Source organism: Bufo bufo, chromosome 2, assembly GCF_905171765.1.
Source record: "Bufo bufo chromosome 2, aBufBuf1.1, whole genome shotgun sequence".
Lineage (NCBI taxonomy): Eukaryota > Metazoa > Chordata > Amphibia > Anura > Bufonidae > Bufo > Bufo bufo.
The window spans coordinates 575,030,496-575,102,584 of record NC_053390.1 but is presented as its reverse complement, the minus strand read 5'-3'; the positions used below and the strand labels follow the sequence as shown (position 1 = coordinate 575,102,584).

Below are 72,089 nucleotides of genomic sequence, written 5' to 3'. Positions count from 1 at the left end.
CCTCTGTCTCTCTCAGCTTCTGGAAACTTCCTCAGGCTCTAGAAACTTCTGAGCTGTGGTCTAGACTGACTTCTGCACTCCACACTAGATCAGGTTACACTGACTTTCCCTTCCTTGTCTGGCCCTTATATAAACTACAAAGAAAAAAATAAGGGGTTGGGTCAGCACAACCTGCCTGTAGGTGCAGATCACTATGGCGAAATACATATATAAACGGAAAATGCAAATGTGATCGCACACTACACCCAGCACTCTGCCCTCCATGCTGGATGAGACATTGGTTTATATTTTGGCCAAAGCATAGTAAGCCACTCACCGCGTCAAGGTCGTCTCATGAGTGGTCCCTAACTCTTGTTCCTACCTGTTCATGGGCCATGACAGCCACATAAAATCCAGGGAATGCAGGTCAGCATGCAAGCCAAGTACACTTTGCTTGTAACCCCGTCCGGTGCCATTACAGCTTTCATCGGATCCAGGGATGCAAGTACCAACATGCATGCTGAACCCACCATATACTTCTCCTGGAGCCAGATGGCTAATGGTAGGTTCTATACAAGCAGACTCAGTTTTATACTGACTTTAAAACCAGCCTCAAGGACAGATTAACTGGTCAGGTGTGCAATGACTCCAAGGAGATCGCCACGCCTCCAATATATACTACAAAGAAAAAAATAAGGGGTTGGGTCAGCACAACCTGCCTGTAGGTGCAGATCACTATGGCGAAATACATATATAAACGGAAAATGCAAATGTGATCGCACACTACATCCAGCACTCTGCCCTCCATGCTGGATGAGACATTGGTTTATATTTTGGCCAAAGCATAGTAAGCCACTCACCCCGTCAAGGTCGTCTCATGAGTGGTCCCTAACTCTTGTTCCTACCTGTTCATGGGCCATGACAGCCACATAAAATCCAGGGAATGCAGGTCAGCATGCAAGCCAAGTACACTTTGCTTGTAACCCCGTCCGGTGCCATTACAGCTTTCATCGGATCCAGGGATGCAAGTACCAACATGCATGCTGAACCCACCATATACTTCTCCTGGAGCCAGATGGCTAATGGTAGGTTCTATACAATATAGCAAGTATGGGGGGGCACTCACAAAAGGGACCACCACGGCAGTGACAGTGATTATACACTTTAATTTGTTAAAATTTTAAGAACATACCCCTAAAATCATACAAACATACAAATACATATACCACATATGCCCCACACTCAGTCTCTGCGTCAATGCGTAGGTATTCAAGTATAGAACCGCGTGCAAAAGATATATTGTAGTAATGACACCAGTTCTGTGGATAAATGCGCCAGCACCAGTGTACTGCTTAGGTGCGGTGATTGAATACGCCGCTTCAATGTCCAGTGCACTTGGTATAGTGAAGCACAAGTCCAAAACCCAATGCGGTATGGCCCCACAATCGTGGGTATAACTCACTTGCCTCTACAGTGCTCAAAATCGAGCCCGGTCTTACCCGTCTTCACTGCCTCCTCCGCAGCGGCGATCCAGGCGGCCGCTCACCACACAGCGTCTCACGTGGTGTGCTCGGCCTGAACGTGGCGTCCCACGTGACCTGGTTGCCTTGGGGACCGGATACACGCTCGTATGACGTCACTATTGAGCGACTGCCTTGGAATCCGTACGTGATGCTTTGTTTACTTTGCTTTTGATTTTTATGTAGCCGGCTTCTTCTTTCTTTAAATGGATCCACGCTCACTTCCAACCGCCAGACGCGTTTCAGGGTCCTACACCCCTTCCTCAGTGGCCAACTGAGTGAGCGGATCCTCACTCCTTTTAAATGGGATAACCCCGCCCACATTTCTCCATATTCCTTATATCATTGTATTCTATGGAGTGGATTTGCCCCTTGTGGAGTGGGTTCCTATTCCTAGTACATGGATCATACGTTCATATATCAATTCGTTATACATATTTAAAACAATAAATACCCCTAACAACATATCTATTACATATATATAGATAAGAATGAATAAAAATACATAAAATAGATACTGAAGAAGACTGCAAGGTCATATCTTCTATCCGCATAGAAAACGCAATAAAAACGCAATAGAAACGCATACGTGTATATTGCGTTTTACATATAAGGCAAACGTACTCATTCGGGGGAACTGTATTATTCATCCCGAAGGACCGATGAGTAAGATTGGGGAGCCTTCCGGCGAGGAGGGGAGATCACAGTGTCGATAAACGACCAAACTGCGATGTCCCATCCCTACCGGAAAATCCCCCTACAGGAACCCAAACACTTCCATTTCGGCGTTGAGGCCTCTAGGAATGATTGTATCATACTCAAAGATCCTTCGGGATTCTTGTCGTGACATGTGTGCAATATGATTACCCCCTCTCCATGCCTTTTTAACTCTTTCTATTGCTACAAACTTAAGGCCTGTAGGGTCACAGTTATGTATTGTTTTGAAATGTTTGGATACGGAGTGCGTCTCTAGGCCTTTTTTAATGTTTGCCACATGTTCCGCTACCCTCTTTTTTAACGTTCTCTTGGTCCTGCCTATATATTGTTTCCTGCATCCACATTGTAACAGATATATAACATCTGTGGAATCACAGGTCAGGCATTCTTGTATGTCCAAACTAAATGTGTTAACTGTAGACTTTACTACTGTAGTTTTTTTGGGGAAACTAGTTATTTTGCAATTAGCACATCTGCCACACTTAAAAAACCCATTTACTGTTAACCAATTTTCCTTTTTATGGTTATCTTTTCTCACCTTCACAGTTGGAGCTACTTTCCCAGCCAAGTTATTTGCCCTTGTGTATGTTATTTTTGGTGCTTCACTTAAGAGGGGCCCTACTATCTTGTCATTCAATAAGTGTCCCCAGTGCTTCCGGATACTTTTTTCCACTAATTTAAATTGTGAATTAAATGGAAGAATAATCCTCAATGTTTCATCGCATGACTGGGGACCACTAGCTAGAAAAAACTCTTTTCTTTCCATTTTCTTTACCTTCTCCAGTGACCTATCTATCACTTGAACTGGATAGTCTCGTTCTAATAGTTGTTGTTTCAAAATAGTCGCTTCTTCCTCGAATTTATTGACATCAGTACAGTTCCGTTTGAGTCTACGGAACTGACTGGTTGGCACGTTAATCAGCCATCGAGGAAGATGACAACTGGCAAATCTAATAAAGCTGTTTTTAGCGACTGGTTTGAAGAAGGTATTACATCGGTCCTTCGGGATGAATAATACAGTTCCCCCGAATGAGTACGTTTGCCTTATATGTAAAACGCAATATACACGTATGCGTTTCTATTGCGTTTTTATTGCGTTTTCTATGCGGATAGAAGATATGACCTTGCAGTCTTCTTCAGTATCTATTTTATGTATTTTTATTCATTCTTATCTATATATATGTAATAGATATGTTGTTAGGGGTATTTATTGTTTTAAATATGTATAACGAATTGATATATGAACGTATGATCCATGTACTAGGAATAGGAACCCACTCCACAAGGGGCAAATCCACTCCATAGAATACAATGATATAAGGAATATGGAGAAATGTGGGCGGGGTTATCCCATTTAAAAGGAGTGAGGATCCGCTCACTCAGTTGGCCACTGAGGAAGGGGTGTAGGACCCTGAAACGCGTCTGGCGGTTGGAAGTGAGCGTGGATCCATTTAAAGAAAGAAGAAGCCGGCTACATAAAAATCAAAAGCAAAGTAAACAAAGCATCACGTACGGATTCCAAGGCAGTCGCTCAATAGTGACGTCATACGAGCATGTATCCGGTCCCCAAGGCAACCAGGTCACGTGGGACGCCACGTTCAGGCCGAGCACACCACGTGAGACGCTGTGTGGTGAGCGGCCGCCTGGATCGCCGCTGCGGAGGAGGCAGTGAAGACGGGTAAGACCGGGCTCGATTTTGAGCACTGTAGAGGCAAGTGAGTTATACCCACGATTGTGGGGCCATACCGCATTGGGTTTTGGACTTGTGCTTCACTATACCAAGTGCACTGGACATTGAAGCGGCGTATTCAATCACCGCACCTAAGCAGTACACTGGTGCTGGCGCATTTATCCACAGAACTGGTGTCATTACTACAATATATCTTTTGCACGCGGTTCTATACTTGAATACCTACGCATTGACGCAGAGACTGAGTGTGGGGCATATGTGGTATATGTATTTGTATGTTTGTATGATTTTAGGGGTATGTTCTTAAAATTTTAACAAATTAAAGTGTATAATCACTGTCACTGCCGTGGTGGTCCCTTTTGTGAGTGCCCCCCCATACTTGCTATATTTTACTTTTCTACTGGTCCTGAGGGTGGGACCTGGGGGTGAGCACCTGTTCCGTATAGAGAGAGGGTGAGCCGCTGTATTCTTCTTTTTCTTCTTTTTCTAGGTTCTATACAAGCAGACTCAGTTTTATACTGACTTTAAAACCAGCCTCAAGGACAGATTAACTGGTCAGGTGTGCAATGACTCCAAGGAGATCGCCACGCCTCCAATATATACTACAAAGAAAAAAATAAGGGGTTGGGTCAGCACAACCTGCCTGTAGGTGCAGATCACTATGGCGAAATACATATATAAACGGAAAATGCAAATGTGATCGCACACTACATCCAGCACTCTGCCCTCCATGCTGGATGAGACATTGGTTTATATTTTGGCCAAAGCATAGTAAGCCACTCACCGCGTCAAGGTGGTCTCATGAGTGGTCCCTAACTCTTGTTCCTACCTGTTCATGGGCCATGACAGCCACATAAAATCCAGGGAATGCAGGTCAGCATGCAAGCCAAGTACACTTTGCTTGTAACCCCGTCCGGTGCCATTACAGCTTTCATCGGATCCAGGGATGCAAGTACCAACATGCATGCTGAACCCACCATATACTTCTCCTGGAGCCAGATGGCTAATGGTAGGTTCTATACAAGCAGACTCAGTTTTATACTGACTTTAAAACCAGCCTCAAGGACAGATTAACTGGTCAGGTGTGCAATGACTCCAAGGAGATCGCCACGCCTCCAATATATACTACAAAGAAAAAAATAAGGGGTTGGGTCAGCACAACCTGCCTGTAGGTGCAGATCACTATGGCGAAATACATATATAAACGGAAAATGCAAATGTGATCGCACACTACACCCAGCACTCTGCCCTCCATGCTGGATGAGACATTGGTTTATATTTTGGCCAAAGCATAGTAAGCCACTCACCGCGTCAAGGTCGTCTCATGAGTGGTCCCTAACTCTTGTTCCTACCTGTTCATGGGCCATGACAGCCACATAAAATCCAGGGAATGCAGGTCAGCATGCAAGCCAAGTACACTTTGCTTGTAACCCCGTCCGGTGCCATTACAGCTTTCATCGGATCCAGGGATGCAAGTACCAACATGCATGCTGAACCCACCATATACTTCTCCTGGAGCCAGATGGCTAATGGTAGGTTCTATACAAGCAGACTCAGTTTTATACTGACTTTAAAACCAGCCTCAAGGACAGATTAACTGGTCAGGTGTGCAATGACTCCAAGGAGATCGCCACGCCTCCAATATATACTACAAAGAAAAAAATAAGGGGTTGGGTCAGCACAACCTGCCTGTAGGTGCAGATCACTATGGCGAAATACATATATAAACGGAAAATGCAAATGTGATCGCACACTACATCCAGCACTCTGCCCTCCATGCTGGATGAGACATTGGTTTATATTTTGGCCAAAGCATAGTAAGCCACTCACCGCGTCAAGGTCGTCTCATGAGTGGTCCCTAACTCTTGTTCCTACCTGTTCATGGGCCATGACAGCCACATAAAATCCAGGGAATGCAGGTCAGCATGCAAGCCAAGTACACTTTGCTTGTAACCCCGTCCGGTGCCATTACAGCTTTCATCGGATCCAGGGATGCAAGTACCAACATGCATGCTGAACCCACCATATACTTCTCCTGGAGCCAGATGGCTAATGGTAGGTTCTATACAAGCAGACTCAGTTTTATACTGACTTTAAAACCAGCCTCAAGGACAGATTAACTGGTCAGGTGTGCAATGACTCCAAGGAGATCGCCACGCCTCCAATATATACTACAAAGAAAAAAATAAGGGGTTGGGTCAGCACAACCTGCCTGTAGGTGCAGATCACTATGGCGAAATACATATATAAACGGAAAATGCAAATGTGATCGCACACTACACCCAGCACTCTGCCCTCCATGCTGGATGAGACATTGGTTTATATTTTGGCCAAAGCATAGTAAGGCACTCACCGCGTCAAGGTGGTCTCATGAGTGGTCCCTAACTCTTGTTCCTACCTGTTCATGGGCCATGACAGCCACATAAAATCCAGGGAATGCAGGTCAGCATGCAAGCCAAGTACACTTTGCTTGTAACCCCGTCCGGTGCCATTACAGCTTTCATCGGATCCAGGGATGCAAGTACCAACATGCATGCTGAACCCACCATATACTTCTCCTGGAGCCAGATGGCTAATGGTAGGTTCTATACAAGCAGACTCAGTTTTATACTGACTTTAAAACCAGCCTCAAGGACAGATTAACTGGTCAGGTGTGCAATGACTCCAAGGAGATCGCCACGCCTCCAATATATACTACAAAGAAAAAAATAAGGGGTTGGGTCAGCACAACCTGCCTGTAGGTGCAGATCACTATGGCGAAATACATATATAAACGGAAAATGCAAATGTGATCGCACACTACATCCAGCACTCTGCCCTCCATGCTGGATGAGACATTGGTTTATATTTTGGCCAAAGCATAGTAAGCCACTCACCGCGTCAAGGTCGTCTCATGAGTGGTCCCTAACTCTTGTTCCTACCTGTTCATGGGCCATGACAGCCACATAAAATCCAGGGAATGCAGGTCAGCATGCAAGCCAAGTACACTTTGCTTGTAACCCCGTCCGGTGCCATTACAGCTTTCATCGGATCCAGGGATGCAAGTACCAACATGCATGCTGAACCCACCATATACTTCTCCTGGAGCCAGATGGCTAATGGTAGGTTCTATACAAGCAGACTCAGTTTTATACTGACTTTAAAACCAGCCTCAAGGACAGATTAACTGGTCAGGTGTGCAATGACTCCAAGGAGATCGCCACGCCTCCAATATATACTACAAAGAAAAAAATAAGGGGTTGGGTCAGCACAACCTGCCTGTAGGTGCAGATCACTATGGCGAAATACATATATAAACGGAAAATGCAAATGTGATCGCACACTACACCCAGCACTCTGCCCTCCATGCTGGATGAGACATTGGTTTATATTTTGGCCAAAGCATAGTAAGGCACTCACCGCGTCAAGGTGGTCTCATGAGTGGTCCCTAACTCTTGTTCCTACCTGTTCATGGGCCATGACAGCCACATAAAATCCAGGGAATGCAGGTCAGCATGCAAGCCAAGTACACTTTGCTTGTAACCCCGTCCGGTGCCATTACAGCTTTCATCGGATCCAGGGATGCAAGTACCAACATGCATGCTGAACCCACCATATACTTCTCCTGGAGCCAGATGGCTAATGGTAGGTTCTATACAAGCAGACTCAGTTTTATACTGACTTTAAAACCAGCCTCAAGGACAGATTAACTGGTCAGGTGTGCAATGACTCCAAGGAGATCGCCACGCCTCCAATATATACTACAAAGAAAAAAATAAGGGGTTGGGTCAGCACAACCTGCCTGTAGGTGCAGATCACTATGGCGAAATACATATATAAACGGAAAATGCAAATGTGATCGCACACTACATCCAGCACTCTGCCCTCCATGCTGGATGAGACATTGGTTTATATTTTGGCCAAAGCATAGTAAGCCACTCACCGCGTCAAGGTCGTCTCATGAGTGGTCCCTAACTCTTGTTCCTACCTGTTCATGGGCCATGACAGCCACATAAAATCCAGGGAATGCAGGTCAGCATGCAAGCCAAGTACACTTTGCTTGTAACCCCGTCCGGTGCCATTACAGCTTTCATCGGATCCAGGGATGCAAGTACCAACATGCATGCTGAACCCACCATATACTTCTCCTGGAGCCAGATGGCTAATGGTAGGTTCTATACAAGCAGACTCAGTTTTATACTGACTTTAAAACCAGCCTCAAGGACAGATTAACTGGTCAGGTGTGCAATGACTCCAAGGAGATCGCCACGCCTCCAATATATACTACAAAGAAAAAAATAAGGGGTTGGGTCAGCACAACCTGCCTGTAGGTGCAGATCACTATGGCGAAATACATATATATAAGGAAAATGCAAATGTGATCGCACACTACATTCAGCACTCTGCCCTCCATGCTGGATGAGACATTGGTTTATATTTTGGCCAAAGCATAGTAAGCCACTCACCGCGTCAAGGTCGTCTCATGAGTGGTCCCTAACTCTTGTTCCTACCTGTTCATGGGCCATGACAGCCACATAAAATCTAGGGAATGCAGGTCAGCATGCAAGCCAAGTACACTTTGCTTGTAACCCCGTCCGGTGCCATTACAGCTTTCATCGGATCCAGGGATGCAAGTACCAACATGCATGCTGAACCCACCATATACTTCTCCTGGAGCCAGATGGCTAATGGTAGGTTCTATACAAGCAGACTCAGTTTTATACTGACTTTAAAACCAGCCTCAAGGACAGATTAACTGGTCAGGTGTGCAATGACTCCAAGGAGATCGCCACGCCTCCAATATATACTACAAAGAAAAAAATAAGGGGTTGGGTCAGCACAACCTGCCTGTAGGTGCAGATCACTATGGCGAAATACATATATAAACGGAAAATGCAAATGTGATCGCACACTACATCCAGCACTCTGCCCTCCATGCTGGATGAGACATTGGTTTATATTTTGGCCAAAGCATAGTAAGCCACTCACCGCGTCAAGGTCGTCTCATGAGTGGTCCCTAACTCTTGTTCCTACCCGTTCATGGGCCATGACAGCCACATAAAATCCAGGGAATGCAGGTCAGCATGCAAGCCAAGTACACTTTGCTTGTAACCCCGTCCGGTGCCATTACAGCTTTCATCGGATCCAGGGATGCAAGTACCAACATGCATGCTGAACCCACCATATACTTCTCCTGGAGCCAGATGGCTAATGGTAGGTTCTATACAAGCAGACTCAGTTTTATACTGACTTTAAAACCAGCCTCAAGGACAGATTAACTGGTCAGGTGTGCAATGACTCCAAGGAGATCGCCACGCCTCCAATATATACTACAAAGAAAAAAATAAGGGGTTGGGTCAGCACAACCTGCCTGTAGGTGCAGATCACTATGGCGAAATACATATATAAACGGAAAATGCAAATGTGATCGCACACTACATCCAGCACTCTGCCCTCCATGCTGGATGAGACATTGGTTTATATTTTGGCCAAAGCATAGTAAGCCACTCACCGCGTCAAGGTCGTCTCATGAGTGGTCCCTAACTCTTGTTCCTACCTGTTCATGGGCCATGACAGCCACATAAAATCCAGGGAATGCAGGTCAGCATGCAAGCCAAGTACACTTTGCTTGTAACCCCGTCCGGTGCCATTACAGCTTTCATCGGATCCAGGGATGCAAGTACCAACATGCATGCTGAACCCACCATATACTTCTCCTGGAGCCAGATGGCTAATGGTAGGCAAATTGTCACTTTGGTCACAGGACAACTGTATAAGGCACAAAGTTCACGCTTCTTGCACTGGAAAGCGTGCGAATCCTGTTCGTGACGCCAAAAGAGAAGGTGCATCGTACTCAAGTTGTGTGTAGTAGGTGTTTCTGGGTGATGTAGTGCAATATACACTAACCTGGTACAGCTGACTCTCTGCAAGGGCAGGTATAGGTAGGGAATAGTTTGTGACGCCAGTGCCAAGTAAACGGTGGCACGCCGTTTGCGGATGCAGGAATAAATTGAGGAAACGTAGTCTTAAAACAGAACTCCAACTTTAGTAGTTTTGCAAGCAGAGACAATATAGGAAATGCAGTTCCTAAGCATACAGTCGATTTTGCAATTCGGTCGATGCAGGCAATTCGGTGATAGCAGGGTAATTACAGAGTGTTGAACACAGGACTTGCAGCACAGGAGCTAGCACTCTAATTCTGTCTGATCCTGGAATATAGCATATCTTCACCAAGGCCCATTAACCTAGTTCTGGCTTTATATCCTTGGCTATAGCTTTAATCAGTACCTCCTCTGTCTTTCTGAGTACCTCTTGCTTTCCTGATCTTTGCCTCTGTCTCTCTCAGCTTCTGGAAACTTCCTCAGGCTCTAGAAACTTCTGAGCTGTGGTCTAGACTGACTTCTGCACTCCACACTAGATCAGGTTACACTGACTTTCCCTTCCTTGTCTGGCCCTTATATAAACTAGGGCTCCCTAGCTCCCTCTAATGCCTAAGAGCTGGAATGACACCCCTAGCCGGCCTGTACTTGCAAGTTTCATAGCAACAGGGAAATACATGCATTACATTACATGACATTTTATAAAACTGACATATACCAACTTCCCCATAATTAGGAGGGACGACAGCACACCAAGTGACACTTTGGTAGTGACGGGTATTACAGTTCCCGTACACTACAATCTGTTTTGGAGAAAAATCCGACACCGCACAGGAGCTGTGGACGGGCAGCGAAGAGCAGACCGATGAGTGTTTGGTGCCACTGAGCCTTAAGCCCAGCCTGGTGGTGTGCTATAACAGGCGAAATCTTGTAGCAGCTCTGGACCTAGCCGGTTTGATGAACATCCCTTGCCTGGCGCATGTGCTGAATTTGGTGGTGCAGAGGTTTCTGAAGAATTACCCCGATATGTCAGAGCTGCTGCAGAATATGCAGGCCGTGTGTGCGTGCTCTCTGTGTTCTGACCCTGCTGCTCGCCTGTCTGCGCTGCACCGTAACTTCGACCTTCCCATTCAGCGCCTCATATACGACATACCCATAAAGTAGAACTCCACCTTGCACATGCTGGAGAGACTGTGCAAGCAGCAGCAGGCGGTAGTGGAGTTTCAGCTGCAGTGTGCACAGGATAGTCACTCTGCGGAACAGCACTCGCTGTTCAACATCATCTCAGGTGGAAACAGATACAAACAGCCAGGAATCAATGGGTTCCTATGACATCACACTTAGTTTGCATGGCCCAAGATCATCTTCTGTTCCCTCATCTTTCCTGCAACTGCCTCATTCTTTTGCTGCTCCTTCTACTCGGGAAGTAATACATACTACCAGCTCTGCTCAGCTTATCAGCGAGGACGAGCTTATTGAGGACAGTCAGCACCTACTGGGCAGCACAGACTTGGAGGAGAGGTCCGCTGCATCCTCTATAAGGCATGCAAAATAATGACAGTCAGGTGGGAGCACGTGTTGCGAGCGGTCATGGACGTGGTCATGAGAATGGTGAGGGTGACATAAGTCACAACTAGAAATGAGCGAATCGAAGTTGACGAAGTGGAATTCGATCTGAATTTCAGGAAAAATTTGATTTGCACCGAATCTGAATTTCCTTGCGCTTCGTGGTAACGAATCACATTTTTTACTAAAATGGCTACTGCACCTGTTAGGACATGGAGCAAGGAACTCTGGGAACGAGGAATCACCCACAATGCCATGCATGCAGCCAATCAGCAGCCAGCCAGCCCTGTCACAGCCCTATAAATAGCCTCAGCTATCTTGGATTCAGTTCAGGGAAAGGATATGGAGGAATCATTCCACAGTATTGAAGCAGAACAGGGTTTAGTAGGGGAGTTTACAGCCTGGGTAATAGGAACAATCCTATTACACCTTGCTGCACTGACTGTGGATCTAAATTTACCATAATACACTGCGTGCAGAATTATTAGGCAAATGAGTATTTTGACCACATCATCCTCTTTATGCATGTTGTCTTACTCCAAGCTGTATAGGCTCGAAAGCCTACTACCAATTAAGCATATTAGGTGATGTGCATCTCTGTAATGAGAAGGGGTGTGGTCTAATGACATCAACACCCTATATCAGGTGTGCATAATTATTAGGCAACTTCCTTTCCTTTGGCAAAATGGGTCAAAAGAAGGACTTGACAGGCTCAGAAAAGTCAAAAATAGTGAGATATCTTGCAGAGGGATGCAGCACTCTTAAAATTGCAAAGCTTCTGAAGCGTGATCATCGAACAATCAAGCGTTTCATTCAAAATAGTCAACAGGGTCGCAAGAAGCGTGTGGAAAAACCAAGGCGCAAAATAACTGCCCATGAACTGAGAAAAGTCAAGCGTGCAGCTGCCAAGATGCCACTTGCCACCAGTTTGGCCATATTTCAGAGCTGCAACATCACTGGAGTGCCCAAAAGCACAAGGTGTGCAATACTCAGAGACATGGCCAAGGTAAGAAAGGCTGACACACAAGCTGAAACGTCAAGACTGGGCCAAGAAATATCTCAAGACTGATTTTTCTAAGGTTTTATGGACTGATGAAATGAGAGTGAGTCTTGATGGGCCAGATGGATGGGCCCGTGGCTGGATTGGTAAAGGGCAGAGAGCTCCAGTCCGACTCAGACGCCAGCAAGGTGGAGGTGGAGTACTGGTTTGGGCTGGTATCATCAAAGATGAGCTTGTGGGGCCTTTTCGGGTTGAGGATGGAGTCAAGCTCAACTCCCAGTACTACTGCCAGTTTCTCGAAGACACCTACCAAGCAGTGGTACAGGAAGAAGTCTGCATCCTTCAAGAAAAACATGATTTTCATGCAGGACAATGCTCCATCACACGCGTCCAAGTACTCCACAGCGTGGCTGGCAAGAAAGGGTATAAAAGAAGAAAATCTAATGACATGGCCTCCTTGTTCACCTGATCTGAACCCCATTGATCAAATGTGAGATTTACAAGGAGGGAAAACAGTACACCTCTCTGAACAGTGTCTGGGAGGCTGTGGTTGCTGCTGCACGCAATGTTGATGGTGAACAGATCAAAACACTGACAGAATCCATGGATGGCAGGCTTTTGAGTGTCCTTGCAAAGAAAGGTGACTATATTGGTCACTGATTTGTTTTTGTTTTGTGTTTTTGAATGTCAGAAATGTATATTTGTGAATGTTGAGATGTTATATTGGTTTCACTGGTAAAAATAAATAATTGAAATGGGTATTTATTTGTTTTTTGTTAAGTTGCCTAATAATTATGCACAGTAATAGTCACATGCACACACAGATATCCCCCTAAAATAGCTAAAACTAAAAACAAACTAAAAACTACTTCCAAAAATATTCAGCTTTGATATTAATGAGTTTTTTGGGTTCATTGAGAACATGGTTGTTGTTCAATAATAAAATGAATCCTCAAAAATACAACTTGCCTAATAATTCTGCACTCCCTGTACAGCTTTGTAATTCCAGCAAATCTTGCTTGTTATTGGGGTGCAAGTGCTGTTTGATAGGGCGATAAACAGGGTTCATTACAAGGAAGTTATATGTTCTAAAGCATTTTTGGCTTGTGTTAGTGGGAAAAATTGGCTTATTAGCCGTTGTGTGGTGAAGTGAGAAAATTATAGCTCTTTTTGGCATATATTAGTGGCAAAAAAGTATATATTTGCTGTTCAGCAATTCAGTCATATGTTCTAAAGCCCTTTTTGGCGTGTATTAGAGGCAAAAAAATATATATTAATTGCCGTTCAGCGGTGCAGTTATATGTTCTAAATCCCTTTTTTGCGTGTATTAGTGGTATAAAAAAAAGTATTTGCTGTTGTGTGGTGAAATTAGAGAATTATAGCCCTTTTTGGCTTGTATTAGTGGCAAAAATATATATATATTTGGTGTTCAGCGGTGCAGTTACAGTCAGGTCCATAAATATTGGGACATCGACACAATTCTAACATTTTTGGCTCTATACATGTCACTACCAGAGCTTTGAGACGTTCTCACAGCTCTGTTTCTCCACCCCTGTGATGATGTCACTACTAGAGCTTGGAGGAGTTCCCTCTGCTCTGTTTCTCCACCCCTGTGTTGAGGTCTTTACTTCCTCCCAGCTGTCCCTCCTGTGTTTGATTTCTCTGCCTTTAAATCACCCCTCCTCCTTTGTAGGGTGTGGATTATACTTTTCATTTGAGCTGTATCTCTCGCTTGAGTATCTTCACTTGTGTGTTATTTTTCTATGGACCTGAGTTCTGCTGATGCAAGTACTTCGGATAGTGTCTGCTGACTTTGGATCTGTCTTCACTGCTGCTGCAGCTCCTTCAGTTAAGTGTGCAGACATTGTGTGTTTCTGTTTGTTTTCTGACTGGATCCAAAGCGACCCCGGTTCCGTCCATATTCTGAGCAGGGCACCGGTGGCCGTGCCCCTTCCACTATTGTAGGGGTTACAGTGGTCATCAGCCTTAGGTACGCGGGCATGTCTCGTTCCACCATTTGGATCTGGAAATGTGCTTAGCAGCATAGGGAGAGCTTTTAGGGTCTGACAGGGGTCACCCTTTATCCTCCCTAGTTTGGGTCCGGTCAGTAGCTTATTCACTGTGTATGCTCTTGTTGCTCACATACAGACGTGACAATACACCACCACAATGGATTTGAAATGAAACGAACAAGATGTGCTTTAACTGCAGACTGTCAGCTTTAATTTGAGGGTATTTACATCCAAATCAGGTGAACAGTGTTGGAATTACAACAGTTTGCATATGTGCCTCCCACTTGTTAAGGAACCAAAAGTAATGGGATAGAATAATAATCATAAATCAATCCTTTGCAGTCAAGTACAACCTGAAGTCTGGAACGCATAGACATCACCAGACGCTGGGTTTCATCCCTGGTGATGCTCTGCCAGGCCTCTACTGCAACTGTCTTCAGTTCCTGCTTGTTCTTGGGGCATTTTCCCTTCAGTTTTGTCTTCAGCAAGTGAAATGCTTGCTCAATCGGATTCAGGTCAGGTGATTGACTTGGCCATTGCATAATATTCCACTTCTTTCCCTTAAAAAACTCTTTGGTTGCTTTTGCAATATGCTTTGGGTCATTGTTCATCTGCACTGTGAAGCGCCGTCCAATGAGTTCTGAAACATTTGGCTCCATTATTTCTTTGCCAAAAAGGCAGTACCGGGGGCAGAGCCTGACCACACATGGAGACAGAAGTGTTAGATGAGAGCTTCCGCACAGCAGTCACTACAGGCGAGCTAAGCTGATGATTATACTCACTAAATATGGTCAAATACGCCAAGGACAAGAGGACGGAGACCCCGGGCACACCCCAAGCCCAAAAGAACACCTCCAACATCCACAAATTCCTTCAAGCCAAGGCTCCAAACCTGACGCCCGTCCTGCCAAAATGGCGCCAGAGGATCCGGCGGCACAGAACAGTGAGGAGGACACTGATCAGCTCAGCTACAAAGAAAGCGACCACGGAGAGCTCGAGCTTATGGCTTCTTCTAAAGCTTTCTTCAGGACAACCATAGCCCAGGCACTCCGTCTGGTACTATCCGACCTCTCTGAAATCAAGTCAGACGTGAAGCACATCGGAGCGCAAGTAGAGGCACCGCCATTATGCACCGCCATTATGACACATGCAGCTGCACTGGAGGCATGCACAACTGATCACTTGGCGCATATTAACACAAGCGCTCGTTTTAATAGAGGATCAAGAGAACAGAAACAGACGAACGTACAGTACAGACCAAAAGTTTGGACACACCTTCTTATTCAAAGAGTTTTCTTTATTTTCATGACTATGAAAATTGTAGATTCACACTGAAGGCATCAAAACTATGAATTAACACATGTGGAATTATATACATAACAAACAAGTGTGAAACAACTGAAAATATGTAATATTCTAGGTTCTTCAAAGTAGCCACCTTTTGCTTTGATTACTGTTTTGCACACTCTTGGCATTCTCTTGATGAGCTTCAAAAGGTAGTCCCCTCAAATGGTTTTCACTTCACAGGTGTGCCCTGTCAGGTTTAATAAGTGGGATTTCTTGCCTTATAAATGGGGTTGGGACCATCAGTTGCGTGGAGGAGAAGTCAGGTGGATACACAGCTGATAGTCCTACTGAATAGACTGTTAGAATTTGTATTATGGCAAGAAAAAAGCAGCTGAGTAAAGAAAAACGAGTGGTCATCATTACTTTAAGAAATGAAGGTCAGTCAGTCAGCCAAAAAATTGGGAAAACTTTGAAAGTAAGGGCTATTTGACCTTGAAGGAGAGTGATGGGGAGCTGCGCCAGATGACCTGACCTCCACAGTCACCGGACCTGAACCCAATCGAGATGGTTTGGGGTGAGCTGGACCGCAGAGTGAAGGCAAAAGGGCCAACAAGTGCTAAGCATCTCTGGGAACTCCTTCAAGACTGTTGGAAGACCATTTCAGGGGACTACCTCTTGAAGCTCATCAAGAGAATGCCAAGAGTGTGCAAAGCAGTAATCAAAGCAAAAGGTGGCTACTTTGAAGAACCTAGAATATGACATATTTTCAGTTGTTTCAAACTTGTTTGTTATGTATATAATTCCACATGTGTTAATTCATAGTTTTGATGCCTTCATAGTCATGAAAATAAAGAAAACTCTTTGAATGAGAAGGTGTGTCCAAACTTTTGGTCTGTACTGTACATACATACGTATAAAAGGACTACCGGAGTCCTGGGTGGCTGACACCCTGAAGAAGGTGGAAGTTGGAAGTTTTCAGCAGGCTTATCGGGGAAGTCGCAATGTCGCAGCCCATGCTGTCGTCATTGAAAGGATACACAGATTCCTCAAACCAAGGCCACCGCCATCAGAACCCCCACTGGATGTGATTTGTGGCATTTTGTTGTATGTGGACACCATCAACATCCTGAGAGCAGCAAGAGAAAAGGCTCCTATATGTTATGCTGGAGCGGAACTTGCCTTCTACCAAGACGTTGCCCCGTCTATTCTGATAAAAAGAAGGATTCTGAAACCTCTTCTAGAGAAGCTGAGGCAGAGAAAAACCATCTACTCCTGGTTGTATCCCTTTGGCCTCTCCATTCTACTGATCACTGCTAGACTTGTAACCTATAAAGATCCAATCATGGATGCCAGCCGTCACCTTACTCACCATGCCGCAGCTACCATATCAGACGCCGTGGCAACACGTGCCCAGAGGCAAGCGTCAACCGACGACAAAGGTTCCGTGGAACACTCATTTGATCCAGCCTGAGTAGGTCTTGATGCGACCAACAGGTATATGAGTACACCTTGGGCTTGCCCAGGGTTTATGTAGATGACCTCCCCCTACTCTTTGGCCTGTACGCCAGTTATCTTATAGTTCAGTTCAGAACAACCGAGGGGGTAGTCACAGAGTCATAGAATGTTAATTCGGATTTACACTGTTCTTTGAAGGACACCTGTTTCGCCATGTTATATTTTATATTTTAATTCACACATCTTCACAGAGATGCTTATTGTATTATATTGCTTTTACCTTTCTTCATAGGTTCCCAGGGAACGACACATACCCAAATGACTGAAATAGCCCAGGCCTTCCATGCTTACTACACTAGCCTATATAATCTTGCACACAGCCCTGACCCATCTCTTCCGCGACACATTCAGAACTTTTTAGACACACTGGATTTACCTGCGGTGACTGAGGAGGAAGCCTCCAACTTGTTAAACCCAGTTACTGAAACAGAACTCAAAGCTATTCTCTATAGCTTCCCCCAGGGGAAAGGTCCGGGGCCGGATGGTCTCCCTCTTATATACTACAGGAAATTTAGTGATGTCTTACTACCCCATCTAGTCTCCCTTTGCAACTATCTATTGCAAGGAGGCTCATTATTTCCACAAACACAGGAAGCACATATTACGCTTATACATAAAGCTGGAATTCAGGTCTGCGGAAATTATTGCCCAATCTCACTCCTAAACCTAGATCTAAAAATATGGGCCAAATTGGTAGCGACCCGCATTAGTCCCCTTCTTCCACGACTGATTGGGAAAGAACAGGCAGGCTTTGTGAGGGGAGAGAGGACAGAGACTGGGAGAGAGGCATACTTGTATTGCCACCCACCTCCCCACTCTGCCACTGGGTCACTCTGTGGTCTCCTGATGCTCCTGCCACATCCACACTATGTCATCTTGCCACTCTGTGGTCTCCTGGTGCTACTGCCACCTACACACTTTGTCACCTTGCCACTCTGTGGCCTCCTGATGCTGCTGCTGCCACCTCCACACTGTCATTGTGCCACCCTGTGGCCTCCTCCTGATGATACTGCTGCCACCTCCACACTCTGTCATTGTGCCACTCTGTGGTCTCAACATGCTGCTGCTGCCACCTCTGCATTGTCATTGTGCCACCCTGTGACCTCCTACTGACGCTGCTGCTGTCGCACCTCGACACTGTCATTGTGCCACTCTGTAGCTTCCTCATGCTGCCGCCACCTCCATACTGTCATTGTGCCACCCTGTGGCCTCCTGCTGATGATGCTGTTGTCGCCACCTCCACACTCTGTCATTGTGCCACTCTGTGGCCTCCTAATTCTGCTGCAACCTCCACACTGTCATTGTACCCCTCTGTGGTCTCCTTCTGATGCTGCTGCTGCCGCCACATCTAGACTCTGTCATTATGCCACTCTGTGGCCTCCTGATGCTGCTGCCGATTCCACACTGTCATTGTGCCACTCTGTGGCCTCCTGATGCTGCTGCCACCTCACCACTATGTCATAGGGCCACTCTGTGGACTTCTCATGCTGTTCCCACCCTCCCCACTTCATGACTGGTAAAACAAGAAAAGAGGGATACCTTACCTATAGGTATCCGCACACACATCACTGCTGGAGAGACACAGGGCAACCTTTGCTCCGCAAAAATAATGGGTGCCTGCTATAAAATTATATATAATATATATATATTTTTTTTTAACTACTATAAGTGAAGAGTATACTTTTATGTATTTATTGATTGGTTTTAATTATGAATTTACCATTGCTATATGATGTATAACGGCATTGGCCTATGCGCCAAAAATTCTGATTTTTTTTAATATGTTTTAAATGTGCTGTAATTCCCCTCAGTGAATACAGTCCTGAAGAAGAGGGCAATCCAGCCCTCAAAACGTGTTGACTACCCTGCAGATAAAAGTTAACCCCTTATCTGTCCGATGACTTGGGTCTGAATCCTTCCAAGCAAGGGCCGAAAAAGCGGTCAAAATATGTTTTTTTTTTACCAGTTCTCCTTTTGACACTTCATGACTGGGCCACTATTTTTCCTTTCGGCCTGGCTGACATCATCATTTATTTGACCCTTCTTCTGATCTGTCAGAAGGAAGGAAAAATTAGACGCACAATGGATTCTGTCTATGTACCAGTTATAAGGCCTGCATGACATGGTCCCTATTTTGCCTCAGAATTGGCTTATGATTTGGTAGCCAAAAGCAGGAGTGGGTACAAAACACAGAATACATTCAAATATTCCATTCACGTGTCATCTCTGCTTTGGATATACTCCTGTTTTTTTGGGCTTTAGCAATACTGATGGATTACTGACCAAATGCTGACCGAGTGAAGGCGGATGCTCCACAGACAGGATCTGTTTTTTGGGGGTTACGGACGGTATAAAAGGAGTGTGCTTCTTCTTGACGCTAACATTGACCTGTAAGGCTGAATTCACAATTGAGTTATTTGGTCAGTTTTGGCCCCGAAACTGCCCAAATAAGTGAAGTGTGCAGTGATTCTAAGAGCGACGTCTGTCATCTGCATGTCATACTGACTCACAGTATTGTTTCACTACCACAGCATACTCCTTATGCGTGTTACTGCAAGGCACAGTGTTCTACACCACTATAAAGGCTTTCTGCAGCCAGGAAATAGCCGTTTTTTAACGCGATTCGGCAAAAATTAATTCAAATCAAATCAAATTTTTGGAAAAAAATTGGCGAACCGGCCGAATCATTTTTTTTTTTTTTAATTCGCTCATCTCTAGTCACAACCAGACAGTGGTGGATGATTATATAGCCGATCATACGTGGGAACCCGGGTGAAAAGGGGGCATTATCATCAGGGGGTGAGGGTGATGGCAAGCTGACGAGCCAACAGGGTGGAAGCAGTGGGTGATCTTGAGCCAAACGCACCCAGGGTAGTCCATCTGCTACTTAGGAGCCTACCTGTCAGGAAACAACTAGTGGTGCATGGGTTCATAAAGGAAGAGGCAGGCAGTCTTCACAGCGTGGTAGGGGTAAAATGTCATACTCAGCGGTGTAGGAATTTTTTTATCAAGTTGCTGGAGAACGTTAGTGTAACAATATGCAGGATATGTGGGCAGAAGGTGAAGCATGGTCAGGGTGCTAATGTTAGCATTATGGCCCTACGTCAACTCATGGAGCATCCCCATAAAGTGGCCTGGGAAAACCGTGGCACTAAGATATTGGTACAGCCTGACGCAGCAACTCAGCGGCCTGCACCCCTTCTCCAGCAGTCAGGGATCCTCAACCTCAGCCGAAGAAAGCTGTCATTCCTTCCCTTCGTCTATTGATCCTAATGCTCCTCCACCTCCTTGTAAAGATTGTGATTGTAAAGAGACAACAGTATGTGTGAACCACCAAATGGCACAGAAACTGAATGTGCATCTCGCCAAGTTTCTGGTACTACAGTCCCTCCCTTTAAATATTGTGGACTTCGAACATTTCAGAGAATTGATGGCTTGGGCCCACTTAAGGTGGAGATTCCCAAGCCATAATTACTTCTCTAAGAAATTTGTACCAGTTGTGCTCTGCACACATATATTGAGCAAAAGGCGGGCCAGTCCTTGGGCCTCTTGGTCTCTGGTGCAGTTCATGCCAGCGCTGACTTGTGGAGCTGTAACTATGGTTAAGGACAATATACTGTATGTGTTTTACAGCCCACTGGATAAATGTGGTTCTGGCCCAGACACATCAGTAACTTGGCCAGGTAACGGCAATGCTGCCTCCGCTTGCAATTGTCGCATTTCTGCGCCAATGTCCTCCTCTGCCTCCTCACCCTCTACCTTCTACTCAGCCTCCATTGTAGGCACAGTTCAAACTGGTCCCCCAGCATACCACCTATGCAAAGTACAACGATCTCTCGTTTTTCTGCACCTGGTCAGCCTTGGCAAACAGAATCATACCAGGGAGGAACTGCTCCGCGTCATCAACCAAGAAATTGAATCCTGGCTGTCTCCTTGCTAACTGCAGATAGGATCCATGGTTACCGATAACTGGAAGAGCATTCTGTCTGTGTGCTGCATCAGGGAGGGCTGACCCATGCGTCCTGAATGGTGCATGTCTTCAATCTGGTTGTCACCCGGTTCCTGATTTCTTCCACCCAACTGCAACACTTCAGCCACTCTTACCGTGCAAAACTCCTTGAGCTGCAAAGGCAGAATGGTGTTCGCCTACATTGCCTCATATGCGACATTTGTACACCTTGGAACTCCTCGCTCCACATGTTGAACTGACTGTATGAGCAGAGAAAACCAGTGACCGATTTCTTGATGACGCAGACAGAAAGTGGCAGCTCATGTGTGACACCTGCCATTTACTTAAGGCCTTTCAGGAAGCCACTTTATTTTTCAGTCGCTAAGACTACAGGACAAATGATGTCATTCCACTCCTTCACATCGTGGAGGAGATGCTGATAAATCTTATTGGCGTGGGGACAGAAGATGTGACGTCTACATCTCATGGGCACCTGAGCCCTGAATTGGCACAGTAGGAGGAGGAGGAGGACATAAACGCCCAAGAATTCTATACAGAACTAGGTGGTTTATCTGCCCAAGTGACAGGAGAGGAACAGGAGGAGCATGAGGAACTAGAGGGCAACTTTTAAGACGACACAGATGAACCTGACAGACCGTGGCATGATGCAGTGGAGATGGAGGCTGGGAGTCTGAGTTGCTTGTGTAGTGACAGACGCATTATCGCCATCTGGCTGAGGGATGACTACTGGCTCTCCACAATTTTAGACCCTTGCTACTGGTCCAAAGTGGGGCCTTTTTTACACCTTCTGAGAGGGACAGATAAGTCAACTACTATCGAGACATCCTCTGTAGTCAGTTGGTCACTGCCTACATGCGCCATCACCCATCCTCACAAAGGTCTAACTGGGATCAGCTCACTCTCGACTCCAATGATAGAGGGGGGGGGGGGGGTCAGAAGCAGCACCAGCTCCATCAGCAGCAACTTAAGTCTTGAGTCTCTAAGGAGCATTTTTCTTCACCCGCCTACTGAAGAAACCAGCTAGCAGCAGCAGGACATGGAGCAGAGCCTGAACCAGCAGGTAGTGGCATAATGGACTGTACCCTGCCACCCCAGATCCAAGATTCCCTGCACTACTGGGCAGCCAAATTGTGGACGCAACTGGCTGAGTTTGCCCTGGGCAAGCTTTTCTGCCCAGCCAGTAGTGTGGCATCAGAGCAAGTTTTTAGTGTGGCAGGTTGCATAGTTAGTAACTATTTGTTACCCTAAAGTGAACTCGCCTTTCAACACAAACTGTTGAGAGACTAACCTTTATAAATGAATCAGGCCTGATACAACAGACTAGATCATTCTGGTAATAATGATCTGACTGTAGTGTGCTGAAACACTGGAATATTATGACAAATAGCCCATTACTTCTGCCTATGTGCTGCTGCCACTATTCTGATGCTGTCACACACCTGATAACACACGCCTACTGCCTCTATTATGACTCTTCATGCTGTTGCCAACCTAACCAGTCTGTTTTCCGGGGCCACTATTGTGACTCTTCAAGATTTTGCCTTCCTAACTACTCTGTTATGGGGCCACTATTGTGACTATTCATGCTGTTGCCACCCTCACCAGTCTGGTCCAGGGCCACTAGTGTCTGTTTGCCCCTGTTGATATCACTGTTTATTTTCCCATTCTGATCCATTATAAGAAAAAGAAAAATGAGTCAGAAAAATAAAATAAGAAAAAAAAAAAAAAGGGTCCTGTCGTTTGACCGTCCATAAAGCCTCTATCACTAGGTCACATGTTATGTTCAGGTTTTGGACCCACTCCTGTTTTTGCCTTACCAATAGTGTTGAGCATGAATATTTCAACAATGAATTTTTATTGGGAATATCGCCACTTCGAGAATTCGCGAATATTTAGAATATAGTGCTATATATTCGTTATATCGAACACAATTACTCTCTGCTTTTTGCTTGTGGGCCAATGAGAAGGAAGCAATGTCACGTTCACAACAATACTTAGTGCACCAATCAGTAATCTGTAGTCAGACCTACTAAAATGTGAAGTTGCACCTAATCTTCTAATCACTGCCGATTAGCGCAATCGCAAATATATTGGAGCACTTGACTCTATCTGCATATAAAGCTATTCTAATGTTCTGCTGTGCCAACCATTTTCTCCAGTCTCAGGAAACTTCTACCAGCTTGAAAAATGTAGCCAAAGTGATCCACGCCTGTATTTCGCGTTACGAATTCGCATTACGCAATTTTTACATTGCCGATTTATCGCATTCAATAAAATAATCTCAAATTCTCAAAATTTGCAAATATATGACGAATATTCTACAAAATATTTGTGAAATATCGCAAATTCGAATATAGCCCATGCCGCTCATCACTACTTAACAATACTGAACAAATACTGATGCAAAAAACTGACCAAATACTGACTGTGTGATAGTGGCCATAAAAGTCCTGCATGCAAGACTTCTTTTCCATCTGAATTAAACCAATTTCAGACACAAATGGCCAAAACTCATGCAAACTGAGCATGAGGCCTCTATCACACAGTCAATATTTTGCATCAGGATTTGATCATGATTTAGAAACCAAAAACAGGAGTGTATCCAAAACATAAAAACCATGAAAATATTTCCATCACATGTTATCTCTATGTTTTGGACCCACTCCTGTTTTTGCCTTACCAATACTGTTCAAATACTGATGTAAAAAACGGACTAAATACTGCCGGTGTGATAGAGGCCATCCTCATACATAATACTTACCATGTGATAGAGGCCTCATGCTCAATTGGCATGTTTTGGCCATTTGTGTCTGAAATCGGTTTTATTCAGATGGAAAAGATGTCCTGCAGGCAGATTTTCCATTTTAATAATTTTTTCTGCTAACAAAGCAAGGATTAACAGCCAAACTAAACTCAATATTTATTGCCCTGATTCTGTAGTTTACAGAAACACCCCATATGTGGTCGTAAACTGCTGTATGACCAAACGGCAGGGCGCAGAAGGAAAGGAACGCCATATGGTTTTAGGAAGGCAGGTTTTAAAGGACTGGTTTTTTGACGCCATGCCCATTTGAAGCACCCCCTGATGCACCCCTAGAGTAAAAACTTCAAAAAAGTGACCCCATTTTTTAAACTACACCCCTCAAGGTATTCAAAACTGATTTTTGCTCCACAAGAATTAATGGAAATTGGAGATGAAATTTCAGAATTTCACTTTTTTGGCAGATTTTCCATTTTAATATTTTTTTCACGCGAACAAAGCAAGGGTTAACAGCCAAACAAAACCCAATATTTATAGCCCTGATACTGCATTTACATTAAATACCCCATATGAGGTCGTAAACTGCTGTATGGGCACACGGAAGGGCGCAGAAGGAAAGGAATGTCATATGGTTTTTGGAGGGCAGATTTCATTGGGATAATTTTAACTTGCCATGTCACATTTGAAGGCCCCTGATGCACCCCTAGAGTAGAAACTCCAAAAAAGTGACCCCATTTTGGAAACTATGGGATAAGGTGGCAGTTTTGTTGGTACTATTTTAGGATACAGATGATTTTTGGTTCCTCTATATTACACTTTTTGTGAGGCAAGGTAACAATAAAATAGCTGTTTTGGCACCGCATTTATTTTTTGTTATTTACAACATTTATCTGACAGGTTAGATCATGAGTAGGAATGAGCGAACCAAAACTGTATAGTTCGGGTTCGTACCGAATTTTGGGGTATTTGTGACACGGACCCGAACCCCAACATTTACGTAAAAATTCGGGTTCGGGTTCATTGTTCAGCGATTTCTATGGCTCATTTTGAAAGCCTGCAAAGCAGCCAATCAACAAGCGTCATACTACGTCATTGGCCAGTGCAGCATGTGACCCAGCCTCTATTTAAGCTGGAGTCACGTAGCGCCGCACGTCACTCTGCTCTGATTAGTGTAGGGAGAGGATGCAGCTGCTGTTAGGGCGAGATTAGGCAGGGATTAACTCAGCAAAAACACTTAATGAAGTTATCGATCTACAGCTGTGAATCATTCAACTTCTGCTAGTTAATTGCTCACTATTTTTAGGCTGCCTAGAGCGTTTTTCTGTCACTTTTTTCTGGGCTGATCGGCGGCCATTTTGTGTCTTGTGGTGCGCCAGTACAAGCTGCCACCAAGTCCATTTAACCATCAATAGTAGGGTTTTTTTTTTTTTTGCTATATCCTACATCAGGGGCTTGGCTGTGCTTATTGTCACCCCTAGAAACTCAGGATAGAATTTTCTATATTTTATTGAGGGGTGAAATTCACTTGCAAAAATAGCAATCCCCTAAATCTGGTATTCCAGCTGTGGCTAGCCAAGTGTAATACTGTCTGCTGTCTGGCAAAGGATATATTTTTTTCTGGCGTGAAATTCAATTGCCAAAATAGCAATACCCTAAATCAGTGGTTTCTGCTGTTGCAGGCCAAGTGCAAATCTGTCCGTAAAAGGGTATATTACACTCACAGTGCATCTCCAAGTGTATTTTTTTTTCCGTAAAAGGGTATATTGCACAGTGTTAAATTACAATTGCTAAGAGCATAATCCTTTAAATTTGCACGCACTATTGTGCATCTCATAGTGTATTTCTGTCCGTAAAAGGGTATATTACACTCAAGGTGTAAATTCAAGTGCTGATAGGGTCATCCTCAATAACTTCACACGCTACTGTGCATCTCCAAGTGTATTTCTTTCCGTTAAAGTGTATATTACAATAAGTGTTAAAATACTAGTGCTCAAAGCATAATCCTTTTGTAACGACCGCTATCCCAGCAGCAGTCGTGTCGCACCAGACGGAGGGGAAGGGGGACCCTTATCTACGGATGGGAAATAGATGGGCCACCCCTGAATAACCCTAAGCTGGCACCTGTCTGCCCTGATACCCTAGACGGGGTGTGAACCCGTGCGGCGAGCAGGATGCCTAAACCCTCAGTCACCCTAACAAGACTAGACTGGGGAAAGGCCGATGGGAGCACTAGTCACCATCACTCGTGTCTAGGAGAACAACAGGGGAAGACAGCAACAAACAAACAATCAACAGCAGAGATAGACTTATCCAGTCACGAGCAGAGAAGGCGATCCCAAACACGACAGTCCACGCCGGACAAGAGCTCCACAGCAACACCGTCAAACGATCTCCTTCAAAGGTCAGAATAGCACTGGAAGTAAGGACTATATCTGGCAATGACTGCAAGTGAAACTGAAACTAATATAGTAGCTGGGAGTGGCAGACAGGACTCACCTGAGAAGGATGCCTACAAACTCCCAGTAAGGAGAAAAAGGTTCACAAGGCAAAACCCAGATGACATACCCTGAACCACGGAGCAAACTCACAAGCTATCGCGAGTAGCAAGTCGCTGCGACCTTCTCCTCCCAGACCTGTCTGGATCAGTCACAGTCGTGACACCTATATATTTTTTCACACACTACTGTGAATCTCTAAGTGTAATTCTGTAAAAGGATACCTTTCATCCAGGGCCTAAATACTAGGCCTACAATTGATATTCCCCTAAGGCCTCATGCACACGACAGTATTTTTTTCACGGTCCGCAAAACGGGGTTCCGTTGGTCCGTGATCCGTGACCGTTTTTTCGTCCGTGGGTCTTCCTTGATTTTTGGAGGATCCACGGACATGAAAAAAAAAGTCGTTTTGGTGTCCGCCTGGCCGTGCGGAGCCAAACGGATCCGTCCTGATTTACAATGCAAGTCAATGTGGACGGATCCGTTTGACGTTGACACAATATGGTGCAATTGCAAACGGATCCGTCCCCCATTGACTTTCAATGTAAAGTCACGAGTTAATATACCATAGGAATGGAGTTTTCTCCAATCCGATGGTATATTTTAACTTGAAGCGTCCCCATCACCATGGGAACGCCTCTATGTTAGAATATACCATCGGATTTGAGTTAGATCGTGAAACTCATATCCGACAGTATATTCTAACACAGAGGCGTTCCCATAGTGATGGGGACGCTTCAAGTTAGAATATCTTACGAACTGTGTTCATGACTGCCCGCTGCTGCCTGGCAGCACCCGATCTCTTACAGGGGGCTGTGATCCGCACAATTAACCCCTCAGGTGCCGCACCTGAAGGGGTTAATTGTGCGTATAATAGCCCCCTGTAAGAGATCAGGGGCTGCCAGGCAGCAGGGGGCAGACCCCCCTCCCTCCCCAGTTTGAATATCATTGGTGGCCAGTGTGCAGCCCCCCCCGTCCCCCCCTCCCTCCCTCTATTGTATTATCATTGGTGGCCAGTGTGCGACCCCCCCTCCCTCTATTGTATTATCATTGGTGGCCAGTGTGCGCCCCCCCCGGCCCCCCCTCCCTCCCTCTATTGTATTATCATTGTTGGCCAGTGTGCGGCCCCCCTCCCTCCCTCTATTGTATTATCATTGGTGGCCAGTGTGCGCCCCCCCGCACTCCCCTCTATTGTATTAATATAATTGGTGGACTCTCCTCTCCCCCCCCCCGATCATTGGTGGCAGCGGAGAGTTCCGATCGGAGTCCCAGTTTAATCGCTGGGGCTCCGATCGGTAACCATGGCAACCAGGACGCTACTGCAGTCCTGGTTGCCATGGTTACTTAGCAATATTAGAAGCATCATACTTACCTGCTGCGCTGTCTGTGACCGGCTGGGAGCTCCTCCTACTGGTAAGTGACAGATCATTAAGCAATGCGCCGCACAGACCTGTCACTTACCAGTAGGAGGAGCTCCCGGCCGGTCACAGACAGCGCAGCAGGTAAGTATGATGCTTCTAATATTGCTAAGTAACCATGGCAACCAGGATTGCAGTAGCGTCCTGGTTGCCATGGTTACCGATCGGAGCCCCAGCGATTAAACTGGGACTCCGATCGGAACTCTCCGCTGCCACCAATGATGGGGGGGGAGAGGGGGGCCGCACACTGGCCACCAATGATATTAATACAATAGAGTGGGGGCCGGGGGGGGCGCACACTGGCCACCAATGATAATACAATAGAGGGAGGGAGGGGGGCCCACACACTGGCAACCAATGATAATACAATAGAGGGAGGGAGGGGGGGCCGGGGGGGCCGCACACTGGCCACCAATGATAATACAATAGAGGGAGGGGGGGTCGCACACTGGCCACCAATGATAATACAATAGAGGGAGGGGGGGCCAGGGGGGGCCTGCACACTGGCTACCAATGATAATACAATAAAGGGAGGGAGGGGGGCCGGGGGGGCCGCACACTGGCTACCAATGATAATACAATAAAGGGAGGGGGGCCGCACTGGCCACCAATGATATTAATACAATAGAGGGAGGGGGGGCCGCACTGGCCACCAATGAAATTAAAAATGGCGAGGGAGGGGGGTCTGCCCCCTGCTGCCTGGCAGCCCCTGATCTCTTACAGGGGTCTATGATACGCACAATTAACCCCTTCAGGTGCGGCAAATGAGGGGTTAATTGTGCGGATCACAGCCCCCTGTAAGAGATTGGGTGCTGCCAGGCAGCAGGGGGCAGTCATGTACACAGTTCATAGTATATTCTAACCAGAAGCGTCCCCATCACTATGGGAACGCCTCTGTGTTAGAATATACTGTCGGATATGAGTTTTCACGAAGTGAAAACTCAGCTCTGAAAAAGCTTTTATGCAGACGGATCTTCAAATCCGTCTGTATGAAAATAGCCTACGGCCACGGATCACGGACGCGGATGCCAATCTTGTGTGCATCCGTGTTCTTTCACGGACCCATTGACTTGAATGGGTCCGTGAACCGTTGTCCGTCAAAAAAATAGGACAGGTCCTATTTTTTGGACGGACAGGAAACACGGATCACGGATGCGGCTGCAAAACGGTGCATTTTCCGATTTTTCCACGGACCCATTGAAAGTCAATGGGTCCGCGAAAAAAAACGGAAAACGGCACAACGGCCACAGATGCACACAACGGTCGTGTGCATGAGGCCTAAATCTGTGGTTACTGCTGTGCCTGTATTAGTCTAATACGGTACATAAATAGAAAGCCAGATAGTGTTAGCTCCCTTTAAAAAAAAAGGCCTGAATTTGAATTCAATACATTGGGCCAAATAATTTTTTTCTTATTGTGGTGAACGGTAATAATGAGGAAAACATCTAGTAAGGAACGCGGACGCGGACATGGTCGTGGTGGTGTTAGTGGACCCTCTGGTGCTGGGAGAGGACGTGGTCGTTCTGCCACAGCCACACGTCCTAGTGAACCAACTACCTCAGGTCCCAGTACCCGCCAGAATTTACAGCGATATTTGGTGGGGCCCAATGCCGTTCTAAGGATGGTAAGGCCTGAGCAGGTACAGGCATTAGTCAATTGGGTGTCCGACAGTGGATCCAGCAGGTTCACATTATCTCCCACCCAGTCTTCTGCAGAAAGCGCACAGATGGCGCCTGAAAACCAAGCCCATCAGTCTGTCACATCACCCCCATGCATATCAGGGAAACTGTCTGAGCCTTAACTTATGCAGCAGCCCCTTTGCTGTTTGAAGACTCTGCTGGCAGGGTTTCCCAAGGGCATCCACCTTACCCTTCCCCAGCGGTGGAAGAAATGGAATGCACTGACGCACAACCACTTAAGTTTCCTGATGATGAGGACATGGGAATACCACCTCAGCATGTCAATGATGATGACGAAACACAGGTGCCAACTGCTGCATCTTTCTGCAGTGTGCAGACTGAACAGGAGGTCAGGGAGGAAGACTGGGTGGAAGACGATGCAGGGGACGATGAGGTCATAGACCCCACATGGAATGAAGGTCGTGCCACTGACTTTCAGAGTTCAGAGGAAGAGGCAGTGGTGAGACCGAGCCAACAGCGTAGCAAAAGAGGGAGCAGGGGGCAAAAGCAGAACACCCGCCGCCAAGAGAGTTTGCCTGCTACTGGCCACCGCCACCTGGGACCGAGCACCCCAAAGGCAGCTTCAAGGAGTTCCCTGGCGTGGCAATTCTTCAAACAATGTGCTAACGACAAGACCCGAGTGGTTTGCACGCTGTGCCATCAGAGCCTGAAGCGAAGCATTAATGTTCTGAACCTTAGCACAACCTGCATGACCAGGCATCTGCATGCAAAGCATGAACTGCTGTGGAGTAAACAAGGAACTCACTCAGGCTCCCCCTGCTACATTTTCTGCTGCTGCCTCAGCCTCTTCCTCCACCTCAGGAGGAACGTTGGCACCTGCCGCCAAGCAAACAGAGGATGTACCACCAACGCCACCACCTCCGTCACCAAGCATCTCCACCATGTCACACGGCAGCGTTCAGCTCTCCATCTCACAAACCTTTGAGAGAAAGCATAAATTCCCACCTAGCCACCCTCGATCCCTGGCCCTGAATGCCAGCATTTCTAAACTACTGGCCTATGAAATGCTGTCATTCAGGCTGGTGGACATAGATAGCTTCAAACAGCTCATGTCGCTTGCTGTCCCATAGTATGTTGTTCCCAGCCGCCACTACTTCTCCAAGAGAGCTGTGCCTTCCCTGCACAACCAAGTATCCGATAAAATCAAGTGTGCACTGCGGAATGCCATCTGTGGCAAGGTCCACCTAACCACAGATACGTGGACCAGTAAGCACGGCCAGGGACGCTATATCTCCCTAACTGCACACTGGCTAAATGTAGTGGCGGCTGGGCCCCAGGCGGAGAGTTCTTTGGCGCACGTCCTTCCGCCGCCAAGGATCGCAGGGCATCATTCTTTGCCTCCTGTAGCCTCCTCCTCCTTCTTGACTTCCTCCTCCTCTTCTTCCACCTGCTCATCCAGTCAGCCACACACCTTCACCACCAACTTCAGCACAGCCCAGGGTAAACGTCAGAAGGCCATTCTGAAACTCATATGTTTGGGGGACAGGCCCCACACCGCGCAGGAGTTGTGGCGGGGTATTGAACAACAGACCGACGAGTGGTTGCTGCCGGTGAGCCTCAAGCCCGGCCTGGTGGTGTGCGATTATGGGCAAATTCTCGTCGCAGCTCTGGGACTAGCCGGTTTGACGCACATCCCTTGCCTGGCGCATGTGCTGAATTTGGTGGTGCAGAAGTTCATTCACAACTACCCCGACATGTCAGAGTTGCTGCATAAAGTGCGGGCCGTCTGTGCGCGTTTCCGGCGTTCACATCCTGCCGCTGCTCGCCTGTCTGCGCTACAGCGTAACTTCGGCCTTCCCGCTCACCGCCTCATATGCGACGTGCCCACCAGGTTGAACTCCACCTTGCACATGCTGGACAGACTGTGCGAGCAGCAGTAGTCCATAGTGGAGTTTCAGCTGCAGCACGCACGGGTCAGTCGCACTGCGGAACAGCACCACTTCACCACCAATGACTGGGCCTCCATGCGAGACCTGTGTGCCCTGTTGCGCTGTTTCGAGTAGTCCACCAACATGGCCAGTGGCGATGACGCCGTTATCAGCATTGCAATACCACTTCTATGTCTCCTTGAGAAGAGGAAGTGGCCCAGGTGGAGGAGGAGGAGGAAGAGGGGTCATTTTTAGCACTTTCAGGCCAGTCTCTTAGAAGTGACTCAGAGGTAGGATTTTTGCAACAGCAGAGGTCAGGTACAAATGTGGCCAGCCAGGGCCCACTACTGGAGGACGAGGAGGACGAGGACGAGGAGGAGGTGGAGGAGGATGAGGATGAAGCATGTTCACAGCGGGGTGGCACCCAACGCAGCTCGGGCCCATTACTGGTGCGTGGCTGGGGGGAAACGGAGGACGATGACGATACGCCTCCCACAGAGGACAGCTTGTCCTTACCTCTGGGCAGCCTGGCACACCTGAGCGACTACATGCTGCAGTGCCTGTGTAAGAGGCAGCCCTGAATCAACTAGCAGCATTTCCAGCACGTATATCTATGCAGACTGTCATGTTTCCCTCCGACCACCAGAGGCCACTGTGACTAAACAGGAACCTGAGTTGTGCTGGCCAGAGGCTAAGAAAGAGTTAAGAAGTTTTTCCCGGGTTGTTCCAGAAGTTGCTGGGACCTTGCAGAGATAACAGAGAGAGATGGACTGCTGAGAGATAACAGAAAAAGACTGTAGCAGCAGGAGGCTATATTAGCTGAGATTTTCCTGACAGCTATGGAGCTGCACACAGAGGACTTCACTGTGTGTTCCAGAGAAGTGGAACCGGATCCTTCCTGCCAGAGGTGGAAAGCTGCATCTGTTGTGACCAGAGAGAGAAAGATAGACAAGCAAGCGACCGGACCTGGAGCCAGACTGCATCTTATTGGATCCAAGAGAATCTGCAGAACTGTGAGTGGCATCGGTGCTTTCCTGTGATAGGTTATAGAGTCAGGGACTTAGTCAGTGCGCTGTAGAAGCGTCCCCTGGGTAGCAGGGTAGATAGGAAATTGTTAGTGAGAGTAGCCTGCAAGCTGACTGTTTGCTGTTTAGCTTATTCTGTGTCTATGCAAAATCTCATTACCACTGTTGTTGTTTTATGTTCACCTGTTCATACCATTCCTGTCTTTGACCCATTGTGCCTCTGGTGCGGTGGTACTGTATTGTTACTCAGGTTTTCCGGCAGTTTCATTTTGCTCCTTAATAAAGCCGGCTTTTGCTTCAGTCTCCTTGTCCGCTGTACTGTACTTGAATCCTGCTTTGCGGTCTCTCCCTCCTCTGACCGCTACACCTGTGCAACTACAGCAGAGTTGCCCACATTTTAACGTGTGCGGGCTACTGGGTTGCCACCCTGCTGGATCCCCGGTACAAAGACAATGTGCCCACTTTACTTCCTGCACTGGAGCGTGATAGGAAGATGCGCGAGTACAAGCGTACGTTGGTAGACGCGCTACTGAGAGCATTCCCAAATGCCACAGGGGAACAAGTGGAAGCCCAAGGCGAAGGCAGAGGAGGAGCAAGAGGTCGCAACGCAGCTGTGTCACGGCCAGCTTCTCTGAGGGCAGGGTTAGCATGGCAGAGATGTGGAAAAGTTTTGTCACCACGCCACAGCTAACTGCACCACCACCTGATACGGAACATGTTAGCAGGAGGCAGCATTTCACTAACATGGTGGAACAGTACCTGTGCACATCCCTCCACGTACTGACTGATGGCTCGGCCCCATTCAACTTCTGGGTCTCCAAATTGTCTACGTGGCCAGAGCTAGCCTTTTATGTCTTGGAGGTGTTGGCCTTCCCAGCGGTCAGCGTTTTGTCTGAACGTGTATTTAGCACGGCAGGGGGCGTCATTACAGACAAACGCAGCCGCCTGTCCACAGCCAATGTGGACAAGCTGACGTTCATAAAAATGAACCAGGCATGGATCCCACAGGACCTGTCCATCCCTTGTGCAGATTAGACATTTATAACTACCTCCCCTTAACCATATATTCTTGTACTCCAGGGCACTTCTTCATTCAATCCTCTTTTTTTAATTTTACCATTATATTGCGAGGCAACCCAAAGTTGAATGAACCTCTCCTCCGTCTGGGTGACAGGGGCCTAAATATCGTAAACGGGCCTGTTCCAATGGTGTGTGACATGAAGCCTGATTCTCTGCTATTGGACCTCTCTCCTCTGTCTGGGTGCCGGGGCCTAAATATCTGACAGTGGCCTGTTCCAGTGGTGGGTGACATGAAGCCTGATTCTCTGCTATGACATGAAGCCTGATTCTCTGCTATGGAACCTCTCTCCTCTGTCTGGGTGCCGGAGCCTAAATATCTTACAGTGGCCTGTTCCAGTGGTGGGTGACATGAAGCCTGATTCTTTGCTATGACATGAAGCCTGATTCTCTGCTATGGGACCTCTCTCCTCTGTCTGGGTGCCGGGGCCTAAATATCTGACAGTGGCCTGTTCCAGTGGTGGGTGACATGAAGCCTGATTCTCTGCTATGACATGAAGCCTGATTCTCTGCTATGGGACCTCTCTCCTCTGTCTGGGTGCCGGGGCCTAAATATCTGACAGTGGCCTGTTCCAGTGATGGGTGACATGAAGCCTGATTCTCTGCTATGGGACCTCTCTCCTCTGTCTGGGTGCCGGGGCCTAAATATCTGAAAGTGGCCTGTTCCAGTGGTGGGTGACATGAAGCCTGATTCTCTGCTATGGGACCTCTTTCCTCTGTCTGGGTGCCGGGGCCGAAATATCTGAAAGTGGCCTGTTCCAGTGGTGGGTGACATGAAGCCTGATTCTCTGCTATGAGACCTCTCTCCAATTGATATTGGTTAATTATTTTTTTTAAATTCATTTCCCTATCCACATTTGTTTGCAGGGGATTTACCTACATTTTGCTGCCCTCTAGCCCTTTCCTGGGCTATTTTACAGCCTTTTTAGTGCCGAAAAGTTCGGGTCCCCATTGACTTCAATAGGGTTCGGGGCGAAGTTCGGGTCGAGTTCGGATCCCGAACCCGAATTTTTTCGGGAAGTTCAGCCGAACTTCTCGAACCCGAACATCCAGGTGTTTGCTCAACTCTAATCATGAGCTATTTTTACAGAGCAGGTTGTTACGGATGTGACAATACCAAATATGACAACTTTTTTTTTGGTTGTTTATTTCAGTTTTACATAATAATGCATTTTTAAAAAAAAAATAATAATTTTTGTGTCTCCATATTCTGAGAGCCACTGGGCGACTATTTTATGTAGGGGGCTCATTTTTTGCGGGATGAGATGTCGGTTTGATTGGTATGATTTTGGGTTGCTTATGACTTTTTGATCGCTTGGTATTACATTTTTTGTGATGTAAGGTGACAAAAAAATTGCTTTTTTATCGTAAACTGGCCTGTTCCAATGGTGTGTGACATAAAGCCTGATTCTCTGCTATTGGACCTCTCTCCTCTGTCTTGGTGCCGGGGCCTAAATATCTCACAGTGGCCTGTTCCAGTGGTGGGTGACATGAAGCCTGATTCTCTGCTATGACATGAAGCCTGATTCTCTGCTATGGAACCTCTCTCCTCTGTCTGGGTGCCGGAGCCTAAATATCTTACAGTGGCCTGTTCCAGTGGTGGGTGACATGAAGCCTGATTCTCTGCTATGACATGAAGCCTGATTCTCTGCTATGGGACCTCTCTTCTCTGTCTGGGTGCCGGAGCCTAAATATCTGACAGTGGCCTGTTCCAGTGGTGGGTGACATGAAGCCTGATTCTCTGCTATGACATGAAGCCTGATTCTCTGCTATGGGACTTCTCTCCTCTGTCTGGGTGCCGGGGCCTAAATATCTCACAGTGGCCTGTTCCAGTGGTGGGTGACATGAAGCCTGATTCTCTGCTATGGGACCTCTCTCCTCTGTCTGGGTGCCGGGGCCTAAATATCTGACAGTGGCCTGTTCCAGTGGTGGGTGACATGAAGCCTGATTCTCTGCTATGACATGAAGCCTGATTCTCTGCTATGGGACCTCTCTCCTCTGTCTGGGTGCCGTAGCCTAAATATCTAACAGTGGCCTGTTCCAGTGGTGGGTGACATGAAGCCTGATTCTCTGCTATGACATGAAGCCTGATTCTCTGCTATGGGACTTCTCTCCTCTGTCTGGGTGCCGGGGCCTAAATATCTCACAGTGGCCTGTTCCAGTGGTGGGTGACATGAAGCCTGATTCTCTGCTATGGGACCTCTTTCCTCTGTCTGGGTGCCGGGGCCTAAATATCTGACAGTGGTCTGTTCCAGTGGTGGGTGACATGAAGCCTTATTCTCTGCTATGACATGAAGCCTGATTTTCTGCTATGGGACCTCTCTCCTCTGTCTGGGTGCCGGGGCCTAAATATCTCACAGTGGCCTGTTCCAGTGGTGGGTGTCATGAAGCCTGATTCTCTGCTATGGGACCTCTCTCCTCTGTCTGGGTGCCGGGGCCTAAATATCTGAAAGTGGCCTGTTCCAGTGGTGGGTGACATGAAGCCTGATTCTCTGCTATGGGACCTCTTCCCTCTGTCTGGGTGCCGGGGCAGAAATATCTGAAAGTGGCCTGTTCCAGTGGTGGGTGACATGAAGCCTGATTCTCTGCTATGAGACCTCTCTCCAATTGATATTGGTTAATTTTTATTTATTTTATTTATTTTAAATTCATTTCCCTATCCACATTTGTTTGCAGGGGATTTACCTACATTTTGCTGCCCTCTAGCCCTTTCCTGGGCTATTTTACAGCCTTCGGGTCCCCATTGACTTCAATGGTGTTCGGGGCGAAGTTCGGGTCGAGTTCGGATCCCAAACCCGAATATTTTCTGGAAGTTCGGCCGAACTTCTCGAACCCGAACATCCAGGTGTTCGCTCAACTCTAATCATGAGTTATTTTTACAGAGCAGGTTGTTACGGATGCGACAATACCAAATATGTATACTTTTTTTATTCATTCAAGTTTTACACAATAATAGCTTTTTTAGTGTCTCCATAGTCTGAGAGCCATAGTTTTTTTTATTTTTGGGTGATTGTCTTTTTTTTGGTTGTTTGTTTCAGTTTTACATAATAAATTTTTTTAGTGTCTCCATATTCTGAGAGCCACTGGGCGACTATCTTATGTAGGGGCTCATTTTGTGCGGGATGAGATGTCGGTTTGATTTGTATGATTTTGGGGTGCTTATGACTTTTTGATGGCTTGGTATTAAATTTTTTGTGATGTAAGGTGACAAAAAAATTGCTTTTTTGACACCGTTTTATTTTTATTTTTTTATGGTGCTAACCTGAGGGGTTAGGTCATGGATATTTTTATAGAGCAGGTCGTTACAGATGTGGCAATACCTAATATGTATGCTTTTTTTATTTATTCAAGTTTTACACAATAATAGCTTTTTTGAAACAAACAAGAAAATCATGTTTTAGTGTCTCCATAGTCTGAGAGCCATAGTTTTTTTTATTTTTGGGGCGATTGTCTTAGGTAGGGTATCATTTTTGCGGGATGAGGTGATAGTTTGATTGGCACTATTTTGGGGTCCGTATGACTTTTCGATCGCTTGCTATTACACTTTTTGTGATGTAAGGTGACAAAATGGCTTTTTGACACCGTTATTTATATTTCTTTCTTACGGTGTTCACCTGAGGGGCTAAATCATGTGATTTTTTTTTTTTTATAGAGAAGGTTGTTACTGATGCGGCATTACCTTATACCTTACCTTATTACCTTTTTTTTATTTATTCAAGTTTTACACAATAATATCTTTTATTAAAAAAAAAAAGAAAATCATGTTTTAGTGTCTCAATAGTCTGAGAGTCATGTTTTTTTTGTGTGCGATTGTCTTAGGTAGAGAATAATTGAGTTGAGATGACGGTTTGATTGGTACAATTTTGGGGTGCGTATGACTTTTTGATTCCTTGCTATTAAACTTTTTTAACACCGTTTTTTTTGCGGTGTTCACCTGAGGGGTTAGGTCATGTGGTATTTTTATAGAGCAGGTTGTTATGGATGCGGCGATACCTAATATGTCTACTTTTTTATTTTTTTACATTTAACACAATAAAAGCATTTTTTAAACAAAAAAAAAAAACTGTTTTAGTGTCTCCATAGTCTGAGAGCCATAGTTTATTTTATTTTTTTGGCGATTGTCCCATATACTGGCTCATTTTTTGAGGGATGAAGTGACGGTTAGATTGGTACTATTTTGGGGGCATACGCCTTTTTGATCACTTGGTGTGGCACTTTTTGTGATGTGAGGTGACATAAATGGCTTTTTTTTTATACAGTTTTTATTTTTTATGGTGTCTATCGGACGGGGTGGATCATGTGATATATTTATAGAGCCGGTCGTTATGAACGCGGAGATACCCAATATGTGTGTTTTTTCTTTTTTATTAGGAAATCAGGGGAAAGGGGCGTTTTTTCTTTTTTTTTATTGAAACTTTTTTTATTGAAAACACTTTTTTTTACTTTTTTTTTTCAAACTTTATTTCTGTCCCACTCTGGTACTTCAACTTTTGGGGGTCTAATCCCCTCTGCAATGCATTACAATCCATCTGTATTGTAATGCATTGCCTGTTAGTGTATTACACTGAGTAATGCACTAACAGGTTGCCTAGGAGCCCCAGCCTGAGGCTGGATCTCCTGGGCACCCGTAGAAGGCAGGTCCCCATGCCGTGCATGGCATTGGGCAGCGTCTGCACGGCATCGGGCTGCCTTGTCACACATCGGGTCCCTGCCATAGCAGCGTGGGGACCCGATGCACTCCTTCACCCGCCGCAAACCGCTTCTATGTCGCGGTCAGCTAACCGCGGCATGAAGGGGTTAATCCACCGGCAGATACAGCAGGGGCCCGGCTACCAGGGACTTCCGGACCCCTGCAGTGATTGGGCGGGCACAGCTCCTGAACCCGCCCGATCAGCCCGCCATGCATGTACAGCAGAATGCGTTCTGGCACAGCATCCCCCGCCGTACATGCACAGCATTTTGCGTTAAGTGGTTAAACTACAAGATCCACGTTTCTTGGCCTGTTCTTCTGACAAATCAGAAGAATGGAAAACTAAACAATGATGTGAGCAAAAACCTTACTGCTGACTCCCTCCCCACTGTCATGGGGGCATTACTTGAATCTTGGGCCACTGCAGGTTAAGTCCACAATGATAAATTAGACCTGACATTAACATTGACCTGTAATGCTGAGTTCACACTTCTGTTATTTGGTCAGTTATTTCTATCACATAGTGTGAGGCTAAATCAAGAGCCAAGCCTACTCTTGGATTAGGTAAAATGAATAGATCTGCACTTGTTCTGTGGTTTTGACATGCACCTGCTCTGGGCTGATAGTAACTGATGAGAATAACTGACTGCTGAAGAAGCATTGGCTCGAGTTTGCAAAAATGTACGAACAGTCGACAGTAGAAGATTGGAAAGATGTGATTTGGAGTGATGAGACAAAAGTCAACAGACTGTGCCCTGATCAATACAAATGGGTCTGGAAGAAACAAGGTAAAAGGGGGCTAACGGAATGAGAAATTGAAGGAACTGTCAAGGTCGGTGAAGGGAGCCTGATGATATGCGGTTGTTTCACAGGCAAAGGCATTGGATACTTGACCAGAATCAATGGTGGTCTCAATGCTGAGCTATTTGTGAGTATCCTACAAGAAAAAGCTGTAATCATAACCAAGTGATTCGACCAGTATGCGCCAACATTGGGAACATATAGAAGAGACCTGGGAACAGATTTCAGTCAAGACATGCTTGAATCTGATCAAGAGCATGCCCAGAAGGATTCAGGCAGTGTTGAAAGCCAAAGGTGGATTTACAAAATAGTAACAAAATACAAAAAAATTTAGTAAGAAGGTCACAGCTAGTGTTGAGCGTGAATATTTGAATATCGAATTTTTTTCGCGAATATCGGCACTTCGCTAATTCGCGAATATTTCGAATATAGTGATATAAATTCGATATTTCGAATATTCTTTTTTTTTTTTCTTTTTTTTTTATAGTTATATTTTTTTCTTTTCCACTTCCCTAAAGTTGTTCTTACCTGTCCTTTGGATTCCTGGCTTCCTGGCTGCTCCAGTCAGGGCCCGTTGCCGCTTCTGCCGACTTCCGTGCTCATGGAGCGTCCCCATCACCATGGGAACGTCTCCATATACTAGAATGTACTGTCGGATTTGAGAATTACGTGAAAAATCGCAATTCGATTATTTCAAGTTATAATAATCGAATTTCGATTTTAACTTAGCACTGCTATATTTAATTCTAGCATAATATAGAATATAGCAGTGCTAAGTTAAAATCGAAATTCGATTATTATAACTTGAATTAATCGAATTGCGATTTCAACTTGGACCTGGTTTACTATGGTTGGCTTGGTAGAATTAGCGAATATGACGAATGTATTCGTCATATTCCACAAAACTAAGATAATCCAATCGACGAATATAAAATCGAATATGGCACCTGCCACTCATCACTAGTCACAGCAGGTGGCTACTCGCTCGGTTTCAGGGGATCGCTTCATGACCTAGTTGTGGGAATGGATTCCGTTCCAGGTTCTCCTGCTTTGGTTTGCAATCCGTTTTGTTCCAATTACGAATCGGTAGCTTTTCCTTTCAGCTGTTCTTTGTCAGCCACTCCCAGCTACTATATATTCTCCCTTTCTACTTCCCTTGTTGCCATATACTGTATAGACCTTCCTTCCAGATTTTCTATTATGACCTCTGGCGGAGTTGGAGTTGCTGTGGAGCTGTTGGAACTGGTGCTGTCGGAATTCCGGTTCTCTCCTGTTTGTTGTCTCCTGTTTGTTATCTCCCTTCGAGGATTGTATGTGGTGTTGTTTGTCCTTTCCCTGTTGTTACCCTAGGGGTCAGTGGTGAGGACTAGTGCTCCCATCTCCCTACTTACTACCTAGGGCTTCTTTCAGGTTAAGCCAGGGACGAGGCACATGATTGGCGTATGGGTGATCAGCCCGTCTAGCGATGTCAGGGCAGCCAGGTGCCAGTGCTAGGTGAGTTAGGGGTCACCACTCCTCCCTCTCCCTAGTGAAAGGGTACCCTCCTTCCCTCCTCTCTGCGCGGCTCGTCTGTTACCTGCCATATCAGACGTGATACCAGATAGGACAACTTTATTATCATTTCCATCTTTCCAGTATAATAGATAAAAAAACATTCAGTACTAATATAAACCTTAGAAACCAGAATTGCATACAGTGTTTTATTACTGGTAATAAGAAAGGTATTAAAAGTTACATTTTAAAAGTCAAATATTTCTGATTGTTTTATTTTATTTTTTTAACTAAAATAATTAGCCAACATACAGTGGGATGCAAAAGTTTGGGCAACCTTGTTAATCGTCATGATTTTCCTGTATAAATCGTTGGTTGTTACGATAAAAAATGTCAGTTAAATATATCATATAGGAGACACACACAGTGATATTTGAGAAGTGAAATGAAGTTTATTGGATTTACAGAAAGTGTGCTATAATTGTTTAAACAAAATTAGGCAGGTGCATAAATTTGGGCACTGTTGTCATTTTATTGATTCCAAAACCTTTAGAACTAATTATTTGAACTCAAATTGGCTTGGTAAGCTCAGTGACCCCTGACCTACATACACAGGTGAATTCAATTATGAGAAAGAGTATTTAAGGGGGTCAATTGTAAGTTTCCCTCCTCTTTTAAGTTTCTCTGAAGAGTAGCAACATGGGGGTCTCAAAACAACTCTCAAATGACCTGAAGACAAAGATTGTTCACCATCATGGTTTAGGGGAAGGATACAGAAAGCTGTCTCAGAGATTTCAGCTGTCTGTTTCCACAGTTAGGAACATATTGAGGAAATGGAAGTCCACAGGCTCAGTTCAAGTTAAGGCTCGAAGTGGCAGACCAAGAAAAATCTCAGATAGACAGAAGCGACGAATGGTGAGAACAGTCAGAGTCAACCCACAGACCAGCACCAAAGACCTACAACATCATCTTGCTGCAGATGGAGTCACTGTGCATCGTTCAACCATTCGGCGCACTTTACACAAGGAGATGCTGTATGCCAAAGTGATGCAGAGGAAGCCTTTTCTCTGCCCACAGCACAAAAAGTGCCGCTTGAGGTGGGCTAAAGCACATTTGGACAAGCCAGCTTCATTTTGAAATAAGGTGCTGTGGACTGATGAAACTAAAATTGAGTTATTTGGCCATAACAAGGGGCGTTATGCATGGAGGAAAAAGAACACAGCATTCCAATAAAAACACCAGCTACCTACAGTAAAATATGGTGGTGGTTCCATCATGCTATGGGGCTGTGTGGCCAGTGCAGGGACTGGGAATCTTGTCAAAGTTGAGGGACGCATGGATTCCACTCAGTATCAGCAGATTCTGGAGACCAATGTCCAGGAATCAGTGACAAAGCTGAAGCTGCGCCGGGGCTGGATCTTTCAACAAGACAACGACCCTAAACACTGCTCAAAATTCACTAAGGCATTTATGCAGAGGAACAAGTACAATGTTCTGGAATGGCCATCTCAGTCCCCAGACCTAAATATATTGAAAATATGTGGTGTGACTTAAAGAGAGCTGTCCATGCTTTGAAGCCATCAATGGTCCAAAATACCTTCAACCAGAATCCAGACTCTCATTGGAACCTACAGGAAGTGTTTAGAGGCTGTAATTTCTGCAAAAGGAGGATCCACTAAATATGGATTTCATTTCTTTTTTGTGGTGCCCAAATATATGCACCTGCCTAATTTTGTTTAAACAATTATAGCACACTTTCTGTAAATACAATAAACTTCATTTCACTTCTCAAATATCACTGTGTGTGTCTCTTATATGATATATTTAACTGACATTTTTTATCGTAACAACCAACGATTTATACAGGAAAATCATGACGATTAACAAGGTTGCCCAAACTTTCGCATCCCACTGTATAGCAGGAGTACAATAAACAATCTCCAAGACAGAAGCAAAAAAAAAAGAAACATAGTTGTTTACTGAAATAAAAGAATATCTATGTTTCACAGTCATAGTCAATTTGCCAGATTTCCTTTAATGCTTGCACATTTCAAGGACTGTACGGATACTGTAAAAAATAGAAGCAAAATTTTTATTTATTTTTAGATATTACAGTAATTTCCTGAGCACATTCAAAACATACTGTAAAACATGAGATCTATTTGGAAATGCCCTAAAGTACTCTAAAGCCACTCCAACTAACTATAATATATCTTTCATGCATGGTTTTTTAGTGGCTTTTTTTCTGCACTTCAGTGTTTTTAGTGGCATTTTTTCCAGTGTTTTTTGTAAGCTCCAGATGTTAGCTGAAGTTCTATGGGAAATATGAAACGTGGGACATACCAACTTTATTTTGTGTTCCTTACATTTTTGTTAATTAAATGTCTTTTTTCCTTTTTTTTCTGCTTATTAATTTTTTTTTAGCATGTAGTAGCTTTTGTTCAGGCATTTTGACAATATCTTCTCTATACGGGAAAAATTGCCATAAAGAAAGCACTACTGGTAAGACCACAGCAAGAACCTGCAGATGCAAAAATCTCAGTGACCAGAAGTATTGTGAGCCCTAATGGCCAAACAATATTTACAAACCTTCTATAACACTTTATTTCTTAGGAAATCAAAAACAAGAAGGGTAGAGTTGAGCGAATCAAGCTTCAGATCAGAGATCCGAAGTCAATTCGTTACAACACTTTGGTTTTAATGCTATGTCCGTATAGCATTAAAATGTACTGCCTGCACGTAGGCAAAATTTTTTCACCCAAATTCGGTAATCACATCTGAGTCTTTAAAAACAATTTAAAATAGAAATCCAAAATCAGGTTTAGTTCTAGTTCTGATAATTTTTTTTATTATAAGGTTTTTATTTTTAACATCCCAATGTCGCTACCAATTTTCGAATTCAAGACGTATTATAATATATATACTGTGTATATATATATATATATATATATATATATATATATATATATATATATATATATATGAAAAAAATATATAGCAGCACTCCTATGATGCCGAGTGCAATTCCCAATTATTCCTAGGGCCTGGAACGATGGCTGTAAGGTAAAAGGATAAGGCAGCACTCCCAACACAGCTGTTGGGTGTAATAAAGTATCCACTTTTTTCACTGGAAGACTGGAGTGCTGTCTTATCCTTTTACTATATATATATATACAACTTTAATATCATTTCCATCTTTCCAGTATAATAGATAAAAAAACATTTTGTCTTACATTTAATACATTGTACACCTTTTTATTTTAGTTTTTTAGGGGTGCCGAAAAAATTCTGCTACTGTTTTTTTGTTTTTGTTTTTATGGCATTCACCACACGGTATAAATTACATGATAACTTTATTCTGCAGGTCAGAACATTTATGGCAATTTATAATTTTTTATCTTTTTCATCTGGATAATATTAAAAAGTTTACTTTTTCATTGACAGAGCAACTTGAGGGAAATTGTTCACCAATTGTGATAACTAGTGGGAAGACTAATGTGATAATTTTATATTGTACAGATCATTAGAAGGGTTGTTGTCATATCATATATTGGCGGCATATCACTAGGATATGCCATTAAGGTCTGATAGATGCAGGTTCATTCACATAACCATTTGCTTTCTTTTTTTTCTGCTCCATCAGAACAACAGAAAAACCGTATGTTATGAGCATCAGTTATGATCTGTATAAGGCCAGTTTCACACTGGCGTTTACTCGATCCAGGAATTCCACCTGGCCCCATTCACTATAATCGGGAGTGAAGTAGATCTGGCCGCAGGCGGCTAGACAAAAGTGCTGTGTGCATCACACAGGTGTACACTGTAGTACAGATCTGGCAGGCCGTTTCCCCCGGTGGAACAGCCTGCCGCAACAAGACAAACACCAGTGTAAAAGTAACCCTAAATTAGTTTGTGTCACTTCCGTCAGAGATCAGTTATTTGTGACCAGAGAAAAAGTTCTGCAAAAAGTACTTGTTCTCTCGTCAAAAATAATTGCTTTAAGATGGAAGTGACACGAACTGACGCAGACTGATCACAACTGATGTTCAAAGAAAAGATGGATCAGTTATCTTTAGTGCAAACTGATGCTGATTGAGCATAACGGGTGCTAAAAAAAAAAAAGGGTCCCTTTCTAATATGGTTTCATTTTTCTGTTGTTCTGAGGCTACGCTCACATCTCTGGTGAATGTTTTCTGCAGGCTGTTTCAGTCTGATGGATCAAAAGAATGGAAGGCTAAGACTGAATTCACACTTCAGTTATTTGGTCAGTTATTTCCATCAGTTGTGGTGAAGCCTACTGAGAGATCAGGTGTAATGTCAAGATTTGCACATATTCTGTTTTTGGCTCACAATAAGGGCTCATGCACACGACCGTTGTTGTTTTGCAGTCCATTTTTCACGGATCTGTTGTTCCGTACCTGAGGTATTTTTTTTCTCTGATTTAAGTCCTCTTCCGTTCTGTTATTCCACAAAACATATCCGTATGGTTTCCGTATGCGATCCGTTTTTTGCGGATCAGAAACGGAAACAGTAACTTATTAATTACCAAACACATGAACCATATGGGCTGGGCATAGCATTTCTACAGCATGGCTCTACAAAATACGGATGACATACGTATGTGTTCCGTGTTCCGTATTTTTTGTGGACCCATTGACTAGAATGGGGCCTCAGATCGTGATTTGTGGACAATAATAGGACATGCACTACTTTTTTGCGGAACGTAAATACGTAAATACGAAAGCAGAATGCACATGGAGTACCTTCCATTGTTTTTGCGGACCCATTAAAGTGAATAGTTCCGAATACGGCCCGCAAAAACCCCGAAACGGAAGCAGAAAGAAAATACGTTCGTGGGCATGAGCCCTAACTGATAGAAATAACTGACCAAATAACTGAAGTATGAAATCAGCCTTAAGTTTTGATTTAAATTGATATGAATTTTTAGGCTGCGTCGTTAAAAGCATGCAATTTTAAGTGAACAAATCTGAGATAATTTTTAAAACTTTCACTGGAGCTCTACTCACGTTTTTCCATTTCTCATGAGGTCAAAGCCTTTATTGACATCATCTAGTGGTAGCTTGTAACTAATCAGGGCACTAAGGTCGATTTTCCCAGACAAAACATCATTTACTAATCCTGGAAAGGCTTCAGATGCCTTGTAATCTGCAAAACAGGATGCAATAGGTTTTCACTTCTGAACCAAAAATGTAAAATGATTATATTTATAGGGGTTGTGCAGCCACTATAAAGTGATGACCTATCCTCCTCCGGATAGGTCATCAATATCTAACCTGCGGGGGTTTGTCACCTGGCACCCCCGCTGATTAGCTGTCTGAAGAGGAGGAAGCGCTCCAAAAGCTACTTCCTCTTCATTACGCTGTACGTCATCTTGGTGGTGCGGTGTAATTTCAACTACTTTCTCCATTCACTTGAATGGAGTGGGTACTTGTATTTACACTACGCCACCGATACATAGGAGATGACGCGTACTGTAATGAAGAAGAAGCAGTGCTCGTTCAGATCGGAGCCTCCTCTTCAAACAACTAATCGCCAGCCATACCTGGTGTCGGACATCTGCAGATCAGATATTGATGACTTATCCTAAGGCTAGTTCGTTAATATATACTGTCTGCACAACCCTTTTAAGCAACATTCATATTATTGTCAGATTTTTCTTTACTTCATAATTTCTACAACATTACCTCCCAAGAAGGCTCCATGCAATGTACGTCCAGTTAGCAGCCACATCGCATCAAGGGAGATTCTGTCTTTGATAGGAGGAACACCAATAATAGTGGCTGATCCAAAGGCATAGTTAGTGGACTGAATCATCGATGCCTAAAGACAAAAATACATAAATAAATCAATGTTTGGACCTAGAAGGTTCTGAGGTATACTTGACAGTGATTGCAATAATTGATTATTGCACAGCTTCCTAATGTATTCCACTACATGTTAATTGTAGGGGCATATTTAGAGACTCATGGGCTCTTGTACAAAAGTTTAGCTTGAACCCCCCCAACCACAAAATTTTTATTTATAGATTTATTTATTATTATTTTCTAATTGCTGTTCATCCCATCTGTGATCTAAAGTGGAAATATAAGTCCCAGCTCACAAGGGATGAAGCTCCATCATGGAGCCATAGTAAACAGTAAATATCTCCAAAATAGCATATGGCTAGTTATTGGTGTTAAGAATAGTGTTGATGGCGAATATTTGAATCGCAAATTTTAATCGTGAATATCGCCACTTCGAGAATTTGCGAAGATGTAGAATATAGTGCTATACATTCATAATCTCGAATATTCTAGATTTTTTTTTCATCAGTAACCTCCCTTCTTGCTTGTGGGCCAATGAGAAGGCTGCAATGTCTTTGTCTGAGCTTAGCAACATCACTAGCAACCAATAGGAAAGTTGCCTACCCCTTACTATATAAGAAACTCCCCAGAAGCCATTTTCTGCAGATCTGATAGAGACAGCAGTGTTATTGCTGCGCTCTGTGCTTGCTGTGTCATTACATTAGATAGTTAGATAGCTTATATATATAATACAAATAGTTAGTGGGAGATAGTCAGTGTAGGTTAGATAGTGATATAGTGTAGCTGATAGAGTCCAGTGTAGGGTGTTAGGTAGTGCGATAGGTTCTGCTGTCCATACATACATGCTACATACATAGTGCTGTGATGTCACAAGTTCACAACAATACTTAGTGCACCAATCAGTAATATGTAGTCAGACCTGCTAAAACTAGAAGTTGCACGTATTGTGCAAAAATATGCACATCATTAATTGCCAATTTGCGCAATCGCGAATATATTGGAGCACTCTATCTGCATATATAGTTATTGTAATGTTCTGCCGTGCCAACCATTTTCTCCAGTCTCAGGAAACTTCTAGCAGCTTGAAAAATGTAGCAAAAGTGACCCACGCTTGTATTGCGCGCACATTGCGCGAATATTATATTGCCGATTTTCTCAATCAAGAAAATAATCGCGAATTTGCAAATTAATGATGAATATTCACCCAAATATTCATGAAATATTGCAAATTTGAATATTGCCTCTGCTCATCACTAGTTAAGAACTACAGGCACAGAGTAAGCAGTATGCAGCTTTCCTTGTGGTGGTAGTAAGTGCTGTAGTCAGATGGCACACAATATTTAATGCAAATGAGAGCTGATTTACAGTGTGCCAGCATGGCCATTAACAGTGGACAGAGATTTTTGATTTTGTCTCCTTCCACTGTTATGTTTACAGCACTGGTGTCTCAAACACTTATTGGTAGGGGTGCTGGGTGTTGGATCCCTACTAATCTGATACTGGTGACCTATCTAGGGGATAGATCATCAATATCTAAAAAATGGAAAATCCCTTTAATGTATTATGCCATATAAAGCAATTCTTACCATCACATCAACCTTGCCAATACATTCAAATGCATAATCAGCTCCTCCATTGGTCATTTCTGTAATAACTTCATGGATGGGTTTGGAACAATCGTTAGGATTCACACACTCAGTACATCCCAACTCCTTAGCTTTGGTGAACTTGGTGGGATTGATGTCAACTCCAATAATCCTTGTAGCACCAGCAATTTTGCAGGCCATGACAGCCGACATGCCTATTCCGCCCAGACCAAACACCACGCAGGTGGTTCCTGGCTTAACCTGACAAGAAGAGAAGATGCAGATGATCAATAGAACTTTGAACATTACTCTTCTAATCCTGCCTCACCACTTTACTTCCCTATTATATGTCCATTCAGGTACTGTAAGTCTTATTATACTTAATATAAGTGATATTTCCCAGGCATTTTTAGAATTCAGATATTAGGTGTAGTATATTGATTTGCTACCTAATGGCTTTCTGATGACCCAGAAAAAAGATGATTTTTGTCACATGTCACCTGTTGGGTTAAACATATATAAGTATTATAGATGACTTACTTTTGCAGTGTTGAGAACTGTTCCAAAACCGGTGGAAAAGCCACAGCCAATCAGGCACACTTGGTCCATAGGTGCACGTTTATCAATCCGACAGATGGCAAACTCATCCACAACAGTATATTGAGTAAACGTGCTTGTGGACATGAAGTTGTGGATCATTTTTCCCTTGATTGAAAATCGGGTTGTTTTGTCAAGCATGAGTCCAACATTTTTTCCAACACTAAAAAAACAAAACAAGTGGAATCAATTAGTAAATTGGAAAATGCTCATTTTTAAACATATAATACTCTCGGTAATAAATAGCTTTTTAGGTTTAAATGGCCACTATAATCAAAAATGTATTTATTTCCTTTTGTGTATCTAAGGCTAAAATATTCTGCAGTTCTGTATATGCAGTAGTATTGGAAAATTCTGCTGCTTTGCCGAATTTTCTGAAAAAATAAGCTTTGTGACAAATAACTTTCTGTCTAAGTAGTGGGTGCAATGACAGAGAACGGCGATTGCACCATTCCCTGTCATTGTACCTCTCAGATGCCTCGTTCATAACTGATCGCAGCATCTGATAGTAATAACAGAGTGTAAAATATATATATCATACTCACCTCCATTTGCTCGCGACAGGACGGCCTCCAACATCTTGATTGAAGAGCTGGCGCGCAGCCAGTGATGACGTAATCACAACGGCCGGTACAGCGCACAGGATTTCATGTGAGATCTTCAAGCAAGACACCGGAGGCCGGTCCGCCGCAAGCAAATGGATGAGGTAAGTATGATTTTCTTTTTGTTTTTTACACTATTTCAGGTAAAATCGATTCACTACCACGAAGAATGAGGAAATTCGGCTTTGCGTTGAATCACATTTATCCTGAAATTCCAATACACTTTGTGGATTTGCTTAACACTAATTATGATTAGGGATGAGCAAAATTTTGCTTTCAAGTTCGGTGTACAAGGTTCGGGTTCGGGGTTATCTAAGAATTCTGTTATGGATTCCGCTACCACGGACCATAAGTTATGGTGAACACATACATGTTTGCTCATCCCTAATTATCATGACTAATATCAGTCCCTGTCTCCAATGGGGCTCACAATTTATTTCCCCTATTTTTTATATTCCCTATTGTCATCCACACAAATGGTACAGTGTCAATAGAAGACAATTAGCCTATTATGTTCTTTTTGGAGTTATGCAAACAGAGGAACAACATGCAAGATGCCAGTATTACAGAATGACAGGGCTAACTAACAAAAAATTGCAACAGGAAGTTTTCAGTGAAACCACCTTGTCTTCCCACCTTCCAAGTTTCACAGTAGGAAATAATGTTTTAAGCTGGTCATTTATAAAAAGATTTTTCCCACAATACAAATGTTTTACTATGAAAAATTGATTGTATTTTTGTCTTACATTTTCCATAGATCAAAGCAAACCAATCGTAAAAACTGACCATGAAAATATTGGAAGCAAGAATGGAGCAGAATAGATTTCTATTGGTAAAAAAAAGCTATTTTGTTTAGTAAAAAAAGCCTTAAGCCTTATTCACACGTCCATGTTTAAATCCATGAAAAGGTGGTCAGTGAAGCCTCAGTGAAACTGCCCGTGAAGGATCCGTGTTTGGTCCGTGTGTCTGTTTTTTGCTGTCATTATGTCACCCATGTTTCACTGACACTGCACAGCTGAAAAATCATTTTCACAGCATGTCTTCCTATTGACCCGTGAAACACGGATGAAATATGGATGGTATGTGTGTTGCATCCGTGGTTTTCACTGACCCATAGACTATAATGGGCGTGATGGATCAGTGAACATGGATAAAATAGAGCATGCATCCATGCTAAAAATACGGACCCATGGACCATGGTAAAAAACTGATGTGTGAATACACACATTAAAATAAATGCAGATGTGTGCTGTCCGTGGAGAACATGCACAACACACATACGTGGAACACTGACGTGTGAATGAGGTTTTAAAGCCTTTAAACCATTAAAGGTGTTGTCCAGGTTCAGAGCTGAACCCGGACATACCTCAATTTTTACCCAGGCAGCCCCCCTGACTTGAGAATCGAAGCAGTGCACAAAATCGCGCAGGGCAATGGCATTTTTTGGAGATCTGCTGACGTGCCAGGAAGCCCGGTGATGTCACCGGCACTGATGGGCAGGATTTAGCGCTGCCCTAGTCAGTAAAACGGCTAGGGCAGCGTTAAAGCCCGCCCATCACAGCCAGTGATGTCACCGAACACACTGCTGGACGGAAGCTTCCGCCCAGCAGTGTGTGATTGTAAACAAAAGAGCCTTTGCACGAACTGCTCCAATGCTCAAGTCAGGGGGGCTGCCGGGGTAAAATTATGGGTATGTCCGGGTTCAGCTCTGAACCCTGACAACCCCTTTAATGATAATTGTTACTTCTGTGATACAGATTTACAGTGACAGTTAACATCTACTGACAGCTCCACTTGTTTTGTGGTTGCCTTGCTCAGGTAGACAGCACTAATTTTATTTGCATTTTATTATATTTATTGTTATTATGCTCCCTTACTGACCCAGCTGTCTATCGCCCACTTGAGGTGTATGTCAGCCCCTATTTCTGTGTCTTATGTCCTAACTTTGGATGAACACTTGTTTATCCAAGAGCTCTTTGCTTATGTCCCCAAAATACATGCACATTCAGCTTGGCCAACATTGCATGTATTCTAAACTAGCAGAGTGGAGAAGCCATGCCAGAGGTGTCTGGAAGTGACTTACCACCCCAAGAACAAAAGGATTGGGCATGTTGAAAACTAGTGTTGAGCGCACTTAAGCATCCGAAGCAGAATTCGATCCGAAGTTTAGGAAAACTTCGACTCTAAACAAATCTAAATTTTCTCGCACTTCGTGGTAGCAAATCAATTTTCCTAAAATGGCGGCTGCAAGTGTTAGAGATTAAAAGGAAGTGTAGAGGAGACAATCCCGGGAACGCAAGATCACCCATAATGCCGTACAGCCAGTCAATGTGCAGGTAGCCATGCCCCTGTGATATCATAGCTAGGCAGAGCCCTATAAAACCCTGGTCCTGCGCAGTTGCCGTCGTTTTTCTGTGAGCTAGGGACTAGGGACAGTGTTGCTACGTACTCTTAACAGAGAGTGTAGGACAATATTGGAGAGGGAGAGTGTAGGGAGAGTGCAGAGAAAGTGGAGAGAGAGTATAGGAGACTGCTGAATTACAGACTCTGCTACAGTTTATTGCCATGTACATACGGTAGGTGTGCAATGCATCAATATTTATAGCTAATCCGTTCTGTTATCTGTAGAATTACTGTGTGTCAGTATTATAAGCAGGTCTAATTTGTTGCTGTGTACATAAGTGTGCAGTGCACCAAGATTCATAGCTAATCTGCTCTGTTAGCTATAGAGTTACTTTGCGCCAGTATTACATGCCACTGTTACCGGCAAGTCTAATTTACCACTGTGTACAAAATTGTGCAGTGCACCACTTTTCATAGCTAATCTGTTCTGTTAGTGATACAGTTGTTATACCCTATGGCCAACAGACAGTTAGGCCCTCCAAAAGCACGGGCAGTGGCAAAAATTATGATGTACCGTAGTTGGCACAGGTAGCAGCAGTAGAAGGGGTGGTGGTTGCAGCTGCAGCAACAGGCCAGAGTTTCCACTGTCATCCAGCGGTCCTGTTTTGACCAACAATCCAGCTGTACTGAAATGGTTGACACACAGTCAGGAATTAGTGGGTTCCTCTGGCATGGCCCAGGAACTGTCTTTATGCCCTCACCTGTCCTGAACCTACCTCTTGCTTTTGCTGCTCCATCAAGTGAATGGATCTGCAAACGGCCGCCACCTGGCCAGTGCCCGTGCATTGCAGTGCCCATGCACCACTTTTAGGCAGATTGGCCGGAGTATACCTACATTTTTACCCGAATTTCTTGTCAATCTGCCAAAACAAATTTTTCTAAAGTTTTCTCATCTCTGTTGAAAACCAACAGAGATCCTGATTTCCCGTGACATTTGCAGTCTGAGGAGTTTCAAAAGGGTTCCATATACATTAGATGGAGAGCGTCTAGCGTAGAAATCAGTGTGTTCAGACAGAAATCAGTGTGTATATGGCCAGCATATGAAACCTACAAAATTTCAACCTTTATTTTTAAATGTATAGACTTAACAAAATTAAGTCTGCCAGAGTAAAAAAAAAAAAGATTAAAGATATTTTACTTGCTGGTGTTAGCTTACTCTTTTTGGGCCAAAAATCCTTTTTTTCAATTGGTCTTTATTTAAAATTTTCAACCATTTTTCCTCTACAGTTTTCACATTCAGTGCATTTGCTGGCTATTTCTTCTTCTTCACCCTGAATATGTCGACTGGATCATTAGGTGTTATCTCTGAACTCCTAACAGCTCATAAACACTTATAGCTAAACACTTATCAGTTTGATAATTTATCTATATTGAGCATTTATAAGCTGTCAGGGCTACAGATCGAGTCATCAGAGCAGTTCTGTGCAGGGTTGCCAACCAGAATTTTTTTTTTTCTGGACAAGTTAGAGCAAAATCATGGACAGCCAACAATTTTTACTGACAAATTAGAAAACCATAATAAATGATAAAGATACATGTCTGTAGCTCAATATACTGTACCAATAAGAACTCATCACCAGCATTTACTATGAGCTCTAAAATGATGATGATTACCTCAGAAATATTCCAGTCAAGTACGACCAGCCTTAAAAAAAATCACGGACACATCTATTGTTTTTCACAGACACAGGAAAAAGTTGCTTATTTTTAGGGACTGTCCAGAAATTTCTGGATGGTTGGCAACCCTGGTTCTCTGACTGATGAGAAGAAAGTAATGATAATAGAATGTATTGAAAATAGCTCTGTGCATATAGAGTCTGATAGTGAATTGTTTTTCTGTTGCATTCCATATTAAATGTAAGGCATATGGATGTACAGTAGAGGGCCTATATGGCACCTTAAAAATTAGAAACACATATTGATATTGCAGTAGACATTTTTACAGTATTTTCTTTCAAAGGTAATAAGAATTTAAAGGAAAAAAACATACTCATTTTTTTCACAGAAGTTGCTTTCTTCATGCAAGCAGGCTTTACACTTCATGCACATTGGACTGCACAACAGGATAACATGATCCCCTAAATAAGAAGGAAGATTCAGTGTTAATAAGTAACTAGTAATCGGGTAAGAACAATGAAGTCTCGTGAGTTCTACAAAAAGTTTACAACATCCTTTGTCATGAAAATATGCAGGGAGAATATAGTAGGAACAACAGCTTATGTAGAGTATGTCCATCTACAAATATTACTATCTGTAATGCCATTTGTCCGTGCCTGCCGCTATCCCCTGCTCCAGATGAGCACGCTGCTGGATTGCTAACCCCACTGCTAAAGTCAGAGTCCTGGTCATCCAGCCTTCTCCAGCGGTCCATGTCCGCTTGTGTCCTCCTGCTTCCTCTGACGACATGGCTGCTCGTTTCTCCAATGCTAGTTTTAAGTGAACTATGTTCTCCCAACCTGCAGCCTCTCTGCTTCGGTATGTGTCTTCTTTCCAGCTCTTCAGTTCATGACATGCAGGAACTCTAATCTTCCCCATTCTATGACTGTTTATCCCACACTGTGGGGTGCCTGAGAGCAATAGTTTGTCTAGTTAGCTTGGTCTTGTGAAAATGTATTCTACTCTTGTCTTGCCCTTGTACCAAACTCTGGCTGTTGAATAGATTTGACCCTTTGCTGTCTGACATGACCTGTTCCTGCCTGCTCTGGCCTCAGCTTGTTTCCTGATTACTGTTTTGCCAGATTCTTTGGTGCTCTCTTGACCTCTGTGGGTCAGCAGCCATTGAACAAAAACTACTCCAAGAGGTAGCAGACTGGTAGTTTCTCTACAGCAAAGTCCAGTTGTTTGTACAGGGGTTAAAGAGTGAAGACCGGGAGGGCACTTAGCTAATTCCCTTAGAAATAGCCTCAAGCCAAAAATGCTACTATTACACCAACCACGGTTCAATAAATTAAGGGAACTTTAGCAATTTCATCATTAGACATTGGTTTTCTTTAGTCCAATAATCCATTAGCCTCAAAGTGACAGTACATCTTGCTGTCCATATATCCAGTTCACCAATGGAATCATTGCTTAAATCATTGCATTTGTGGGAACTTTTATGTTCAGGAACACTGAATTACAGAAATACTTTATTATATTAATTTTAGTATAATCCCTTTATGTTACCTGGCTGAACTTTGAATACACCTTCTCCAACACTTTCGACAATTCCAGCTCCTTCGTGTCCCAAAATAACAGGAAAGTTTAAACTGGCCATTCCCCCTACCAGGGCATGGTCATCAGTGTGGCAAATTCCACTTGCACAAACCTGCAATAGAATAATTTTATATTATATAATAGAGAATTTTTTTTTAGGATGTCATCAGCATGCTGAAAACTGGGACCTAGCTGAGAGCAATATGACTGGCAGTTGGCACCAGGCTAAGAACATACAACTGCACTGGGATCAGGATTATATTAAGAGTATGTTCACACAGTCAGGATGTGCATTAGGCATATCTGCCATGGATTTTAAATATAATTCTTGTTACAAATCTACATTTGGAACTGGGGTCTCTGACACAGAATGCTACACGGATCCATATACAGAATAATCCCATTGTAGTTTAACAATGCCAATTTTGTTAGTCACACAGAAAAAACTGTTAACACTTTGTGACAGAATGGCTCAATATTTTTAATAAAGGCCAATTTAAAATATGATTTTAGCCAAAAATAAGTAAAATGCTATCATAAATAAAAATTGGTGTACATAGCCAAATCCTTTATTCCAGCTAAATGTGATGATTTCATCTGTTTATTATTATTATTATTATTATTTATTATTAAAGTGTCGTTCATTCCATAGCGCTGTACATATGAGAAGAGGTATACATATATAATACAGACAAATGCACTAATCATAAACAAAACGAGTTACAAACTGGTACAGAAGGAGAGAGGGCCCTGCCTGTGAGGGCTTACAATCTACATGGTATGGGGGAAGGACACAGTAGGAGAGGGTAAAGCTGGTCATGGCGGTATAGACGCAGCAGGGTCACTGGTTGCAGGCTTGTCTGAAGAGGTGGGTTTTTAGGTTTCTTTTGAAGGATTCCACTGTAGGTGAGAGTCTGATATGTTGGGGTACCGAGTTCCAGAGTATGCGCGGGAGAAATCTTGGAGGCGATTGTGGGAAGAGGTGATAAGAGGAGAGAAGGAGGTCTTGTGAGGATTGGAGAGTGCGTGTCGGGATGTATCGAGAAAGTAGGTCAGAGATGTAGGGAGGGGACAGGTTATAGACGGCCTTGTATGTATTTGTTAGTACTTTGAAGTGAATTCGCTGGGCAATGGGGAGCCAGTGAAGGGATTGGCAGAGGGGAGAGGCAGCAGAGTTGAGGATAGATTTGAGGGGTGCGAGAGTGCTAGATGAAAGGCCACAGAGGAGAGTGTTGCAGTAGTCTAGGTGGGAGATGATGAGGGCATGTACAAGCATTTTCGCAGATTCAAAGTTAAGGAAAGCGCGGATGCGGGAGATGTTTTTGAGTTGGAGGCGGCAGGTGGTGGAAAGGGCTTGGATGTGCGGTCGGAAGGAAAGGGCAGAATCCAAGGTCACTCCAAGGCAGCAGACTTGGTTGAACGGGGATAGTGTGCAGCAATTGATCGTGATAGATAGGTCTGTTGGGGAAGTTGAGCAAGATGGGGGAAAGATGATGAATTATGTTTTATCCTTGTTAAGTTTTAGAAAGCGAAAGGCAAAGAAGGATGATATAGAAGATAGACATTGTGGGATTCTTGATAGTAAGGTGGTGATGTCTGGACCAGAGAGGTAGATTTGTGTGTCATCAGCATAAGAGTGATACTAAAAGCCATGGGACTCTATGAGCTGTCCCAGGCCAAAAGTATAGATAGAGAAGAGCAGGGGTCCTAGGACAGAGCCTTGCAGGACACCAACAGATAGGTAATGAGACGAGGAGGTGGTGTGGGAGTGGGAGACACAAAATGTCCGTTTATAAATTGTTATTCAAGGAAACATGCATTTGACTTGTGTCTTTTTATTAAAATGTTCAGCACTAGCTTTTGAAAAATTTATTTTTAATACCAAATATCATTTAACCTTCCCTCTTGTTTGCATCATAAACTAATTAAAGCTTTTGATTAAAGAGGTTGCACTGTCCCAGCTTCTCTTGGTAAAGATAAAAGCGAGATAGGAGGCAGCGCCTCATGTGTGGTATTGTCTAATAGTAGGTGCAAGAGATAAATAAAAAACTCTTACCAGAAGATGTTGTGAGGAGTCACAACACCTATATGGAGCATGTGCTGATTTTCCCGATCAGCGTGCGGGGTGCCTGCGCTGCTGCCTAGGTTCCAGCCCCGTGCCTTGGAAGCATTCGTCGGGGAGAAGTGAGTTGCAGAAGAAGAAAGAAGATGAACCTTTGGATGGCGCTGTCAGCAGGAGTCAGAAGCAGGTAGGTATTGATAACACAATACTTTTTTTTATTTTCAGTCAACGCGTTTCAGGGGCGGAGAGCCCCCTTCATCAGGACAATATACAATATAAAATAGCATTCACATGTGGCGGTTATTTAAACTGAAAAAAGGCGCGTGAGGCCAAACAGAGGTGGCTCCACCTCTGTTTGGCCTCACGCGCCTTTTTTCAGTTTAAATAACCGCCACATGTGAATGCTATTTTATATTGTATATTGTCCTGATGAAGGGGGCTCTCCGCCCCTGAAACGCGTTGACTGAAAATAAAAAAAAGTATTGTGTTATCAATACCTACCTGCTTCTGACTCCTGCTGACAGCGCCATCCAAAGGTTCATCTTCTTTCTTCTTCTGCAGCTTCTCTTGGTAGAGATAGGAATAACCCATAGTAGGTGCCTGCCTGGGGTGGCTGGAATTAGGTCATTTCCACAGCTCTGTCACGCCAGGCCGGTGCTTACTGTGAGTTATTCCCATCTCCGCTATGTAAGGCCGAGATGGGACAACTTCTTTAATTTAAAACTCTAATTATGATATCATATCACTCACTATAGATAATTATTCTGCCTCACACAATTAGTTTGAAAAGAAAAAAAAAACTATAGAAAGCATCTGCACATAAAAAAGACATACTAGTTTTTTTTTAAGGGAACATCTGTACAGAAAAGAGAACGTCAAAGATATCTGTACCCTAAATCTCTCTTCACACCTGTTATTGCTTCCATTAAAAACTAAACCAACAGAGTGCCAGATCCATCATAATGACTGATTGCCCCATGAACTTACAATGGGATTCAACAAATACTGTCAAAGTTTTTCATCGTTTTGATGGCAAAGGCCTGTATGATGCACTATTATAGCTGGCAAAAGTGACAGAAAGCCCAACATAACCTGTCAAATGCAGATGTGAGTGACAAGTGTTTAGTATAGTGTTTTTTAAAGGGAACCTGTCACCTAGAAAATGCATATTAAACCGCCAGCATTACCTTATTTCAGCCTGTAGCATGACTAAAGTTGTCTATGTCTTTTCTGTGCAATGCGCCAAAAGTCTGAAAAAATACTTTTATTCAACTGGCCACGCTATGTAAACGATAGTCTTGAAGTCAAGGGGGCAGCGGCTTTCTCGCCTGAAGTCAAGCGCGCCCGCCCCCTTTTCCTCCACTTAGAGTTTGATTGATAGGATTTCCTCACTACTGGACGCATGAATGTAGTCTTGCGTGTGTGCCATGTCCCTGCAATACCGGCGCCTGCGCTGTGCCTGTTCCACTCCGCTATGAGCTCAATGCGCAGGTACACAAGAGACTGGGCATGCGCGAGACTACATTCAAGCAACCGGCAGTGAAGGAATCTGGCATCCTATCAATCAAACGCAAGTGATTTTCGGAATGGGGACCCGATCTTTATTATTTTTCCTTATAACATGGTTATACACGTGAAAATAATAGCATTCTCAATACAGAATGCTAATTAAATTAGAGATGGAGGGGTTAAAAAATAATAAACAAATTAACTCCCCTCCTCCTCTTGATCGCATAGTTGCCGATCTCTTCTTACTTCTTTAATCATGAGCTGCCGGCTAAAGGACCTGTGGCGATGTCACATCACATGGTCCATCACCGTGGTGATGGAGCATGTTATTGGACCATGTGATGAGCTCAGTGATGTCACCACAGGTCCTTTGACAGGTCCAAAAGAAAGAACAGGAGAACGGCAGCTAAACGATCAATTGGAGGAGGTGAGTTAATTTATTATTATTTTTTTAACCCTCAATTGACCTTCTACTAAGCATTCTGTATTAAAGAATGCTATTATTTTCCCTTATAACCACGTTATAAGGGAAAATAATAAAATTGACATAATACTGAACCCAAACCCGAACTTCTGTGAAGAAGTCCGGGTTCGGGTCTGGGTACCAAACATGCCGATTTTTCTCACGCGCGTCCAAAACGCATTAAAACGCTTTGCACTCGCGGGGAAAAATCGCGCATGTTCCCGCATTTTTTCCCGCAACGCCTGTGTGAAACCAGCCTAATATGCATTTTCTAGATGACAGGTTCCCTTTAAAACCGCAAAATAAATAACCAATATGAGCTATAAAAATCCAAAAGCTAAATCATATTACCTTGACACGAACTTCATGAGCCTTAGGTGGAGCAACTTCAATTTCTTCAATAACCAATGGTTTTTTAAAGTCATAAGCGACCGCCGCTTTGCATTTTATGACCTAGAACAAAGCGCAGAATTGTATCGAGAGTTAAAATATTTTTTTAGCTACAATCAGCTTAAAACCATTATAAAGAGATCCCATGACTCCAGTGCAGGAACCCTTCGGCACCAACTTTGGGGGTCATTTATTAAGACCTTCGTTTTAGACGCCGGTCCTAATAACCCCAATATCTGGCAATGGATAAGCCAAGATTATCAAGAAGCACAGGCCTCTACATAACTTCGGTGCACCCAACATCACCTAGCTGTCTTACATTTAAACAATTTTCTATTCCTAAAACAGGCATAGAAAATTATGAATGAGATGAGCTTACTGGCCAGTTCCCTTCCCTGCCCGCACCACGTCCACTGTTTAATACCTGGCGTGAGTGGATAAAGTCGCAGATTGCTGTGCAATTAACCATTGCGCCGCAATCTGTGCCAGAAATATGCCTAATATGGGGGTATTTCTGGATAATAAGGTATGTGTCTATACTTCAGAATAGGGATATGAACACAATAACAGCGATTATTGTGAAGAATAAAATAATGCTTATTACAATCACAGTAATATACTTTATATGACTGTGTGACCAGTGTGGATGGAAGTCCTATGTCGTGCTGCTAAATGACACATATGTTATTTACATTTTATTTATTTTCTAGCACAGAGATCTTTTGGCTGGATTTTCCATGTGCTTTTAGGTTTGTATTCTTTTCCATGAAAATTGTATGCTGCGCTGTGATTGGTTACTGTTGGCAATAAAAACAGTTCTCTTTAGACAGTTTCATAAATCTGCCATACACTGTATTGCAGTCAAAAACTTTAAGACGATACAACCCCCTTCACACGAACAATACGGATTGTGTCAGGATCTTTTCAGGAAAAAAACTGATGGTTTTGCACGCAAGTACAGTCAGTTTTGTCTGCGATTGCACTCAGTGTTATCAGTTTTGAAGCGTGAAAAAAACGTAGGAATAACAATCTACATCTCCTAGCAACCTTCAGTGAAAAACTAATTGCATCTGGATGCAATGCATTTTTCACTGAAGCCCCATTCCCTTCTATGGGACCAGGGCTGCGTGAAAAATGCAGAATATAGAACGTGCTGCGTTTTTCATGTGATGTAGAACAAAAAAAAAACTCTCATGGAAAGGAATGGGTCAGGGTTCAGTGCGGGTGCTATGCGTTCAATTTCCCGCATTGAACCCGTACGGAAAACTTGCTCGTGTGAAATGTGTTTTTTAACCTTCTCGAAGATGTAATATGCAGACTTGGCTTTAACAAATGGGGCAGGGCAGTAAGCAAACAATGAAAAGGCATTTAGCATTATGAATTATATTGAACTGTAGACAGCATTGCTATTCCTTGCATGTTTTTGAACTATTAGGAACTATCTGGTGGTTATTAGCATAGTAGAACAAAGGACCAGAAGACCAATCTGGGTGCTGCCTGTTTGTCTAGTTTCTTGATGCAAACCAGTTACTGCTACATAGGTCCTATCTACTGGCTTTATCCCTGAATGACCTCAGGAGGCAGCACGCCGCCTGCCAAGCCCATTCATAACAAAGTAAAACGCTTTCCTGCCCCTCCCTCTTCTCCAGCTCTTGAGTGCATGCCCGTAATAGTAAGCCACACCACAGAAGGTCTCTATGTGTACTGGATATTTATGTACTTCCATTTGATGTGTAAACGATATCGTCAGTGTGCTGACATTTATCACATTCTTCTATGTCTAAGTAACTACAAAACTGAAGATAACTTCTGACCAATACACAATGATTATTAATAAATCTTCTAAAACTGGGACTTCACTTATTATTATTACTACTACTACTACCGCTATTGGTACTATTATTAGTCTTAAAGGGCTACTCTACTTTTGCAGATACTTACTGCTTGACCATGTAACAGTACATTTTTGGGGAAAGTGAGATATATTGCTATATTGGTTCTCAGTTCAAGTAGCATCAGTATCGTTAGGCTATTTTCACGTCGTATTTGAGAATTACACTTGCAGGAAATGTATTGATATTCTGTTTTACGTACACCTCAGACATCTGCCTTTAACTCCTATTTAAAAAACAGTATACTGCTCTTTTTTTCATGCATTTGCTCTGAAAAGGATAGTTGATTACTCTTTTAAGCACAGAGAGTCAAAACTATGCCCACATATACCAAATCTGCCACGTGTTTTACTACTCATTGTCAATGGGCAGGTTAAGACATATTTTGGGAGAATTTCCCTGTATTCAAGGGTGCCTTCACATGTGGCAGATTTTGTGGCAGAAAATTCCACACCTGAAAAATGTTCACAAATCCATCACACCCAATATAGTCTATGGGTCGGTGAAAAAACACGGATGCAATACGGATGCCATTCGCGTTGCATCCTTGTTTCACGGATCATTAGGAAGAGATGCTTTGAAAATTATTTTTCAGCTGTGCAGTGTCCGTGATACAGCAAAAAAACGGACACAGAGACCCAACAAGGATCCTTCACGGACAGCTTCATGGAGGTATCACTGACCACCTGCTCACAGATTTGAGCACGGACGTGTGAATGGGGCTTAAAACAGTAGGGGTGTCTGAGATAAATGAAAATGATGCACAGGACTTCCTCAGTGGGTGGTTTCTACCATTTAAAGTAATAAATCACAAAGTTCTGTCACAGACAAATCTGGTCTAGATCAGAGGTGGTCTTCTCAAAGAGGTGGTTTTACAGAGAAGTAGATAACAGCAGGTTTAGGAATAAAGGCAGCTTTGACTTGTTTATTTCAGTCTGATTTTTAGGTTGCTGTATTTGCAATGTCTATTCGAGCAGCGCACACTTAATTTATGACACACGCTAAACGTATATAAAGCGTGATATAAAGTATAGTCACAATAAATCTACATATTACAGAAGATGTAATGATCTTAGTCAAGCTAAAGTGTAAAGGGAATGTGAGTTTTTAAGGATGAAGACATGTTCCTTGTGTCTTTGTGGGTGTATTGTGCAGTATGTGCATGTTTTTCTTACAGATCTGTCTGTCCACAATAATGTATATGTTAAAACCGTAACGTAACATTTTATTAGCATAAAGGACATACTAAGAATAATGGATTTAGAAAGATATTCACCAGCCATAGCTTTTGCAGTCATTTCTATATCCTATGCAAGTTACTGTGCATATCATGCTGTTTTCATTCAGATACATGAGAACTTACCTTCCCCGCAGTTGACATCTCTGCGCAGATAAAAGGTCCTAAGATGGAAAGAAGAACAGATTAACTTTCTTGATCTGCTGGACAACAGTTTTCTGCTTTGAGACTGAGCCGGGCACATTAATATAGAGGATTACATCGAAATTTGAATACACCCATTAAAGAACCCTTTCTTGGCAGCAAATATGCAAACCTTCTCAGCTTTCCAGAAGACAAGTTATATCAGGTGACTCTGACAAACAAGTCCACACAATACTTGCTTCTTCTCCATTATAGTTTAATTTCATCTGCAATTTTAGCGAATCCACACTGCTTAATGTGTCAGTTGCGGATTATAACTGCCGCAGGCTTTGCCTATACGCTTAGCGTGTCTGTGAGACGACTAACATTGAATGTTCCATAATGGAAACATTAAGATAATGCCTTTATAATTATACTGCGAATAGTTTGTATCTCAATCGCCATAAGTGCTGACCGCAACTTGCATCTTGAAATCACAGCATGTACAGAGGCAGCATAGCAATCAGTGATAATTAGAGATGAGCGAAGGTTTTCAAAATTCGATTCGGCTTTTTCGCTGAATTTAAAAAACAAACACAATTAGTGACAGATGACTTCTACATGAAGTGCATTTCTTTGTAAATGGCCGGTGCAATGACAGGGAACAGCGATTGCGCAGCCCCCCCACCCCCCCGTAGTTGAACCCCTCAGATGTCACGTTCATCGCTGATCTCGGCATCTGAGATCCATAAAGCATTTTAGTGTTTGGTTATCTTGCTTAAAGATGCAACGAGAATTTTTGCACGGCGCGTGATGACGTCATCATGTCGTCTGGCGTCCCCATGCATGAGATTTTGCGCGGGATCATCAAGCAAGATGGGCGCGGCAGCCTCTTCGCGCTCAAATAGATGAGGTAAGTATGATTTTTTTTTTTTACATTTTTAGCATCATTTTAAGGAAAATCGATTTGTTACCATGAAGCACGAGGGAATTCGGCTTCGCGGCGAATTACATTTTTCCTGAAATTCGGATTGAAGTCCACTTTGTACACTTTGATTTGCTCAACACTAGTGATAATAATAATCTTTTATTATGTAGTTTATAGTTAGAGGATTCATGTGCAAACAAAATCCTACATTACACAGCAACAAACAAGTCAACAATTACCACAAGAGGAATGAGGGCCCTACTCGCAAGAGCTTACAATCTATGAGGAGATAAAGGTGATACATAAGGTAACAAGTGCTTGTTTTGTACAATGGTTCAGCCATATTAAAATAGGGGAGTATATACGAAGCTGCATGAGCCAGCCACCAGTCAATATTTGTAGTGCTTCTGAATGCATGGGGTGGAAATATTTGTCTATGGATCAGGTTCAGAAGAATGATGATGACAGGGAAGTGAAGGGAGAATAGTTAGATTAACCCTTAGGATACCACAGTTTTTTTTTTTTTTTTGCAGAACAGGTTGTACTTTCTAATGCCACCGTTTAATGTGGCATACAGTGTAATGGGAAGCGGGAAAAAAAATTCCAAATAGGGATGAAATGGGGAAAAAAAACGCAATTCCTCCACATTTTTACAGGGGTTCCATTTGTGACAAAACTGACCTACGCACTCTATTCTCTGGGTCAGTACTATTACAACTATACCACATACGTATACGTTTTATATGTCTAAACACCAAAAAAAAAATGAAAGCATTGAAAAAAATTTTTTTTTTACATCACCATATTCTGACCCCATAACTTTTTTACAGTTACTGTATGTCTACTAAGCTGTGGGGGCGCTCATTTTTTGTGGGACAAGCTGTAGTTTTTAGTGATATATTGATTTTGGAGTGTGTGTGACTTTTTGATCACATTAAAAAAAAAAATTGGGGTAAGAGAAGCAATGAAAAAATGGTGAATCTGCTTCTGAGTGTAAATGAAGCAGCTGCCCTGAATATTGTAGGCTTAGGACTTTTTCACACGAGCGGATGCCGTGCAGGTAATTCGCTGCGTGAAAGAATGCCAAGCCCCGCACCAGACAGCAGAGACACGGAACATTAACATGATTGATAATGCTCCATGCCTCTCTGTGATCTTTTTACTACAATATTACAGTGAGATAGAGTTGTCACTGTGATTTTGTAGCAAAAAGGTCACAGAGAGGCAAAGAGCATTATCAATCATGTTAATGCTCCGTGTCTCTGCTGTCCGGTGCGGGGCTTGGCATTCTTTCACACAGTGGATTACCCGCACAGCATCCACTGGTGTGAAAGAGCCCTTAGTCAAGCCCAGGAGAGGCAGTTCTGTTAGTGCTAGGGACCCATCTGCAGAAGCCACCTTGACGCCTGGTAGATAGGCCCGACACAGGTTTGATCAAAAATGTGCGCAAAGAGCTTCTATTTATTTCATTTATGGTAGGTATAATACCACTTTAATTTAGAATAATCCCTATTTCCCAGTTTTATTGTTTGTATGTGAGATGTTGTGCTGCCATACCTTTTTTTGTTTTCTTTTTCCATTTAGAACTGGCGCTGGATGCACCAAAATTATGGAAAGGCCTGCGCCTCTTCAAAACTCCTGCGTATGCGCCTCAAGTTTAAAACCCCTGTCTTAATAAGTGTGCCCCTTTGTGTTAATAGCAGTGGCAGTAGGGGATTAGCAGCGAGAAACAGCAGCAGCTGAGGCGGTAGCGGAAACAACAGCCATATAGTGCATGTGGTGGACACCTGACCATATCGGGAGGGTGTACAGGGACTGTGGGTCCCCCCCCCCCTTTTTCCTAGGTTCCCTATCCTTGTTATAGGGCCCCATTCGTTTGGGTTATGGTTTTGGTGCATTGGGGGTTAATGGTAGCATCCTGCCGGCAGGAAGGGGCGTGCTGCTGAGTGCCCCTTTATAAGGCTCTGCGTCCCCTCCCTCTTCCTCTTTGCAGAAGCGCTGTGTGTCTGGTAAGATCAGCGTTCCGTCTGATAAGAGGCATGGATCCCCTGAGGGATATGTTTATGGCCCGTATGGCGGAGGGGGGTGAGGACTGGCTGCGTTCATTTCTCTGCAGCCTCGGATCCCCCCTGCCGTCTGCCCCTGGCCTTCCTGTGACCGCCGGTGGCGATTCTGAGACGCCCCCTAATTCCGGAGCTCATTCGGCGGGTCGGCGGTCTTCTCGGAATAGCCGCCCCCCTGTTAGACTGGGGCATAGCCCTCCCCCTCCCTCGCTGCGTACCTTAAGCAGGGTGCCTGCAGCTGTGATCCCGGCTGGCCAGCGCTTCTCTGCTGTGCCGGCCGTAGCTCCGCCCCTTCCGGTTCCGGCGCATGCACTTCCGGTTGCTGTGTATTTGCCGGCAGTGCGGCGCGAAGTACATGATTTTAGTATGGGGGCGAATGTTAGCAGCCCTCCCTCTGGGGATTCGCCACCTAACCCCCCTAGTTCTCAGCCCCCACCTCTCCCAACCCCCCCTGCTGTTATGGAGCAAGGGGTGGACGTACCCACTGTGTCATCTGCCCTGGTGGGGGGCATTATGAACTTGCCTGATGCTGTGGGTGCTAATATGAATGCTCCTCAGGTAGCTGCTGCGGGGGCCCCCGTCCAGCAGCTTCAGGCCACCCCTTCTGTCACTAGGCGGTCACACAGGCGCAGAGTTGGATCTGATTCATCATCCTCCTCTGTTGAGAGCCGGAGGCGGAGTCGGCGGGGATCGCGTAGGCGTCAGTCCCGTCGCCGGTCTGGCGATTCGCGGTGGAGTAGACGCTCCAGATCTTCTAAGTGGCGGTCCCCATCCTCCTCTGAGGGATCCTCCGCTGCTTCAGGAGAGTCTGGTCGGGTTTTGCACAAGACACGCAAGAGGCGGATGCCTAGCCATTCTTCCAGGGTTGATAGCCTGGTTCCAGTCACCTTTCCACAACCTGAAGTTGCTGCGCCGAATCCTGTGGCGGAGCAGATTCCTTCTACGTCCGGTGAGTACCAGTTCACGGGGGCGTGGGGATCGGGCAGTGGGGGTTCTGATACAGCAGCGTTGTTAAAAGCGTTGTTGGAGAAGTTTAGCAAGCCCCCGCTAAGCCAGCCTACCCCCCCACCTCCTCCCCCGGTCAAGCCGGTGCCAGCATTAGCTAGTGTTTATAAGGATTCTTGTTTCTGTGGAGTTAGCTCGCTAGGAACCCATTTAGAGGAGGCTGTTAGGGAGAAGGTTTGGGCCAATCAGTATATAGAGATCTGGTCCCTCATATCTGTGGACCAACACACGGTGGATAAGGAGAGGCGCTTCCCGGAGAAGCCTTATGAACGAAGACCGAAAGTGGCAGAGACAATGAATAATTGGTTGCAAGCCTTTGCGGTTTTGGGTTGTGTCATGGGTCAGCGCCACCCCGAACGCTGTTCGGAATTGTTTATATATCAGGACGTCATTTACAGCGCTTATAAAAGCCACGGTGGCTCCGCATGGTGGCGTTATGATGAGGAGTTTAGGCGCCGCTTAGCATTGCAGCCGGATTTGGGTTGGGGTGTTAAGGCCACGGATGTCTGGCTTAGGTTGATGGTGGGGCAGAAACCTCCCCCCTTTTCGGGGGTGGCCGCTGGACCAGGGGGGTCTTCTTCCCCGGGCCCGGTGGCCGTCCGCCGACCAGGGTCATGTTGGTTGTTCAATGAGGGCAATTGCAGGTTTGCGTGGTTGTGTAGATTTAAGCATGAGTGCTCCGCATGTGGTGGCCCCCATTCAGCCAATAAGTGCTCCCGCTCTCCCATTAGACCCCCCAAACCGGGCGAGCAGGGTTTGCTTAAGAACTCCGGTGAGCGTAGCAGAGATGTCCCCCTGGCTAGACAGTTACCCCAATAGGCAGGCGGCCGAGCAGCTGAGGGCGGGGTTTTCAGAGGGGTTCTTTATCCCGTTTATCTTGAGTCGTTGTCCGGTTTTGTCAGATAATCTGAGGTCTGCTCATGATTTCCCGGATGTTCTCAGGGAGAAAGTTGAGAAAGAGGTGGAATTGGGGCGTATGAGGGGCCCGTTTATTGAGTTACCTTTCCCCAACCTGAGGGTTTCTCCGCTTGGCGTGGTACCTAAGAAGGAGGTGGGTAAGTTTCGGTTGATACACCATCTGTCTTATCCCAAGGGCTCGTCTGTGAATGATGCCATTACCACGGAGCATGCGTCAGTGTCATATGTGTCATTTGACAGGGCAGTAGAGTTGGTTAGGGAAGCCGGTAGGGGGGCTCTCTTGGCGAAATCAGACATAGAATCTGCGTTCCGCCTCCTTCCGGTTCACCCTGATTGTTTTCATTTGCTAGGTTGCCGCGTAGATGGTTTGTTTTACTACGACACGTGTCTCCCAATGGGATGTTCTATATCGTGTCATTATTTTGAGATGTTCGGATCCTTTTTGGAATGGGTTGTTCGTTACGACACTGGGTCTACATCTATTTTACATTACCTAGATGACTTTCTGTTTGTTTCCCCTGGTCCGGGGGGCGGTTGTCGATTCCTGTTGGACAACTTTCTGACGAGGATGTCTCAGTTTGGGGTTCCCATTTCGGTTGAGAAAACGGAGGGTCCTGTGACACGTTTGTCTTTCCTGGGGATTGAGATTGACATGATAGAGATGGTCTTTAGACTTCCCGCTGAGAAGCTTCAGAAGCTTCTTGGCTTGATTGATGGTTTCCTAGCCGTTAGGAAGGTTACTCTGCTTCAGCTTCAGTCCTTGTTAGGTCTTCTGTGCTTTGCGTGCAGAGTGATGCCCATGGGGCGGGTTTTTGCACGGCGTTTGTCATTGGCTTCGTGTGGTGTTAAAGCCCCTAGTCATCATATCAGGCTTACTAGGTCCCTGAAAGATGATTTAAAGGTTTGGAGATCTTTTTTGCTGACTTTTAACGGGCATACGTGTGATATGTCCAAAGTGGTCCCTAATTCGGAATTGTGTCTGTTTTCCAATGCCGCGGGATCCTGTGGTTTCGGCGCCATTTTTGGGAACGAGTGGTGTGCTGCCTCATGGCCGGTGTTGTGGTCTTCCTCTGGGTTGTGCCGGAACCTCACGTTGCTAGAGCTGTTCCCTATAATTGTGGCGGTAGAGCTTTGGGGTAGGAGTTTATCCAATAGACATGTTTCGTTTTGGACGGATAATCTGTCGGTGGTTTATGGTATTAACAGTCTTTCTTCCTCTTCCCTCCCGGTTTTTTCATTGCTACGGCATTTGGTGCTTAGGTGTCTGGAGTTTAACATCTATTTCAGGGCTCGTCATGTTCCGGGGGTAGAAAATAAGATTGCTGATGCTCTTTCCCGTTTTCATTGGCAGGAGTTTTGGTCCCTTCACCCGGAGGCAGATCTGGAAGGCAAGGAGTGCCCGCAGCACCTATGGCTCTTGGTGGACGACAATTGATGCCGCTGATTCAGGCTTCGGTTTCCCCTGCAACTTGGCAGGTGCATGGTAAGGCGTGGGGGGAATGGGAGAGCATGGTGGGAGGGAGAGATGTGGCGTCCAGTGAGGATCTCCGCCTTGAGGTTACGGTTGAATGGTTGTTGCAATTGCGCGCTAGCGGAGTGTCAGCTTCGGTGGCGCAGCGTAGATTGTCAGGGGTTGCCTTCCATTTTAAGTTGCGCGATTGGCCGGATGTTACTAAGAGATTCATTATACGCCAGGCTCTTCGGGGGTGGAGGAAGGAACTTGTATACCGTGAATGTAGGCGCCCGGTATCGTTTAATCTGTTAGGCAGACTCATTGCTAAGCTTTCTGACGTCTGTCGGTCCCCGTTCGAGGTTGCGTTGTTTTCTGCTAGTTTCAGTATATCATTCTTTGCAGCGTTACGGATCGGCGAGCTGGTTGCTCCGTCTGGTAGCAGACCAGGTGGCCTTTCTTGTGCTGACGTGGTCCTGGGTAATGGCGCATTGAGGATCAGGGTGAGTCGCTCCAAGACGGACCAGTTTGGTAGCGGGTCATGGATCCCCCTTCACCCGGTTCCCGGTGTGTCATGCCCGGTTTGGCTGACGTCTAGTTATAGCTCCATGCGGGGTTCGGGCCATACCTTTTTGGTGCATGCTGATGGCTCCCCTCTGACTAAGTTCCAGTTCACTTCGGTTTTTAAGTCATGTCTGGAGTTGTCTGGTATGAATCCCAGGGAATTTGGCACTCATTCTTTTCAAATTGGGGCGGCGACGGAAGCCGCTAGGGCGGGTTTGCCAGAATATGAGGTCATGAGGATAGGTAGGTGGAAGTCTGCTTGTTTTGCGAGATATATTAGACCGGACCTGTTATAGAACAGTAAAAATGGAAAGAGATTAGGTATATGTGTAAAAAAAAAAAAAAAAAAAGAATAATACATGCTTCGCGGTTTTAATGTTTTTTTCTTCACAGGCGCAGTAGGTCCGACGGTGTGGATGGTGGGTCATTCCTACATTTTCTGGGCAGCGCAGAGAGTCGAATGTCGACCCGGCGGGAGATCCCTGGGCTTCAGTGATGTGAGAGTGTCGTGGAGGGGTATCCGGGGCCTCAGATGGTCCCAGCTGTTGTCACAGGTGGTGGAAATTGGCACGCAGGCTAGTGGTCCTGTAGTGTTGATGGTCCACGCGGGGGGCAACGATATCGGGTCAGTGCCGTTGCTTGAGCTCTTGACGCTCATGCGGGCTGATTTGGAACGTTTTCAATCTTTTTTCCGGGAGGTCATTTTAGTTTGGTCGGAGATTGTACCGCGGGCGGTATGGCAAAGTGGTAGGGATGGTGAGGCCATCGAGAAGTGCAGGCGGACGGTGAATGCTCGCATGTCCCGTTTTGTTAGATCACGTGGGGGGGTAGTTGTTCGTCATCGGCAGTTGGAGGGGGACAATCGATCATTGATGAGGCCGGATGGTGTCCACTTGTCCGATATCGGCCTGGACATTTTTCTCTCTGGTATCCAGGACGGTATTGAACAGGCCATGTTCTTGTTGGGTGGTGGTCGGAGCCCCGTGTGAGGATGGGTCTCCTCCGTGGCGGCTGGTAAAGAGAAGTTGGATACTGAGCAGGTGAACTGGCGTAATCCGCCCACTGGGAGTTCAGCGGCTGGCGGATCGCACGGGCTCAGCTATGGTTATGCCGTTTAAAGAATTAGCTGTGGCCGACTACCACCCAACAAAATTGTTAAATAAAAGTTATAAACTTGACAAGGTTGTCTGTGTCATTTGTGGTGGGAGGGCATGTCGGGGCCAAGGGTTAGATGGTTCCCTCTCCCCTTCTCCCTTCCTGAAAGTGACTACCAACAGTCTGGTGGACACCTGACCATATCGGGAGGGTGTACAGGGACTGTGGGTCCCCCCCCCCTTTTTCCTAGGTTCCCTATCCTTGTTATAGGGCCCCATTAGTTTGGGTTATGGTTTTGGTGCATTGGGGGTTAATGGTAGCATCCTGCCGGCAGGAAGGGGCGTGCTGCTGAGTGCCCCTTTATAAGGCTCTGCGTCCCCTCCCTCTTCCTCTTTGCAGAAGCGCTGTGTCCCTCCCTCCCTATTGTTTGGGTACAAGGTTTATTTTGGTGTGGGTTTTTTGGCTATGTAGGTCTTGTTAATTGGGGCATCCTATTAAGTCACAGCTGGCGGCTGGTAAAGAGAAGTTGGATACTGAGCAGGTGAACTGGCGTAATCCGCCCGCTGGGAGTTCAGCGGCTGGCGGATCGCACAGGCTCAGCTATGGTTATGCCGTTTAAAGAATTAGCTGTGGCCGACTACCACCCAACAAAATTGTTAAATAAAAGTTATAAACTTGACAAGGTTGTCTGTGTCATTTGTGGTGGGAGGGCATGTCGGGGCCAAGGGTTAGATGGTTCCCTCTCCCCTTCTCCCTTCCTGAAAGTGACTACCAACAGTCTTGGCAGGCAGCAACATGATGGAGGCAGCAGCAGCCTTACGGAAGATGATGGTAGGCACACGTAGCAGCAGTGGCATTATGATGGCAGTGGCATGATGAAGGCAGCAGCATCCATACAGAACATAATGGTTGGCAGGCTGTAGCAGTGGCATGATGACTGCACGGCATGATGATAGCAGGCAGCAGCAGTGGAAAGATGGGTCACCATCAGCAAGGCCAGATCTATTCATCAGCCTCAGCTGGAGGAGTGTGAAAATTCTCCTGAATCCAGGCTTGGTTCATTTTGGCAAAAGTGATGTGTTGGACACTGGTGGAGGACAACTGCAGCATGATTAGCATGAGCTGCCACTGCCCGACCTGGAAACAACACATGCTCCCTGCTGAGGCGTTCTGGTGCATGAGAAAATTGTTCACGGCTTTCTGCTGCTCGGACAATGTTGTTTGGAACATTGTGGATTAACCAGTGTAGCTGCAGACCCTTCTGATGCTGCAAGACCAGGAGAGCATTCCTTACCACCTGAGAGTGGTTGAGAAGAGGGACAGTCTCCTGGACATTGCCAGCACCTTGCACAAGCCAGTGCATTTTTTAAAAGGCCATGCAGGGAGCATGTGCTATTTCCCCCAGCTTCAGGGCAGCCACAATGTTCTGCTCATTGTCGTTGGCCACCTTTCCCAGTTGGAGTCGACAGGGTGACAGTCAGTGAAATGTTTTCTGCTTGATGTACTTTAAAGGGAACCTGTCACCTCCCAAAACCATCCCAAGCCGCCAGCAGTACCTGTGTGTAGCCAGCAGTGTGTTTCTGATGATGCCTTTGTTCCTAAAGACAGATGCAGCAAAAGTACTGAAAACTTTCTTTTATCCCCTGCCGGAACGCTTCTCCATGCTTGAAGTCAGCGGCCTCCTTGCTTCAAGTCACGGTAACCATGCCCCCTTCCCTTCCCCTTCACTGTGACTGTAACCC

At 44.6% G+C, this 72,089-nt stretch overlaps 1 protein-coding gene across 1 annotated transcript; it reads right to left on the bottom strand.

Annotated features, from left to right (window-relative positions):
• Positions 1–42,360: 42,360 nt before the first annotated feature.
• Positions 42,361–62,450, bottom strand: LOC120991694 (alcohol dehydrogenase 1-like). The gene is made up of 9 exons (XM_040420488.1): positions 62,328–62,450; positions 59,034–59,135; positions 54,619–54,760; positions 53,444–53,531; positions 48,392–48,611; positions 47,852–48,112; positions 46,146–46,281; positions 45,468–45,606; positions 42,361–42,508 (listed from the first exon to the last, which is right to left on the bottom strand). Exons 1-9 carry the CDS (start codon positions 62,343–62,345, stop codon positions 42,475–42,477), a joined length of 1,140 nt encoding a protein of 379 aa, XP_040276422.1. The 5' UTR covers positions 62,346–62,450; the 3' UTR covers positions 42,361–42,474.
• Between the last annotated feature and the right edge of the window lie 9,639 nt (positions 62,451–72,089).

Coding starts and splice junctions, on each gene's coding strand:
- LOC120991694 (XM_040420488.1), bottom strand. Junction 54,761..59,033: donor CTCATGAAGTTCGTGTCAAG/GTAATATGATTT, acceptor ATTCTATTGCAG/GTTTGTGCAAGTGGAATTTG. Junction 53,532..54,618: donor TGTATTCAAAGTTCAGCCAG/GTAACATAAAGG, acceptor CTTCTTATTTAG/GGGATCATGTTATCCTGTTG.